This window comes from Stenella coeruleoalba, assembly GCF_951394435.1.
Source record: "Stenella coeruleoalba genome assembly, chromosome: X".
Classification (NCBI taxonomy): Eukaryota; Metazoa; Chordata; class Mammalia; order Artiodactyla; family Delphinidae; genus Stenella; species Stenella coeruleoalba.
This window is the reverse complement of record NC_137152.1, coordinates 83,443,043-83,514,876: the sequence shown is the minus strand read 5'-3', so window position 1 is coordinate 83,514,876 and position 71,834 is coordinate 83,443,043. Positions and strand designations below refer to the sequence as shown.

At 48.4% G+C, this 71,834-nt stretch overlaps 1 protein-coding gene across 1 annotated transcript; it reads left to right on the top strand.

The window, feature by feature from the left end:
- Positions 1-42,573: 42,573 nt before the first annotated feature.
- Positions 42,574-71,621, top strand: LOC307180623 (nuclear RNA export factor 2-like). Its single transcript, XM_079910995.1, is given in 22 exon segments — positions 42,574-46,036; positions 61,661-61,836; positions 62,839-62,880; positions 62,884-63,039; positions 63,041-63,142; positions 63,259-63,339; positions 63,478-63,547; positions 63,694-63,782; positions 63,902-64,009; positions 64,197-64,306; positions 66,107-66,147; positions 66,499-66,614; positions 66,699-66,754; positions 66,898-67,005; positions 67,037-67,062; positions 67,279-67,394; positions 67,519-67,532; positions 67,879-68,034; positions 68,609-68,666; positions 68,668-68,777; positions 71,180-71,240; positions 71,376-71,621. Coding segments are annotated over 22 exon segments (1,926 nt in total). The 5' UTR covers positions 42,574-45,951; the 3' UTR covers positions 71,421-71,621.
- The last annotated feature ends 213 nt before the right edge of the window (positions 71,622-71,834 follow it).

Genomic DNA, 71,834 nt, shown 5'->3' with positions numbered 1-71,834 from the left:
TGCTTTTATTTAAATATCACAAATATAATTCAACCACAAGAACTATTCCCCAGGAGGAAATGCTAAGAGGCCACAGAAAGACGTAAACTTTATTAAGACTAAGCGACTCCGAGTCAGAAGGGGTCTCTACTGAATTTGAATCTGGGGAGAGGATGGGACTGGGCACTGGCTCCAGAGCTACATAATACCAAAACAGCTTGTGCAAAGTCCCAGGGGCCACTGGGGGCAAGAGTACCAGTCTTCCCTCCCGTCTGCAGCCCCCCAGCCTGAAACAGCATCGCTCAGGGCCACCACCATGTGCAGCTGCCGGGAGAGGCGCCGCACATTCAGAAGCTCCTGGACCCACACATCCCGAGCTCGGAACTGCACAAACAAAAGGTTAGGGGAAGGGGGTGGGGTAGAGGGAATAAAGGCTTAAAGATTAAAGTCACAGGCAGAGACAGCTGGCTCTGTTTTTTAATAACGGAAAACACGAGTTGGGCCTGAATGTGCTCATTGTTCAGTAGAGGGGCGTCTACACAGGCAGGACTGGCTGGCGACAGCACGGCCTTCCCATCACGAGTCAGAGTCACCAACGGGGAGGAGGCCCGGGCTCCAGTTAGTGAGGGTGGCGTGGGGCACAGCAGCCAGTGGGCCACGGGGAGGAAGGGCTGGAGAAGGACACGGTCACGTGAACTCGGGGAGCCGGCGACACAGGGCGTCCCTCACACCACGCTCAGGAGCACAGACTGGTACAACCTCCTAAGAGGAACTTGCCAGTGTGGATCAGAGGCGTGAAAATGCACGTGCCCTTTGGCTCTGTAATTCCACTTCTGGTGTTCAAGCCCCGGGAAATGATCCAACCCAGGAGGACTTGGTACACAAAGATACTCTGTGCAGCATCATTTACAAGAGCAAGAAGTCAGAAACAATATAACGTCCAGCGCTGGAGGAAATGGTTAAGTGTTTGTGCGTTTCTACCTGCCTTACTGCAAAGAGGATGGAAGGCAGGTTACATAAATACACAGGACAAAGGGGCAAGTGCAAGAGGAGGAATCACAGCAAGAGAAAAAAGAATGTGTTTAAAAAATGAGGCCAGAGCTGGGCTGCTTTTTCTTAATGCGCTGCGGAGGCCCACGTTCACACCGCCGCCATCCACCGTGACAGCAGCGGCCACCTGCGTGGACCTGCTGAGCACCCACCAGCCCACGTCCACTTTCACAGAGCCCTCTCAGCAAGCCCACCAGGGATTGATTCTGTCCCCAATTCACAGATAAGGAGCCCAGGCTCCAGAGGTCACCAGGGCCAGGAAATCATTGCAAGGTTCTGAACACAGGTTTTCTCTAAGCCAAGCGTGTCTGCTTTCCCCAACACCACACGCTTAAAGAAGCTGTATATTCATACAATGGAACACCTGCAGGCATGAAAACATGATGTTTAGAGAAAGTGACTAATGGTGTGGAGAAAACTGCCTAGGATATAATGTTAAATTTTTAAAAGCTGCAGAAAAACGTACAGAAAATTTATAATTTCAACCATGTAAACTAGATGATTATTTTCTTCCTTATAATTTTGCCTATTATCCATATTTTCTAAAATAGGTCTGTATTAGTTTTATAATCAGAAAAAAATGACTTTGTATTTAAAAACTATATAAAGGGCCTCTGTGTTCTTGTATCACAGCACACATCCCACCCATGCGCACACCAACCCACTTCTGCTTTCCATAAAAATTCTACATATGCAGTAGAATCAGAAAGTACACATCAGCAAAGGAACATCTTGTGTTTGTGTCCATCGTTCTGTTAATCATAAAGGAACAATTTCATTTTGCTCAGAACTTTGTCTTTACAAACGATTTGGGGTTATGCATGTCAGAAGACAATTACTATAAATGAGTTGTTTCCTTTTTATTCTTCTCCTCAGGCGGAGACTCTCACACAAGGCAGCAGAGAGGTACAGACGTACTTTCTGAGGCCTAACTGTAGCGGGGAGGGCTGCCCACACTCCAGGCCCTCCCAGAAAGGCAGCAAGAACAACCCTCACCCAGGGCGGCCTGTTGCCCGAGTCCAGCCAGGCCAGAGCTGCCTCCTGAAGGCCTGGCATCGGACACCTCCTGCAACAGTTTTATTTTTATTTTTATGTTTTGCGGTACGCGGGCCTCTCACTGTTGTGGCCTCTGCCGTTGCAGAGCACAGGCTCCGGATGCGCAGGCTCAGTGGCCATGGCTCACGGGCCCAGCCGCTCCGCGGCATGTGGGATCTTCCTGGACTGGGGCACGAACCCGTGTCCCCTGCATTGGCAGGCGGACTCTCAACCACTGCGCCACCAGGGAAGCCCCTGCAACAGTTTTGTACCTTTTGCTTGGGACATGGGCCAGAGTCACCCCCACCCACCCAGCTGCTCAAAGGGCTCTCTGGTCACTGTCTAGACGTGCTGTCCCAGACCTCAGAGCAAATCCTCACGGCAAACCCCTTGGCTTTGCCCTCTGCCCAAACCCCAACCCACCTTCTGGGGACACAGGGAAGGCTTAGCCATCTTCAGAAACTGACACGCCTCCAGCACCTCCACCTGTGCCTGAGAGGCGCTTTTCTGCCCATCGTGGAGGTGAGGAGACCGACCGAGGCTCAGAGAGGGTCTCACAGCCAGGACCTGCCCACACCCCACCAGACAGGACAGATCTGGCAGATGACAACAGCTCCAAGGTGGACTTTGGAATGTTCTTTTCTCTGCCGGTCACCAAACACTGTGCTCAACAAGACACAGGCCTGGTTTTCTATCATGAGACAAAAGAATGACAAGTTGCCAAGAGCTTTTTAATTATTTCTTTAAAATTTGCCCTCTCCACTACCATGGAGTTAACCACTGGGGGCTAGCTTCCAGCACTGCACAGCAGTGGACAGTCAGCTGTGTTCTGGTTTATCTGAAAGGAGGAAAAATAATATTTTAAATGCTTTAATAGTTAAACCAATACAAGGAGGGCAGATTTTCTTCATGTTTCCTCAACAAAACTCACAGAACAGCCTGGCCCCTCAACTTTAAAATTAGTTTAGGTTAAAGGAAGAACCCCAAACTGCCAACAGACTTCACGCAAGGACTGTGTGAAGTATGCATTACAGGGCGGCTCCTCAGAAGGAGCAGAGGGGCGGCAACAGCTGACGCCTGGCCACCTCCCTGGACAGGAACGAGCTCTGAGGCCAGAGCTCTGGTTTGATTTTTATGTAATTGGGGGGAAGCGAGGACTATTAAACTAATAATGTTCGTTGCAGACATTTTGGGAAATCACATGGGGAAAGAAAAAACCTTGGAAAAAAATACCTCCTTTATGTAAATGAAAACTATGAGTGACCTTAGGGCTTCCCTGGTGGCGCAGTGGTTGAGAATCTGCCTACAAATGCAGGGAACACGGGTTTGAGCCCTGGTCTGGGAAGATCCCATATGCCGCGGAGCAACTAAGCCCGTGAGCCACAACTACTGAGCCTGCGCGTCTGGAGCCTGTGCTCCCGAACGGGAGAGGCCGCGACAGTGAGAGGCCCACGCACCGCGATGAAGAGTGGCCCCCGCTCGCCGCAACTGGAGAAAGCCCTTGCACAGAAACGAAGACCCAACACAGCCAAAAATAAATAAATAATTTTTTTTAAAAAAGTGACCCCTAAAGTCGGCTGTTAAACTGACATGTTTTTAAATTAATTAATTAATTTATTTATTCTTGGCTGTGTTGGGTCTTCGTTGCTGTGCGTGGGCTTTCTCTAGTTGTGTCAAGCGGGGGCATGGGCTTCTCATTGGGGTGGCGTCTCTTGTTGCGGAGCATGGGCTCTAGGTGTGTGGGCTTCAGTAGTTGCGGCACGTGAGCTTCAGTAGTTGTGGCTTGCAGGCTCTAGAGCTCAGGCTCAGTAGCTGTAGTGCACGAGCTTAGTTGCTGCGCAGCATGTGGACCAGGGATCTTCCCGGACCAGGGATCGAACCCGTGTCCCCTGCAATGGCAGGCAGATTCTTAACCACTGCGCCAGGGAAGTCCCTAAACTGACATGTGATGTCTTTCTTTCTAGTGTTTTTCCTGTGCCTGTGGATTTTGTGTGTTACTGAACTAGGCTGAAATGGAATTCCTTGCCCTGCTTTTTCACTTAACATAATATTTAATGTGATTTTTCATGTTTTTAAATTTCTCCATAAGTATCATTTTCAAGAAGGGTGGCAAAAAGCGCCTTAATTTGTTCACCTGTGTGGTTTCTAATGTTCTGCTACTGTAAGTGATGGATGCTGAGAACATCTCTAAGCATAAAGCTCTGGCTCATTTTGATAATTTCCTAGAAGATGGATTACGAAACCACAAATAGAATTTATTTAAGGCTCTAGAGAGATTTCCCACAATTAGTCCCCAGAAAGGCTGGGCAAAGCCAAAACTTTCCAGTAACTGCCACTGAACTGGCCATCGCGCTCCCGCCAGCCCACGGTCCCTGCTGCCCCAAAGGTGTCTGAAGTGCAGGCACCCCCGAGGGGCTGTTTCCATCCTGAAGAGAGCAAAGGCCACCAACCAGGACAGGTGCTGCGTGGGTGGGAGGGGCCAGGGAGGCATGCAGGGCAGCCCTGCAGGGCTTGGAGTGGCCGTCCACCCCGGGGGCAGCGGCTGCCCTCCAGCCCGGTGGATAGTGCCTGCCCCACCACCACTCCACCCATCCAGAGGAGAAACCTTCCTCCTTCAGAGAAACTGCTCTGGAGTTGGGCAAGCTCCATTCACATTCCAGCCCACCAGGGAGAGCTGTCGTGGGGTTGTACAAGGTAACCGTGCAAAGACTGGTGGCCGGGACAAGTCGAGGAAGTTAAAACCTTTTAAAGTCATTATTACCATCCAGACGACCAGGTGAGTCATCCTCTAAGGCAGGCACTAAACAACCCAGGCTGAGGGCAGGGAGAGGGGTCCCCTCCTGCAGCACCAGCAGCTGTCACGATCCCAGGACCCCCCGAGTGTGGGGGGCCCGCCAGCATGGACGACTGGAGGCTGGCCTCCTCTGCTTCCTTTCGGGGGCTGCTCTCTCTGGAGGGGGCTCTGTGGCCACGGCACAGCACCTGGTGGGGGACCCGAACTGCAGCACCCTTCAGTGACTCGGGAGGACAGAGCGAGCGGCCTGGGGGGCATAGCAACTAACCACCCTGCGGGCTCCTTAGTTGCTGCGCAGCATGTGGACCAGGGATCTGGTCCACACACACACCTGGACACAGCTGGACACAGCTGCACACACCTGGACACAGCTCAAACTCAAACCTAGACTCTGAGACCCATCTTGTTTCCTATAACGCCACGGAGCCCCTCACTTAAGACAAGCAAGCGCCCTGTGCCTTGGCGGGGGGCAGCCTCCAGAAGGAAGGAAAATGGCTGCGACACGTGATTACTGCCCCCTGACGATGGCAACCATCCCTCTCTTTTCTATCTAAGGAGACTGGGGGTACTGGGAGCAGGAAAGGCGTCTCCACCTTGGTGTCCCCCCAACAGAACAGGTGCTCAATAATATTGGGGAAAGGGTTATCAGTTAAATGACAAAAGGAGTCAAAAGACAGATTCAATAGGAGGGAGAAGAAAAAACCAAGCCAGAGAGAAAATCGGCCCACGGTGGAGCACTGTTTACATGTGTGAAGCTGGGGAAGATCCCCAAGTGTCTCGGGTTCCAGTCTAGGTGTCAGAGCAGGAGGCGGCCAGGGGGGAACGTGGTCCGGGACAACAGGACTCGGGCTCGGAACCCTGCTCGCACACTCGCCAGTGAGCCTGCCCAGCGCCTTGGGGCCTGAGCAGGGGGAGAGCAAAGGGGTGGGGTGCCAGCAGCTGGGCGCCCCCGACGGTGGAATCATCACGACCTGCAGGGAAATGAAGGGTCCTCCCCATTCTACGGGTTGTCGGGCTGAGGCTCAGAGGTGGGGTAACAGCCCAAGGCCAACAGATGATGCTGGAGCAGCCAGAAGCCCACCCCAGATGCTCCTTAAAGGAAAATTCATCTCATTTTACCCAACAATTCTACTCTTAGCTAGATCCCCAAAGTAGCTGAATGCCGGGAGTCAAACAGAGACTTGTGCGCCATGTTCACAGCGGCACCATTCACAACAGGCAAAGGTGGGACCAGCCCAAGTGTCCCTCAACGGGAGATGGAGCAACAAAACGCGGTGTACACGTACAGGGAAGGCTATTCAGCCTTAAAAGGGAAGGAAACGCTCACGACTGCTACAACATGGAGAAGCCTTGAAAACCTTATGCCCAGTGTGGTAAGCCAGACACAAAAGGACAAGTATTGTACGATTCCACTCGCAGGAAGTACCTGGAAGTACCATGGAGACAGAGGTAGGACGGTGGCTGCCGGGGCTGGCGATGAGGTTAGGGAGTTAGTGCTTCATGGGGACAGAGTTTCAGTTTGAGGTGATGGAAAGTTTTGGAAATAGAGGTGATGGTGGCACAACATGGTGGCTATATTTAATGTTATTTAATTACACACTTAAAATGGTCATAATGGTAAATTTTATGTTATGTATGTATGTTATATATGTATGTTATGTATATTTTACCCCAATAAAAATATAATAGGAAAGTTTGTATGGCTGCCATAAGTGGAAAACAGTGACATGCCACAAGGAGAAGGCAACCATTAAAAAAAAAAATGAAATGCTGCTGCTCTGCCTGTGCCTTCTGTGAGCTGCCTGCCCTGGGCGGAGAGCATGGTGGGCAGTGTCCAGAACCAGCACCATGGCCCCTCGCCCTTGGGTGGTCAGGGTGCGAGAGCACTGAGAAGGGTAGGGCTGGCCCAGCAGGCGGTGCAGGTCACCTGACACCATTCCCGTGCACTGGCGTGTGTGACCCACCTCGGGGGGCACTGCTCCCCTCCACTGCCGTCCGGCTCCCCACAGACCCACGGGCGTGGGAGGCCATCCTGGGGGCTGAAGCCATCCTCCCCACGACAGCCCCTCCTCCAACCCCAGCTGAGGAGGGCCCAGGACACAGGTGGACAAGGCTAGAGAGGGGCAAGGTGCCTGGCACCTGGGCACGGAGGAGCTGGGAGCCCGGAGAAGGGGGCAGTACCAACAACCTCTGCCAACAAGGCAGCCGGAGCAGAGAGGGGCTGCTGGCAACCTACCCTGCTCTACAGTCAAAACGTACACGGATGTTTGGAAACAGCCAATTAGATGTGATTCTGTGGAATAGTAATACCAAAGGTATTGGCATAAGGCAAAGTCAAATGGAGCGCCTTTCATCTAGTATCCTGGGTACCTCACAGCAGCTCTGGGGACCTCGGTAGCCTTCTCTCTCTACTATTTGCATCCAATGCCGATTCCAGGATTCACGGGTCTCTGCCTCTTTCCCTGAGTCTCAAGTCCCTAGAGGAGAACATCTGTTTAGGTATCTCTCCCTGGACCAGTTAAATACGGATGGGGTTGGGGGTGGCCAGGGTCACAAAGCTCAGACATGGTCCCTGGGCGCCCACACCTGCAGAGCAGTGTGTTTGGAGATGGGGGACTCGTGGGCTGTCAACCTTCCAGCTGGTGCCTACAACAACTCCCATTTATGTTCAAGCCTGCATTCTGAAAGTAACGGCATTATCACACTGACCCAGCGGCAGTGTGGACGCCCTGCTCATGGGTTGTAGAGTGCGCCATGGAGATCACCTAGTGAGACAGGCAAGAAAGGGAAGTGTAATGGTGTCTGTGGAGCTGAAAAAACAGTACCCTCCCCAAGGGTCAACAGCAAGCTAATATTATTATCTAGTCCCTAAAACTCTGGGGGTGAATGTGTTTCAGAATTCAGAACTTTTAAAAAAGTAATTTAGAATAAGGACAGACATATAGATCAATGGAATAGAACTGAGCTGCAGGAACAGACTCTCACATTTCCACTCAATTGATTTTTTTTTTTTTTTTTGCGGTACACAGGCCCATCACTGTTGTGGCCTCTCCTGTTGCGGAGCACAGGCTCCGGACACGCAGGCTCAGCGGCCATGGCTCACGGGCCTAGCCGCTCCGCGGCATGTGGGATCTTCCCGGACCGGGGCACGAACCCGTGTCCCCTGTATTGGCAGGCGGACTCTCAACCACTGCGCCACCAGGGAAGCCCCACTCAATTGATTTTTGACAAGAGTGCCAACACAATTCTTTGGGGGAAAGACCAGTCTTTCCAACAAATGTTACTGGAACAACTGGATATCCGCAATGCAAAAGGATGAATCTGGACCCCTACCTCATACCATATACAAAAATTAACTCCAATAGATGAAAGACCTAAATATAAGAGCTAAAACTATAAAACCCTTAGATGAAAACATAGGCATACTTCTTCATAACCTTGGATTAGGCAAGCGTTTCTTAGCATAAGCAACAAAAGAAAAATAAATTGGACTGCATCAAAATTAAAAACTTTCACACAACATTGTAAATCAACAATACTCCAATAAATTTTTTTTTTAATTTACAACTTTTGTGTTTCAAAGAACACCATCAAGAAAGTGAAAAGACAATATAATGGGAGAAAATATTTGCAAATCATATATGTGATAAGGGATTATCTAGAATATACTAAAAGTTCTTATAACTCAACAATAAGACAAATAACCCAATTTTAAAATAAGCAAAGAGCTGAACAGACATTTCTCCAAAGAAGGTACATTAATGACCATGTGAAAGGATGCCCCACATCACTAGCCATCAGGGAAACACAAATCAAAACTGCAATGAGATATCACATCACACACACCAGAACAGATACAATCAAAAAGACAGACAGCAACAAGTGCTGGCAAGGTAGTGAAGACATTAGACCCTCCTACACTGCTGGTTGGAAGCAAAGCAGTGCAGCTGCTGTGGAAAACAGTCTGGCAGTTCCTCAAAAAGCAGACACAGAGTTACCCTCTGACCCACCAATTCCACTCCTAGGTATAAACCTAAGAGAAAGAAAACATCCGTCCACGCAGAGACTTGAACACAAATGTCCATGGCAGTATTATTCACAGTAGTCAAAAAGTGAAAACAACCCAAATGTCCTTCAACTGATTAATAAACAAAATGTGACCTATCCATACTATGGAATATTATTTGGCCACGAAAAGGAATGAAGTAAGACTCCCGTGGCAAGGTGGACAACCCTTAAAAACATGATGCTCAGTGAAACAAGCCAGACACAAGAGGCCACATATTATCTATGACTCCATTTATACAGAATGTCCAGAATAGGCACATCTATGGACACAGAAGGTATATTAGTGGTTGCCTAGGGTGAAGGGAAGGGGGAGAGGCGGAGTGACTGCTCTTGGGGACGGGGTCTCTTTCTGGGGTGATGAAATGCTCTAAAATAGACTGTGCTGATGGTTACACAATTCTGTGAATACTAAAAGCTGTTAAATGGATACTTTAAATGGCTGAGTTGTATGGTATATGAATTGTATCTCAATAAAGCTGTTATAAAAAGTTTTGTTTTTTTTAAATTAATTAATTAATTTTTTTTTTTTTTGTGGTACACGGGCCTTTCACTGCTGTGGCCTCTCCCGCTGCGGAGCACAGGCTCTGGACGTGCAGGCCCAGCGGCCATGGCCCACGGGCCCAGCCGCTCCGCGGCATGTGGGATCCTCCAGGACTGGGGCACAAACCCGCATCCCCTGCATTGGCAGGCGGACTCCCAACCACTGCGCCACCAGGGAAGCCCATAAAAACAGTTTTTAAAAAATATATACTTACTGTACAAAGGAATGTTCTATTATAAATTAACATCATAGAAAGATGTCCACATTGTATCATTAAGCAAAAAGAAGTTACATGTGAAGTACTTCAATTATGAATAAATTTTAAAATATTACCCCTAAAAAGGGAATTCTATACATATAAAAATATACCACATATTATGTAATGCATTAGCAGGAATGGGGCATTCCCTGTAAGTATTCACACTAAATGGGAAAACTGAAAAGTTTATAAATAAAAGTTTATAAAAAGTTATAAATAGCCTCAGTTAGTTCAGATCAGGCTTACAACTAAACTCCCAAAAAAACACTTTCAATTTCTAGAGGTTTTGGAATTTTGGAATTATGGATCAGATATGGTAGACCTGTATTTCTTACCATGTCCAGGTAAGGTACAAAATACAGCCATTGCTGCTCACCCATGCCAAAGAGCTCACAATGCAACCAAGAATCTCACAGAGAGTGAGGCAGAGCAGACCGCAAACTTCCCAGTATCCCCGAGAAATGTTGCTAACTTTAGAAATATGCAATGAATTCAGTAAAACTAACTCTGTAAAAGATAAGGAAAATAAATAGCTCATTCTAAACAGAATCCAACACTATGTCGTCACTAACAATAATATTAACAAAGATCACGTAATAATACAGAAAAGATAACATTTTAAGTCAGAGCAAAATACAAAACTACAAAGATGGTTGTAAATAAATATACTGGCAAGTACAGGTGTGTGTTTATGTACTTAACCTATGCTTTAGAAACCTGGAAGAATATACAGACAATGGAATATTATTCAAGCCTTAAAAAGGAAGGAAATTCTGATACACACTGCAACTTGGATGAAACCTGAGGACACTGTGCTCAGTGAAATGAGGCTGTCACAAAGGACAAACACTGTAGGGTTCTACTATGTGAGGTCCCTAGAGCAGTCAGAGTCACAGAGACACGCAGCACGGAGAGCGTGTCCGCGGAGCAGAAAGGCTGCCCCCATGCCCCAGCACTCCGGCCCATCACTGCCAGGGGAACAAAGAACCGAAGGCAACTTCGTGTTGAGTCACTCCGTGGGCATCTGCAGAACTTCAGATTTCTCTCCAGTAGTCTTATGAATTGGCCAAATAAGAAGAAAGAGGAGCCAACACATTAACGGAGGACCTCCTGCCTGCCAGGCACCACAAGAAGATGAAGTGCTGTCATGCCGTTTTACAGACGTGGAAACAGGTGCAGGCAGATGGCTCATCCTGTTCCAGGTCACATTCCTTAGAAGCAAAACTCCAAGAGCTTTCCTCAGGAAGAAATGACCCTCTCTGGCATGAACGTGCAAGAAAAGAGCTTCAGCTTCACCAGAAGCAGAATTCACTGAGTGGCACATCATTCAGTGTGTACAGTCCACTCTGGCCACATCCACAGGAGGCCAGCACAGCCTAGTGGTCAAGACTGTGGGCTCTGGAGGGACAAGGTGGCATCAGAAGTCTACTCCACCACTATTAGATGACGGCCCTCAGCAGGGGACCTCACTTAAGTCACTTAGCAGGACAGGACGGGGGCCGGGGGGGGGGCGGGCGGGGAGGGTGTTTATCAGGATTAGATGAGATAACACAGGTCAGAGGATCTACGACAGTGTCAGACACGAGCTCAGTAAAGCTAACTGGCTACTGAAGGTGCGAGTTGGATCATTTATCCTATTTTCTCATAGCAACTCTCACCGGGAGGTACTAGGAGCACCATTTTTACCTACGATAAATCTGAAGCTCAGAAAGGTTAAGTAGTAGGCTAAGGTCACTCAGCTACTAATACAACAGTAGAACCAGAATTCAAGCCTGGGTCGGTGGGATCGCAAAGAAGGTCGAGATTACAGAGCACACACAGAGGGTAGATGGAAAGAAAGGCCTCTTGCTCCTCCTTCTCTTGGGCAAGGCCACCAACCCGAGACACCACCCTTGCGAGGCGGGCTGGGACAGGTCAGGAGCCAGAGCAGAAGCCGGCAGTAGGCCTCTGTGGGCAAGGACAACACTAACCCAGGAGAGGAGAGTGGGCAGGGGCATCTGCACAGGCCTGGAGGGACATCACCAGGCAGGGCTGTCTTGGGACCCACCCTTTAACCTATGTGCACAAATGCAGCAGAGGAAACCACCAAGTCCATGCAGTACGGTGTGAAACAGCAGTGTGTCCCCTGGGCAGCTCCCTGACACAACCAGCAATGAGGCGCCGGCTGGGGGACTGGAGGACGACAGACTGCCACTGTGCCTTCCAGTCCTGGGTGCGCTTCCCACCACGGGCATGTGGCATCTAAAGGAAAACAGAATACTTTTCATAAAAATTCTGTATCAGTCACTTTCCCGCTATATAGTTTGGGGTACCCTCTGAGTTACCTTTTCTTCATTTATTAAAAAAGGGAAACACAAAACAAACTTTCCTCCCAGAAATTGTGGAGGGTTAGAGGAGACAATGCAGAGTAACAGGGACCCAAGCCTGCAGGTCTGTGACCCTCAGTTGCCGTCCACAGACTTAGTCCGGGGGCTTTCTCCCACTGAGGAAGGCCAACAACCCACAAAGGGGCCATATCTCAGTCCAAAGGTAAGGAAACCCAGCCTGCGGGTGAGGCGGAGCCCACCCACCCCAGCTGCCGCTGGACGAGCCCACTCCTCCAGCAAGAGAGACCTTTCCGAGGAGAGATGCTTCCAACCCTTATCACAATCTCGCTGGCCACTGCCAAGTTCTACTTCCATTTTACATCAAGCCTCCTTGCTTTGTTTTGTTTTGTGTTTGTTTTTTTTTTTCTTTTCCTAAATCTGAAATTAGGATGGAGGCTGGCAGGAGGATCCCTTGAGAACTAAGGACTGTGGCTGAAAACACAAAAAAAGTGCTCAGAAAGCCCACCTGTTTGCCAAGCGCATGTGATCTGCTCGGAAGAATGTCGGCTGGGCCATGAGTCTTGATGGAGGACAGCAAACAAGCAGACAAACTCAGAATGCTCTCCACACACAGAAAGGACTTGGGAATGGGAACAATGACGGTCATTCTCCCAAGCATTTTATCCTTCATCTGCAGTAGAAAAGGGGCTGCACTGGATGGAAAAGGCCCCATAGGAAATCCTGGAGGCCCTTTGCCAGGGAACCGGGCCACACACCCACTCGCGCCCAGGCTGCGTCCCCGTGTCACCTGCCCAGAGGACGTGGTCTGTTGGTCACGTGTTCCAGGGCCATGTCCTGAAGTGCCCCCATACAGCCAGGGCCGTAAGCTTTTCAGGGGCGCTCAGGCCCTGGCAAAAGGAAGAATGACCTTCTTCCAAGTCACTGAGGCCTCCCAAGTCCCGATTAGGCAGGCGGTTCAAATCAAAGCTTCCGGAAGGAAAGGGTCTCCATAGAAAATACAGAAATAAAGGCCTTCACCACTCCATGAGCCATCATTTTCTTATTTTTCATTTTTAAGGCAAATGTGATTTTCAAAGACTAAAGCTTCCGGCTATACCAAGCGTCCCTGCCTGCAGGAGTAAAGGAAATCCTTTTCAGTTTTGTCTGTTCACGCACTCAATCTGACGGGACAAAACAACTTCATGTGCTTGGATCACTTCAGTGAATGTTTTTTTTCAACAAAGAAAATTAAGTTTTCTCCCAATCTATATGAGCAAAACAAAAAAGAACATGACGGAAGAACTCAGGGTTTCCTCTATGTTAAGCATAATGCAGATAAAAGGTCAAACTTTTTTTTTCCTTAATGCAGTTATTCCATCTTGTGTGTTTTAGTGGTTAAAATCTGGCAATTTGAGGTGGTCACTCTCAAACAGGAACCTCAAACAATAGGTTTTATCTACCTCCTAAAAAGTATGGTTCTTGGGGAAATAAAAGTTGTGGGGGTTTTTTGCCCTGATAAGACAGTAATCTCCTACCTTGCTGACTCAAATGTACTTGCATATTAATTGCTTCAGACCCCCAAATCCCTGCTGATCTGGCTAAACTGTGGGCCAAATTCAATAATCCAGCAACCTCCCATTCAATGTCTCACCAAGATAACTCTGCATGTTTAATTTAAAAGTACCGATCGCTTTCAAATGAAGTGCTAACGCCAGCCAGCCCTGCTGCCACAGCCCAAGGCTCTGACGGACACACCATGAGTTGGAGAGTCCAGTCTGAGAGCTTCGGATGACGAGGTGAACTGCCTGCATCTCTTCCGAACGGTATCTGTTTGCCCAAATCAGCCCTTTAAAACATGCCCCTCTTGGTTAATTTCCCTGATACTGAGGCGGTGAGATCGAGCCTCAGATAGTCAAATATTATCTGCACCCATTGTATCTGATTAGCAAGAAGTACTCAACCCTCCAGCCAATGTGAATGCCTAGCTACTCAGCTGAACTGACCTAAGGCACTTTTTCCTTTCTCTTCTGTAACTGTGTTCCATGTTTGACCCTTCAAATTTATTTTAAGTAGTTTTGCAGACAGCTTCCTCTCCCCCTTCCTCCTCCATGCTGCCAGCATCTCACGTTTCTCGTGCACAGAACATGTTTTGTCTGCCCTGGGAAGTGGCACTTAGGGAAACGGAGAAATCGCCTCAGTCAAATCGGAATCAGAAATAGGTCCCATTCATTCAAGAGATTAAAACAGTATCAAGGGCTAATTTTCCTTTTACTAGAACAAGTCAGCATGAAACCTGGGATTCCCAAGTGCTGGAATTCATGGCAACCTTTCTAGGCTGTGAAAACAGGTCCTACTCCCGGCCTCACAGTGAAAACGCCCTAAAATACATTCAAACTCCTGGCATGGCTTCACATGCACTGAATCAAAATGCATGACTGCATCTTTTCACACTGAAATCCAGACTTATTCAATAATAGTGACAATGATATTTTTTACAGTAAAATAACAATTACAATAATAACAACAGGGATCTGGAGATTTAACAGAACAAGGCAGAGCTATCAGTGAGAAGTGGTTTTTGACCCGTGGTAAAGTAAAAAGGTCCTGACAGCCAGCACAAGAAAGGAACAGGAGGTCAGACTAACTCAGTTTGGGTTCTGGGCTTCTGGAATCACAAATGTTCCGTGGTAAAGATTCAAAATGGACTCTGGAACGTCACACAGTAAGCAAGCTTAATGGGAAAAAACAATGTGCCACTTTGAACTTGGATTCTGTGTACTGCTTCTACCAATTTGTTGGCCCCCAAATGCACCTACCTCTAGAAAGTTTCATTTAGAAATATCACTATTAAACTAAGTTTGAGTCTGAATAAAACAGAAGTAAAATTTGGTTATGGCTTAGAAAATATTCACCCAACAGTTTGTCTGGATGCTGCTGATTTCCCGTGAAGAATGATCTTCGGAAGCCGAATTTTTAGTGCTTCTCCTCGGCCCCCAAAATATGTTACTTACTGAAACCACTTCCAGTTTCACTTCATATGCTGAAAAATATCATGGGGAAAAAGTATTTAAATGTTTCACTTGTAGGAAAATAAGATGGTTTCCACACTTCAAATTTGCGCAAGAGACTCTCTTTTAAAACAACTAAAAAGTCTAGTCCCTCAATAACAAAGCCTCTGGTGCACAAGTTTCACTACGTCCCTGGTGACCCTGACTCTGCGTTCTTTGCTGTACTTGCACTGACTACAACACGCTGTTTTGCCGTAAGTTTTCCACACATGCACTGACCCATCCCGAACCTGAAATCCACCCAAGTGCCACGTGGCTGTATCAACAGCATCTTTGGAGATCCGGACACCAACCATTTATACAAAGAATGTCTACACATTGTTCATGGTGTGACGCCTCCAAACAAGCCCTAAAGGTGCCACATGCCACCTCCTGTCTGGAGTCCTCATTCACCTCCTCGCAAATCAACTTTCCTGTTTATAAAAACAAACTGGATCCTGCTTCTCGAAGACACATTTGACAAAAATGAGTATCTCTATATTGTAAGAAACCCCCTTGGTTTAAGCCATCTGTGTGTGCTACAGCAAAATGAAAGCATGCAGGAGGGTCCCTAGAGTTTGCTGTAATGAGACTGGCTGGACGTGGATCTCCTTACCATCTCTAAACAGAGGTGTTTTCTGCTTGGCTAGAGAGGCAAAGCTTCCAAAAATTTCAGTCATGCAAATCTGGGGGAAACAAAAAATCAGCAAGACCTTTTAAAAACTCCGTAAAGGGCTAATGTTTTATTGTTAGTTTAGAAACTTTAAAATACATCATTATTATGTATTATATTTGATATATTTGGAAATATACATGCCCCCAAAATAAACAGTAAATTCAGGGGGAAAAATTGTTTCTCCAATTTAAAGAACGGCACCCCTATCCAGTCTTTAGAAAAACTAACATTTTCTGAATTTTTCCCCGGGTCTATACACAGGCCAAGTTCAGGCTTCAAAAATATTAAGCTATGAAGGGCCCTCTTCTGTCCTGGTATTAAAATAAGGAGTTAACAAAAAAGAGCTTTCCAAAGCTTAGTCATGTAAACTCACCTACAAACCTCCCATGACACTGAATCGATGGTCCAGGACGTTCGTTTATACGACAGAAGGAACTAGAGCGTTTCAGGGAAGCCCACGTTTACAACTGCAACATCGTGTCCCAGCAGAGACTGGGGGCCTTGTTGTCAGGAGGAAAGTAACGGTCACAACAGTTACACCAGTTTATTAAAAGCTCATCATGCACCAGATATATTTCTTCTAATCCTTAAGATGATTCTTTCCTATTTTGCAGACCGGGAAGTCCAGGCACCGGGAAGTTAGGGAATCTACCCAAGAATATACAGCTAACAGATGCTGAAGCCAGACTCAAATTCAGCTTCTCAGACTCTAAACTTCAAGGTTTTTAAGTTGTGCCATGTTTGCATTTATGCTGTTCTGTGGGTGCGTTTTTTCCCTGTAATACGGATGCATACATCACTTCAAGAAAAGCTCTGTTCCTGCATCACATATTTTGGGCTCGCTTGCATTCAGCAGTGACTGGGCATCTCTCCACTTCCAAACACAAAACAAGCCAAGGCCTCCTGCAGCCCGACCTCTCCTGGTAGACAAAAAACGCTGCTTTCTAACAAACATCCACTTCTCTCCTCTGGTTTCCATCCCGTCTTTCCCCACTGTGGGCCTTCCTCCTTCCAATTCCAACTGCCTCACAGTTTTACAGCCAAATCAACATAATTAAGCACTTGTACTTCAACTGTGTCAATTTAGTTTCTCCCCAATGACATTACCACCAATTTAAAAGCAGAGACAAAAATCATACATTCACGTGGTAGCGGTCGCCATCCATCTGGCCTTCCTTCCCCACCAAACACAAGAGAGACTTCTGACAAACGACTTATTTATTTATTTAATTAAAAATAAATTTATTTATTTATTTATTTATTTTTGGCTGTGTTGGGGCTTCGTTGCTGAACGAGGTCTTTCTCTAGTTGCAGCGAGCGGGGGCTACTCTTCATTGCGGTGTGCGGGCTTCTCATTGCAGTAGCTTCTCTTTGTTGCGGAGCACAGGCTCTAGGCACACGGGCTTCAGTAGTTGTGGCACACGGGCTCAGTAGTTACGGCTTACGGCCTTAGTTGCTCCATGGTATGTGGGATCCTCCCGGACCAGGGCTCGAACCCGTGTCCCCTGCATTGGCAGACAGATTCTCAACCACTGTGCCACCAGGGAAGTCCCGAACGATTTATTTTTATATGAACAGTCTCTTAAAGATTAAAAAATCAAATCATATGGTCACAATCACAACAGTTAACACCATTTACTGAGAACTTTGTAGGTTGCAGGCACTGAGGTAAGCACTATCCACAGCTTATCTCATGGATTCTCACAAAAACCCACAAGCTGGTGATTCTCCCCAGCCTGACAATGAGAAAACTGAGGTTCCAAGCAGCTCACTGTACCCAGCTGGGGTTCAAACCTGGGCCAGCATGCGAGCCCGGCTCTTTCCACTACTCCCTATACGGAAGCACAGCTAAGGGGGCATTCGCCCCTCCCGAGCCCTCAGAAGCGGGATATCCTGTGCAGACCCTCAGTGCTGGTCTGCGGGCACCCGGCAGGAGGAGCTCCCCATGGGAGCCGCCCCCAGCACCTGGGCCACCGCTGACCACATCACCGTTACCACTGCAGATCCCAACAGCAAACCCCATAAAAAAGGTATTACTCCGTTATTAAACAGGTGAGGAAACTAAGGTTCAGAAAAGCAAAACATCCGCAGTCGTGCAATAAGCTACTAGAAGAGCCGAAATTCCCATTTCAGTCTCTCCAAGCCCAAAGCCAGGGCCCACTGCCTGCAGCCTCTTAACTCTGAGGGAAGTCCCACAGGGCAAAGTCGAAACCAGCTCTAGACTTCCCAAAGGCACCATTAATCAGACACGACAAGCAAAGTACTGAAGTTTACAGTGTTTGCAAACTTAAAAGGTTTACTGGCTCCAAAATACAAACATAAAACTGCAAAAACTGGAATTATTCAAAGCTGAATTGAATGTCTACTAAGATATAAGAGAAGGCCGCCTAGTATACTTGGGATGCAACGTGGAGGTAAGTGTCATAAATGTATTTTAGGGAGGACAACAGCACACTCTGCTCCCGTGTGTCTGCCTTCTAGGCCGTGGGGTGGCCTCAGGCCCACGTGGTCTCAGAGCAGCCCTTCCCCCCCAGGGCACCCACACCAGGCACGCTGGGCAGTCCCCAGGAAAGAGAGGGGAGGGTCTCGGAGAGCAGAGGCCAGAGCAGGCATTTCCTACAGGCATCGGGCATGGCTTTCCCAACCTCCTCTGAGTCCCCAGGGCCACACAACCCCTCACCCACCTGAAAGGCGGCGGGTGGGCGCCCGGGGAAGGGCCTGTGTCCCCTGAACATGTGGGCACACACCTCCCCGTGCCTCTGCATCTGGGGCCACGCTTCAGCAGCATATCCTCCCTCTCCAGCCCTTCCCCAGTATTGGTAAATATTGATAATTGCCTCCAAAGGCAGAAGTGAAGCAGCAGTTTGTGTTTTGAAATGCGGATCATAATTCAAATTGGAGGCTGACACTAATCATTTGATGTTCACTTGAAAAGACCAGATAGGCTGTGCAGGAACATTTCAGTAAGGGGACCGATAAGGAGAGGGAAATAAAAATTATTGGTATTTACTCAGCCTGCAATGCTTGTGGAAGGAACTCTTTTAAAAGGGAGCACTTCAGAATGGTTATTCAATCTGAATTTTACAGATAGCACAGGAAATATTTTCTCACAGAATGCCCCCTATCTGCACCATCATATCTCTCCGGTGTGCCGTTCACATCTCTCATTGGAGGAATTCTCACTCAATCTTGCTCCATTATGAGCTGACGGTGACCCAGAGTATACAAGGCATTCAAGAATCTGCCTGGAAATTACTACCAAGGAACATCTGTCCTGTACCCCGCTTGCCAACCCTGCCTCAGGGAGTGCGATGGAAAACAACTCAGAATCCACACACAGAAACAACTTTTCATTCCCTTTACAAACCAGGCTCCTTTGGAAATTGAGGGTTCTGGCATTTTTCAGAAATTACGTTCCTGGAAAAACATGGCATGAGTGTCTTTTGAAAGCCTCAGCTCAGGCTTCCTTTCCTACGCAGATCCTTCTAATAAAAGCCAGGACAGGGGTTTCACAGGGAAGCAAACAGAGAAGGCCACCCGCCACTCATGGCTCTCCGCACTGGTAGTGTTAAACTCAAATTCTGTATTAGACGCCACTGTTCAATTAACGACGGTGAGGGTGTCACACGTGCTAACATACCCACCGTGCACGCGGTGTCTATCTTGTAGATGCACTAACCTTGGAAGATTTGCGTTGCGACTAGGAAAGATTAGAAGAAGACGTGTGGTCTCACACAGGCTGCGTCTGGGATCCCAGCTTTCCCCCTGGACGGCTGTCGGCCGCCGTCGTCGGAGGGCAGAGGACGGGGTGGCAGCGTGGCAACCCCGCCCAGACTCCACCCCCGCCGCACGTGCTCAGAGGGCCCGAGCGGCACATCACCGAACAGCCGTCCGCGTCCGCGCCTCTGGCCTCACGTCAACAACCTGCACCCCGTATGCTTCTCACGGTCGGGGCACAGGGGTCAACGTCATCACAACCATCCCAACCGTGTGCCAGAAGCTCTGCAGACGGCTCCTCTGATACAGCCACCTGAGTGAGGTAATCACCTGCGGTTCAGGTGTAACAGCCTCAGTTAGAAAAGTGGCCTTGCGCTGGGCTGCCCAGAGCCGGGTTGGGCCATGCCTGAGCTCCGCCTGCTTCCTCGGGGTGCTGGGCCTTGCTTGGGGTGTTCACATCCTGGAGGCACCCAAAACCAGTGCTTCCAGGTCGGGCGGGAACAAAGAGGGTTTGAGATCCCGAGTCTGGGGTGGGGGATATGGTGGGGGGAGGGGCCGTGCACCAATAAGTGACTTTCAGCCTTGAAAGCCGCTCCCGGAAAACACCACCTAAGAGCTGGAAACAGGCAAGTCCTCATACAAGCGCAGAAACGGTTCCGCTCGGTGGGACCCTGTCCCTCTGGGAGGCGGAGGGCCACCTTCTTCTCCTGGAGACCCCCTGCTTTGGTTAGCACCATGGGCTCACAAAGCGAGAGCAAACTGAGTGGAGAGGGCTGACAGCCGGGCCCACATCTTCAGACGCTTTCAAAGTTAAGTCACATAATCTGATGATGTGAAAAGGGGAGAATGCACATTTGACCCCTTGCTTCAAACAGAAATCTTCCCGTATGGTTTTTAATTGGAAGGCAGTTGTTTTGCGTTCGCAACACTCTTTAACCTCTGCCACTGTAGGTACAAGGCTGCAAACGATACTTCCATTGATTAAATAAAAAACAAACACTGAAAGAAACAATATTTTTCTTTTTAAGGAAAAAAAAACATAGCGAGCAGCTATTTTCTGGAGGGGTCACCACTTAAAGGCGTATATGGGACGCCACCCTGGCTGCAGCTTATGGTTTATTTTGTCTTGGAAAAGCCCCGAGGTCATTCTAACTCTGTTGACCTGTTACCCTCCACAGTGATCATCTCCATCCAGGACCGCAAGCAAACACTGCCCTCTTGTGCACTGAACAGTGCCGAGTCGGTGCAGAGACGTTTCCACCCAGCACCCATGGACGGCTCGCAGGCAGGCCTACAGCTGCCTCTCCGCGGCCCGGAGGGGTGCTGGGAAAGGATGACACACATCTGTGTCCAGGGTGCTTGCCACAGTGTCCCCAGACTGCCTTCCGGGACAGACTGTGAGGTAAGAGGAAGAGGGAAAGATTCAGCTGAAGAAATCAGACCAAAAATAACTGACTCTTATCTTTCCTAGAAAAGATTCATTCCTCAGGATTTCCCTGGCAGTCCAGCGGGTAAGACTCCACCCTCCCAATGCAGGGGGCCCAGGTTCGATCCCCAGTCGGGGAACTAGATCCCACATGCATGCCGCAACTAAGAATCCACATGCTGCACCTAAGAAGTCCACATGCCGCAACTAAGACCCAGTGCAGCCAAAATAAAAATAAATAATTAATTTTAAAAACTTTATTGGTTACCATGGCAAGTTTTCTTTTTGCTTACTTTAAAAAACTTTTAGAAATGACTAATAAATCTACAATAACAGTATACAGTACTTTTTTTATCTAGGAAATATTTGCCAGGAAAAGATTCCATTTGATTCCAGAAGGAGAAAAAAAAAGGCAGAGGGAACCCACATTGCTGTTTCTCAGAGGAACACCGAAAGATCAGTCGTGGTTCCTCTTCTTTCGGAGGAGCCCCGACCTGCAGGGTTACCTGCAACCTGGGGACAGGGCTCCATGCCCAGAAGACCAACCTGGCATTGCAAGAGAGCCTCAAAGGATGTAAAATGACAAGAGCAAAGGCAAAGATCCAGTCCAGTCTGAGGCCAGGCCTACTTGGCAGGAACCTCCAGGGGAAGAAGCCCTGGTCTTCTCTGAGTGAGTCTTCCAGTTCTGTTCCGAACTATGAGCCACCCAGATGATGAACCCACTCTTCCACCCTTCCAGGCACAAGCCAGGATGGGCCAAATCTCATGCCAAACTCATCTCTGGGCAAGAAAAGGCAAAATCTGCCCCCAGTGCATTACCTTCAACCCAGTGGGCACCCCGGAAGGAAAGGGGACAAGAGAATGTTTCGGGAGTGTCTGCATACCTGCGGCCAGGAGTCAGGAGGTGGGCTGGGTGCCAGCGACTTCAGCTCCTTTACATACCAGCTGTGATGCCCAGAGCTTGGCTCAGTGGTTCGGGAACGTGTGAACCACAGGTGGTCAAAGGGCCAGTGTTAAACGGCGAGCCCCAGCCCCAGAGTCGTGACAGCTGTCCAGCTCACGTTATGCTAGGGTTACCTGCCGCCTCCTGTTTCCACATCAGCCCCTTCCTCTAGCACGGGAAGAAAATGGGGGTCCAAGACCAGAAACAGGGCTCAGGTGCATAAAGCCAACAGGACGGCCTTGCGGAGGCCAGACAGGAGGCTGGCTGCGGCCCTCCCTCCCATTCTCTGTCTCCCTATCAGAACCACAGGGCATGCGGCTGCTTTAACCTCCAGCAAAGCCAAGATTGACAGACTCCAAATATATATATCCGTCCAGAAACGCCAGCCCCACAGCAGATTCCTTTTGTGGACCCTGGCTCTGACACAGTCAGCCAGACTGAGCCTCTCATGTGTGGAGCAGCCTGACCATCTCCTGCCTCAAACCCCTCCCATGTGCTACTCCCTCTGCGGGCGTCCTACCTTGTCCTTTCCAGCACGCTCACAACTTCGTGCTGCGTGCTGCGTGCTGCTGCTCACTTCTGTAACACCCGCCTCCTCCACAATGCACACTGCGCTCCACTTCTGCCCGGCTCACCCATATAAACCCTGCTCCTAGCGTGCAGTAGGTGGGTCAGGGTTTGCAGAATGAATGAATGAATGAATGCATCGACATGCCTTTCCTTCTGCAACATCTTTTTTGCAGAAAAACCTTACGGAATTAGGTCACCTAGCCAGGTTTCAGGACACTAAGAATCCTGGGAAGAGAAGGGAAAGACAGCCAAGGAACCAGGCTAACAGCGCCCAACCTCTACTGCAAAGAGCAGGTGCCAGAACGAACCAGAAGCCACCAGGAGACAGGTGTCAGGAGAGGGGTGGGCAAAGTCCATCTCAGACGCTACAGCACCCCTGATGCCAGGACTGTGGCATCACACACTTTCGGGGTCTCTGAGCTTTCCTTCGGGGAAACGCATGGAGAACTCGATGGAGAAACTGGCAGGCCCAGTGTCCAGCCTGTGCCCTCTGGCCTGGGGAGCCTGTTCTCTTTCCCCAGGAGCATCTCATCACACGAGGGCTCTGTAAGCGTGTGTGGACCCCGAGTTCATGTCCAGCCTCCCGGGTTCTGAAGACCCTGGTGCTCCAGGAAGTCTACATTCAGGAGGGACTCGGGCCCCAGGCTTGGCCACCAGGGACAACCTTGGCAACCACTTCTGGTCATGTTGTCCGACAAGACCTGGCTGAGCTGGGTAACCTGCTGGAAGCTACCACGCCAGCCCGCCTCTGGAGGGCCTCCTCCCCTCAGCTTCACAGGCTACTTGCAGGACACCATGCTGGGCCACAGGCTCGCATTATGCTCATTTCCCAGTCCCCAAGCTCCGGGGCAAGTTTAGAAGTCCTCGTCCTGTCTCAGATCAGGTCTGAATTAATACCCTTCCTCCAGAGAACTCCAGTAGCAAAGTGAAAACAGACATGCTAAACAATGGCCTTTGAGAGCCCCAGCAGGAACGGCTGGTGACAATGCAGCCCCAGACTCTGAAAGAAACCTTAAGGTTAAAGGTTCACAGAGGCAGAAGAATTACCAAAGTACACGTTTGTTCAAATATCCTCCGGCAGATTTAAACAACCAGGGTCAAGCTGAAGATTGCCTGCAAAAACCTATGAGACAACTCAGCCCCTTTGAACTGCGTGGAGAAAGGAAAATATACGGTCTGGGAGGGATCTATGTTATAGCTTTTAAAAATGTTCTTGAAAAGGTCACCCCTGTTAACTCAAAATCAGCCCACTGAAGGATGTGTGAAAACTGCTTCTCTAAAACAACAGGGCTGCGGGCCCTCGCCGTGTGCGGTGAGCTGCACCGGGTCACCATGTCCCCAGCATCAGTGTGCTGACCCTTTGTGGGCCATGAAATTAACCATCAGCACAGCAGAAATCTGCTCCGAGTTAAACTACTTTGCTACGCTAAGTGGCCTGAAAATGAAATATGAGGATTGAATTTCCACTGAAAGATTAACTTGTCTAACCTCCAGGCAGGCTTGCTCAGCTGTGAACCCTGTGTGGCTGGCCGGTGGCTTGAAGCCCCACAGGAGGCTGGATGCTGGCCGCGGGCAGAGGGAAACGACCTGTCACCCACTCATTCATTCATTCACTCACTCGTCCATGCTGCGTGCCTGCACCAAGGCCCTGCCCTTGGTCCTGGAGTCAGATGACAGCAGGACCCCATCCTCAAAGGGATCAGGTCGAGTAAATGCAATGACAACAGATGGGAGGACAAGGGGTCCGGGGGGCCCGCAGGATGGTACAGACCCTCACCTGGTCGAGGCTGGGGAGGGCCAACGGTGAGGCTTCCCAGAGACGTGGTGTAGCCAGAAGACGCCATGAGAGACCCCGGTCTGTCTGTCCAGAGACCTGCAGGCAGCTCGTTAAGCCTGGAATCCTGAGCGACACAGAGACACTGACCCATCAGGAAGTGCCCTGTCAGCCTATGCAGAGTTTAGCCTTTATGCCAACAGAGAGCAAAGGAAGACTTTTAGACAGGGGAGTCAAATAATCATATTAGCCATTTAGAAAGAGTTCTCAGCCACAGAGGGGAGGGCAGTTTCAAGAGGGGGCTGGAGGGCTTCCCTGGTGGCACAGTGGTTGGGAGTCCGCCTGCCAATGCAGGGCACATGGGTTCGTGCCCCAGTCCAGGAAGATCCCACATGCCGCGGAGCGGCTGGGCCCGTGAGCCATGGCCGCTGAGCCTGCGCGTCCGGAGCCTGTGCTCCGCAACGGGAGAGGCCACAACAGCGAGAGGCCCGCGTACTGAAAAGAAAAGGGGGCTGGAATCGATACGCTTCAGGCAGGTCGTGCTCGTCCAGTGCAGAGTGGACGGAGGCCTGTCCAAGGAGCAGCTGTGGTGATGGGCAGAGGAGGCGAAGGACAGGCAAGAGTCTGTAAGGAGTCCGTGAAGGTGAAGGAGGACACACTGGGGACCGCGTGACTGGCCTGCCCCACTGTGGGCACTTACTGCCAAGCGGGGGTGGGGATGGGGTCTTGCAAGTGTGGAGTCTGGGGACCTGTGGGGCTCACTGATGAAGAAGCCAGCCCAGCAGGCACTTGGATAGCAGGTCGAGAGCTGCCTACTGAAATGTGACTTAACTAAAATCAAATTACAGTTTCAGTTCGTCGGTTATGTGGCTGCCTCCCTGGGCTGTGCTGCTGGAAGACACTCCCACCAGCACAGAGGATCCTTCTGGATGGTGCTGGGAAAGCTCTGCACAGACTTTTCAAACACTGTCGCTCGCAGCCAGCATGTGCCAGCCCTCCCCAGCCAGGTCGACGCCAGTGGTGACCCGCAGCTTTCTCCCAGCCTCCCGTGCTCTGCCTGTCTGCGGACTCCAAACAGCAAGTGCTTAGGAAATGGAGCCCGGCTTACAGAAAGTCTTTTTTCTCTAGAGCAGATGCTCTGAAGACCGTCTCTGAACAATCATCATTTTAGAGAGCAGGGAACACTGGGGACGGACACACACACACACACACACAGGAGGGTCTTGGGTGCCTAGGGCATGAGGTCCTGAAATTCACCTGGAAATGACCCCGAGCAGAGTAAGTGCCACCCACAGTACAACCGGAAGGCAGAGCCCTCGTCCCAGCATCAGGTGACCAAGGCCGAGCCACCCACTCCTGGAGCTTTAAGCCACCTGCGTAACCCCACAGCAAAGTGTGGAGCCCCGTGGCCAAGCAAGGCCGGCTCCAGAGGCCAAGCAGGTCAATGCTGGCAATTCCAAGCACTAATTTTAAAAGGAAAAAGTCAGGTTTATTTTTAGGTAGCACCTGTGCATGCCACCAAATAAATATCCTCAGGAAGTAGGTTAGAGACAAAGGAAATTATTCTAGTCTTCTTGAAGGCCCCAAGACAAGAGAGGCATCATCATAACACAAGAGATACTGCAAGAGGGAAAGTCAACTTCTCTCTCAACAGCAAAACTTGTTTCTTCTCCTGCCAAGAGAGGATCACCCACATTAACAAAGTCCCCTTCCCCATGCAGCCACAGCCACTTCAAAGCAGCAGAAGCCTAATCACAACGCATAAGAAAATAAAAGACCCAATTAACAAACTTCCAATAATCCAGGGGAGAATGGAGGCGGAAGTCTCTGTTTTTGACAAACTGACTTACACAGAAAGTGCTGCCCAGGAGCTGGGCTCCCACCAAAGCAGGTGCAGGCTGAGGTGCAATGGCAGCTTGGGCAGCCAGGCCGCTGACACGTGACCTGGAGCCGGCTTCTGACCTCTGCAGCCTCCTTTCTGTGGGCGGCACCCTGAGTATAGAGGGAAACACCCCCTCGGGGTCTGGCTGGCAGGATGCCGTGAGATAATCAAGGGTCCAGAACAACATCCGGACGGGAGATGCTCCCCAGGCACCATGCCCCTCCTCCGGCCCGCCACAGGGCATTCCTGCATCTGTACCCCCAGAGCCACACTCTCCCTCCTGGCGGTGTCCCCCTCCTGCCTCCAGTGGCCCTAGACCTCTGTCCCAGGTCCTCTCCTCAGACTCTTTAAAAGCACCTGAAGGATCTCCCAGCTGAAAACACACCCGCCCTCCCCTGACAGGAGGCTCCCCAAGCTCCTGAGCTCTGGGTCCCGCGGACTCTGCAGCTCAGCTGCACACCTGCCCACACCCGAAGCACTGAACTTCTGGGTTGTTTTATGAAATCTGCCAATTTTTAAACGCTGGCAATGAATTTTTAAAAAAAGACTTTTGGGCATCCCTGGTGGCACAGTGATTGAGAGTCCGCCTGCCGATGCAGGGGACACGGGTTCGTGCCCTGGTCTGGGAGGATCCCACGTGCTGCAGAGCGGCTGGGCCCGTGAGCCATGGCCGCTGAGCCTGCGCATCTGGAGCCTATGCTCCGCAACGGGAGAGGCCACAATAGTGAGAGGCCCGCCAACCGCAAAAAAAAAAAAAAAAAAAAAAAAAAAAGACTTTAGCAGACTTCCTTGGTGGCGCAGTAGTTAAGAATCCGCCTGCCAATGCAGGGGACACGGGTTCAAGCCCTTGTCCGGGAAGATCCCACATGCCGCGCTGCAAGTAAGCCTGTGCGCTACAACTACTGAGCCTGCGCTCTGGAGCCCGCGAGCCACAACGACTGAGCCTGCGTGCTGCAGCTACTGAAGCCCACACACCTAGAGCCCGTGCTCTGCAACAAGAGAAGCCACTGCAGTGAGAAGCCTGCGCACCGCAACAAAGAGTAGCCCTCACTTGCCGCAACTAGAGAAAGCCCGTGCACAGCAATGAAGACCCAATGCAGCCAAAAATAAATCAATTAAATCAATTTAAAAAATAAAATGAAATAAAAAAAGACTTTAGCATATGGGCCATCAAAACATATCTGCACAACACCCTAGTGTGGGATGAGACCCTCCCAGGGGTAGACAGACAGGATGAGCCACCTCCTGTCGGCACTAAGGACAGGAGTGGGCAGGTCTAGGAAAAGGTCAGGAGGTGCCCTAAAGGCCTTCCAGAAACAAGCAAATGGCACTTCCTACACACCCACCACAGCCTAAATAATGTGTTGGGTACATTTAATCCTCTCAAAATATGTTCATTTATTTAATTCAACTCAATTATTTGTTTAATTCAAATATTACTGAGTAAAGATAATCCACAGAATGGGAGAAAATATTTGCAAATCATATACCTAATAAAGGACTGGTATTCAGAATACATAACGAACCTTTACAACTCAATAATAAAAGCCAAATAACCCAACTAAAAACAAGGGCATAGGATCTGAATACACAGTTCTCCAAAGAAGATATACAAATGGCACAAGAAAATATCAGGGAAATGAAAGTTACAGCGACAATGAGATATCACATCACACGCACTAGAACAGGTACAAATCAAAAAGACAGCAACAAGTGCTGGCAAGGCAGTGAAGACATCAGACCCTCCTACACTGCTGGTAGGAAGCAAAGCAGTGCAGCTGTTGTGGAAAACAGTCTGGCAGTTCCTCAAAAAGAAGACACAGGGTTACCCTCTGAGCCACCAATTCCACTCCTATGGATAAACCCAAGAGAATGGAAACATGCGTCCACACAGAGACTTGAACACAAATGTCCACGGCAGGATTATTCATAAGAGTCAAAAAGTGAAAACAACCCAAATGTCCTTCAACTGATAACGGATTTTTAAAAAGTGATCCATCCCTATAATGGATACTCTTTGGCCATAAAAAAGGAATGATGGGGGAAGGGAAAGGGGAGTTTAATGGGCACAGAGTTTAGCTTTTGTAAGATAAAAAGAGTTCTAGAGATGGAGGCCACTGAACTATAAACTTAAAAATGGTTAAGATGGTACATTTTATGAAATATGTGCTTTACCACAATTAAAAATAATAGATTTTTTTAAAAAGGAATGAAGTATAGGTCACGCTATACCATGGATGAACCTTGGAAGCCAGACACAGAAGGCCACATATTGTATGATTCCATTTATACGAAATGTCCAGAATGGGCACATGGGCAGAGACACTGAGTAGATTAGATGTTGCCAGGCCTGGGGTCAGGGAGAAGGTGCAGGACTGCTAATGGCTGTGGGGTTTCTTTTCGCAGTGATGGAGCTTAGACTGTGGCAATGGCTATACAACTCTGTGAAGAGGATGAAAACACTTAAGCGTGCACTTGAAATGGGCAAATTTTATGGAATGTGAATTATATCTCAATACAAATGTTTAAAAACAGCCCTGACTGTCCACTCTGTGCCTGGCCCTGGCCTGGCCCTAGAGCCACACAGAGGCCTCCAGGCTAACGGGAACAACAGGTAGAACGCCTCCTGGTCACCTCAGGTGACCCAGAGCTCCAGAGACCGTCATCTCTGTCACCCTGTGCAGCACGGCCTCGAAGTCCTGCTGGTCAGACAGAGACTCGGGCCCAGCCTGGTCCAGGCCCTGGCCAATGCAAGGATGAGAGAGCGGGGAATAGGTCTCAGGGCTTAATTTACCGGTTGGTTCCTGGGGCGCCTGCCCAAATCTTATTCCAGCCTGGATGGAGTGATTCTGAAGAAAAACCCAAGAGCCACAAAGGTGATGCTAAGTGAAAAGTTTAAAAGCAATTTATTTTAAATGATTACAGCTTTACCAAAAGCTGTGGCTATGATTTCCTTCTGACTTTGATTATAACCTTCCAGCAAAATATTCGTCTCATCAAGGCAAGTCTGCATTATTTTCTATTCTTAGCATGACTGCAAAATATTCTTTGATTTAACATTTGATATGTTTTGTTCTCAAGGGCAAGCCCCACGAGAAGAAAAATGTACCTCAACAGAATGAAATATGACTACCTGCTTCCACTTTTCTTTCTTGTTGGTTCCTGCTCAAATATTCTGCATTCATTTAAACTCAAGGCCGCGTCTCTGATGTTATGCTCCTCCCACACTGTTACCCAAACACAAGCAGTCACCCACTATCCAGGGGCAGAGAAATTGCCACAGACGGAGCTGGACTTGCATTTCCTGGAGACACTGAGGGTGCTGAGCTTGGAAGGAGAGGAGGTCCTGGCCAGGTGCGCACTGAGGAAAAGGAAATGAAGACCCAACAGATTCTAGGAGCTAAAGAGGCTAGGGCTAAAGCAGCATTTCCACTTACATCAACGCCTTTAAATATGCCTCAATATTTTAGGACAAACGTATGATACCATAACATAACACAATGCATTTCTATTTTTGTTTTTGTTTGTTTGTTTTGCCGTATGTGGGCCTCTCACTGTTGTGGCCTCTCCCGTTGCGGAGCACAGGCTCCGGATGCGCAGGCTCAGCGGCCATGGCTCATGGGCCCAGCCGCTCCGCGGCAAGTGGGATCTTCCTGGACTGGGGCACGAACCCATGTCCCCTGCATCGGCAGGCAGACTCTCAACCACTGCGCCACCAGGGAGGCCCAACACAATGCATTTCTGGACAGATTCATTAAAAGACTAGGGGCTAAGAAAACCAGAGTGTCTTTTTTTGTTTGTTTGGTTGGTTTTGCATCAGAAAAACACCCATATTCCTGGGGTGGTCAGGCCTCCGGTTTGTCGTTTCTGCTTGGGCCACACCGCCTGCTGGGGACTAAGCGCAGACACCCAAACAGCAGTGTAAAAACCTGGTGGAAAACACACGGTCGTTCGCACATGAACCTGTCTCATGGGTCCAAAGAGAGCATCTCAGACAGACTGCAGGTGCACTCTTGGATAAAATGGCCCAAGGGACCATGCTTCTCCATGTTGTCACACGAGCACAGAGAGCTGGAAAAACAGAGAAGGGGAAGTAGGTTAAGTGTCATAAAGAATGCTCCCTCCCAGAGACAGGCACCCCCAGGGCTGCTGACTGACCTCCAAAGCTAGGAGCCCTGAGTCACACTTGCAAGGCTGTGGTAGATCAGCTGCTCCAGCCAGGGGGGTCCAGAGAGGGCCCAAACCTGGCAGGAAGCACTGCTTAAACGGAGGGGCGTGGGGGGCGCACAGGAGGCTAGCGATCAGGGTGACAGTCATGGCAAAAGAGTTGCTGTTCATTAACCACAGGAACAAAAGACTGGGAGACAATGCGCTGTTAATCGTGGCAGCCACCAGAGGACTATAAATTGCCAAGCCAAGATACCAGCATTTTTCAGACCTCTTCCTTCCTGCCAGAGTGAGATTGAGGATGGATCCAAGTCCCTCACCCCCACCCAAGTCTTTAAAACATACATTACTGAATCTTTTTGAAGTTCTAACCCTGAAAGATTTATACTCTAAAACACATCAGAGAAAAATACTGCCCAGAAACACCATCAGAGGGCCTGGAGCGGATGGGCACCCTTGTCCACTCACACTGAGAATGCCAGTGCTCCAAGGGCAGATCAGCGTGGGTTCAAACTAGCTCTGACCCTTCTGATCTGTGTTCCCTAACCTCCCTGAGCCTCTGCCTTTGCATCTGTCCCATGGGAGTATCACCTCTTACCTCCCAGATTGCTATGAGGGTTAAACAAACAAAAAAAAGTCACAATGCTGGCACTAAATACATGCTAAGTACTGTTGTCACTATTAACCCCCAGCACCACTTAGGAGTTTTATCTATGGCCACAGGGATCAAGAAGATAAAACCCAATTTTCTCTAAGTTAAAAAATGATCTTTTTGTACATGAAAGTATTTTGGGGGAGCGATGGAATTAAAGAGAGCTGGCTTTAAGATACACTAAGCTTTAAAGGTATCATCATGGAACTCAGACAGTCACTCTAATTTCCTTCTGCTTTGGATAGGGCATTTAGCAAGGGGTCTGAATCACTCCCAGTGAGCTGGGAACTGCAGCGGCAGCCCCGCCTCCCAGCAATCTGTGCACAGGTGCGCTGCCAGCTGGAGTCCCTGCTCAGCCACCTTGCCTCTTTCTAAAGCTCCGGCCTCATCACATCACAAACCTACTTTAAAAGCATTCCAAGGCCCTTAGAAGAAATCTGCACCGAGGGCCCCATCTAAGCCCCACTCACCACTCTACATGATCCCGCCTTCACCTTCCACACCTCTCCCCACTCACCAGGCCCATTTCCAGCTGCTAAATGCTGGCAGCTACCCCTGGCTCTGAACAGACAAGACAGCAGGCTCATGCCTCAGAGCCCCACCCAGGCTGTGCCGCCACTGGGCAAGCTTTTCTTTCTCCACCACGTCCCGCAAAGCAAGTCACCCCTGTGCAAAGAGCCCTAATGAGTCACTCTGCACACCGCACAGCACTCTTCCCCTGGCTCTGCTGTCAGCCCCCAGAGGGGCCCTGCTGGTGACTTTCGACCCGCCCCCCAACCCCGGCTTCATTCATTTGGGACTTCCGAGTGCCTCCTACATGCCAGGCTCTGGCCCAATTCCTGCTATGCTCTCGTGGAGGACAGAGGCCATCAACAAGCACATCAAGCATATCAGACAGCACCAAGGGCTAGCAGGAAACAAAACACGGACATGAGGAAGTATGATGGTAGAGAACTGGGGACACTTTAGGCCAGTAGGTCAGAGGAGGCCTCTCCAAGGAGGTGACACTCGAGCTGAGATTTAAATGAGGAGGGCACAGCAGGTGCAACACTGGCCCATCCAATAAGTAGGAGAAGGCCAGTGTGACTGGAGGTCAGGAGCCATGGATGAGCCTCAGGGGAGGGCAGAGGCCAGATCGTGGGTCACTGCGAGGGCAATGAGCGCCCAGACAGTCTTCAGCTGACGGCTGACCTGATCTGAAGACATCCATAAAAGGAGCAGACTGTCCACCATGTGGGGGGTCAGCAGAGGGAGGAGGGGAGGGCCCATAGTCTGGAGAGGAAGGACAAGTAAAGACACACGTGGCCTCTGCAACATGAGGATAACGAAGGGGATTCACCAGACCCGGGTCAGGGGCGGCAGAGCAGGTTCCAATGCCTGCCCAGGGAACTTGAATTTCCAAGCTTCAGTTTTCTCATCAGAAGAGTGGGGCCCATGCCCCCCTACACCCCCATCACTCAGCGTCATCACACAGACACAAGTTTGTAGCCACAGGCGTGGACCCGGGCAGGCACTCAGATGCAGCTCCTTTCCCCGCAAAAGAAAAAAGCCACTTTTTCTTCTCACTTCCCTGAGTGGAGGGTGGTAATCTCATCTATTGAAGGAAGAAGAGTAGCAGCCCTGGTCCCACCACTGCAATGTGCTCAGGTCACATGTTAACACCTGTAAGAAGACAAGGAGAGTCTCCTCTCAGGGGTGAGAGAAACGTAAGAGCCGCAATGTTCGTACAACAGGAGAGAAATCCCTCTTCATTTCTTCAACAATTTACAGTCTAAACCAAGGACTTGTCAAATGCTTGGAGACGTTATAATTTGGTGCCTGAAACCTTCTGTCCTATGAAGAAACACCACGAACGTACACGTGGAAGAGGAGGGCAGAGTACAGTGACCCGGGAAGTGGCAGCTTTGGAGTCAAGCAGAGCCCTGGGTTGGCCACTTCCTAGCAGCCTCCCCGAGTCCCAAGTCCCTCGATGGCTGAACAGTAACCACCACACTCCCTGAAGCGTTTGCCCGGGAAGTGGCAAACGTGCAAGAAAAGCAAAGCCAGTTGAGATCTGCCAGAGTGTGGACAGTCCAGAATCACATCCGAGGTCACAAGGTCAGTGAGGGAGAAAGCCAGGCCTCACCACAGACTCCAGAAGCATGTCCTTCACTCCCTACACCTGTCACAAGAAAAGACCAACAATCTGCCTTCCCATTTTTTAACCTCCAACCTACACTGGCTCAGAGAACGTGTCCTAAAATGTACCTGGATGTGACCAAACAGAAATCAGTAACAAGGGGAGGGGAAAGCAGAGAGGATTGCGAGCCCCTTCACATGCATCTGTGGCTGGAGCACGGCTGGAGTAGAAGGTGTGAGGCGGGGGACCGGAGCAGGTTCCTGCTCCTCTAAGAGCCTCCGGTTCCTCTCCTGAAAATGGGGAAATTATCTCAGACTGCCCGCAGCATGGACCAGACGGGAGGTGACAAGGTGAAAGTACTCAACACTCATCATACAGCAGGGCCCGCTATGCCCAGTGCGCGACCAGTGCAGCTGCCCACCAGCAGGCCAATAAAACCATCTGACCAAGAAGTGTTCCTATACGTGCTCGTGGGTGCAGAGAATGCCACCGGAAGGGACTGGAGGAAGTGGAAAGCAGGGAGGTACCAGGTCCCTGAGTCAGCAGTGAGGAGTCTCTGAACTATATATACACCCTTTGTGCCATGTACTACCATTTTTCTATATAAACAAAACACCTGTCCATGGAGTCAAGTATACTGAAATGGATGTGGAAAAGTAATCCACAGAGGTGTACTAGTGGCTTCCTCTGGCGAGATGGGAGGGGTAATTAGGGGCCTTCTGCCTGGTTTGTAACGTTCTATTTCTTCAGAAGTAGAATGTATTCATGTACTACTTGTATAATTACAATTAATTAAATGGTACATCTCAGGAAGGCTTTTGGGCAGTAACCACCATGACTCTCTGCCCCAGCATCTCAGTTCTAGGGTCTTTCCTTACAGACACACTAGCACACCCACCAAAGACGTCTGTTCTATAAAACTCACTGAAGCATCGTTAGCAAAAATGAGTAACGACATAAATGTCCATCATTAAGACATTCAGAAAACGGTGGTGCAAGTGTACAACAGAATTTCATGTGACCTTTAAAAAGAATGATGTTACTTTATATGTATGAATGGGCAGGCCTGAGTATTGAGTGAAGTACTCAATCGAGTGGTGTTACCATTTTGTGGAAAAAAAAAAAAACACACGAGAAAAGGAGGGGTCGACATATACACAGGAACGCTGCCTGCACACGGAGTTCCTCCGAAATGGCACAGGAGGTGACAGCGGCTGACTCCGGTGATGGGCAGCAGGAGACCAAAGGACAGCGAGTGGACGCCTTCTGGGCCCTTTCAGGGTCTCTGCGTTTCCCTAACCTGTGCGTGTATTACGAACGCATGTGGTTAAAAAAAAAAAAAAAACACTTTCGCTGTTTTCGGGGCGGCGCGAGAGGCTTCCCGGCGGGCGTCCCCGCCCCGGCGCGTCCGAGCCCCGCACCCCCCGCCCGCCCGCGCTCACCGCCGATGACGGTCCGGATGAGGAAGGCGTACCCGGGGCAGTCGACCAGCGTGACCTGCAGCCGCGGCTCGGCCCCGGGCTCGGGCTCGGCCCCCAGCGGCGCCGGCCGCAGGCGCGCGGGCAGCGGCACAGAGAAGCACGAGAAGCCCAGGTCGAGCGTGATGCCGCGCTCGCGGCTCTGCGGCTGCTTGTCGAAGGCGGCGGTGGAGGCTGTGGTGCTGAGCGCGCGCGCCAGCGCCGTCTTGCCGCTGTCGATGTGGCCCAGGACGCCCACGTTCACGTTCACCCGCCGGCCCGCCATGCCGCCGCTGCTGTCAGCCCGCTAAGCAGCCCCCGCCGCCCGCGCCCCGCTCGCGCATTCCGGCGCCGAAGCTTCCGGCCGCGCGGTCAGTCCGCTGAGCCGGGGAGCCAGGCGCCGGGGCCAACTTCCGTCCGTCCTCGCGTTCGTTCGTTCGTTTCCACGGGCTCTAGCTGAGCGCCCTCTGGGCACCCGGCGCCTTCTGTCCACCGCGCGGGGACAGGTCGCTCTCCCCGCAGGACATGGGGCACCCGGAGGGGGGGGAACAATAACCGGGAGTAAAGACGGAACCAGACCACTACGGACCCCGAGAAGCCCTGGGGAAATACAGCAGCGGTGGAAGAACCAGACCCGGGGCAGGGAGGGCGGGCCGCGAAGCTGAGCCCGTCCTGCCGAAGAGCCAGCGAGGGGAAACCTGGGAAGGCTGCTTGGAGAATCTCGGACCCGGGCAGTCAGCCTGGCCTCAGGGGGCTGCCAAACTGTACGCAGAAGGTCGTGTGAGTGCGCCCGTGCTGGGGAAGGCCTGCAACGCTCATTCTCTTGAAATGCCACCCACAGAAAAGGTGTCGCCTACGGGCAACAACACGGATCACAAATTTAAAGGTCTGCCCTGCCCAGGCAGGTGACTTGCCAGAGAGTAATCAGCAGGGTTTAAGGTGCCCGGGGTGGTGGAGACTGCGGAGGTGGAGAGCACATGTCCTGTGGCGACAGATGGGGAGCCACGGCTCAGCTTTGGCCAAGTGACACCAGGCGGGAATGCTAGCCCAACATTGCCCCATCTTTCCGCTTTTCAAGAGACTAGAGTGTTTCTATGTGAAATCTGAGAGACATTTTGCCTGGTGAGGCCGCCGAGACTTGGGGCTGCGGGCTGTAGCTGTTACCCGGCCCGACTTACACCTAAGCGCTCACCAGCAGCAGGGCTGGGGCTTTAAGCCAGGTCTTACCGTCTCCAGCTCCCACCACAGCTGGCTCCAAGACAGGTGCTGCCCCAGCAAGTAGCCTGGAGTCTAGCCCTGTCTCCACAAGTGCCAAGGAGACAGCAAGCTCTGAGTTGTCTGAAAAGTCAGCCAGATTCAGACTGTATCTTGGGGTCAGCTGTGCCCCTGCACCAAGCAGAGAAATACAGACCTCTGCCTAGGCAGGTGTGAGTCATAAGCTCACTCCAAGAGCCAGGGAGAGTGTGAGGGACACCCTGTAGGAACTGGAGCCCTGTTGCCAGCAAAATGCAGGTCACATCACGCCCCCTCCTTTGTCCTTTGTCCCTATCCTGGCTTCTACCCCAGTGAGGTGAGTTTGCTTTAGACCAGGCTGGTGCCCTGGTGCTCTCCCCTGTCCCAGCAGGCTGAGGACCCCTGACACATCTTTGCTTGCCCTCGGCCTGGCACATCAAAGGCTCCATAACTGTTTCTTGAGTGGACCCACCTCCAAACCTCCAGCCCACAAAGACACGATCCTCTGCAGCAGACTCCTGGGTCCCAGCCTGGGTTCCAAGGCTGGACCTGGTACCTGGGAAATGATTGACAGGGAACGGCCCACAGAACTGCAATTATTTGGGATTTGTTCTTAATGTTAATGCGATGCTGGTTCCTTTCTGTTTCTTTAATGCCATTTTGTACGAAGGTAGTTCAAAGTTCTCTACGAACAGCTAGTAATTAATTCAACTTCATTAAGGCCAATTAATCCAGGATTAATTATAAATTTGCTCAGAAGAAGTTATTATACTTTGCTCTTTGATTTGAGTTTGGCTTTAAAGATTCTTACAGGAGTAAAATGGAAATTTCCCTTTTCTCTGAGGGTATCTACCTTGTCAGTGATTGTGTTAACCACGTACCTTCCTCGACATGTCCCATACTAACCTCAGATGAGGTTGTCACCCAGGCCACCACTGTGCTCCGTGGCACTCCCAGTACTGAACAGATCTGCTAATGCCCTGTTAGCTGCAGGGTGGGAGCTGATGTCCTGGCAAGAACTGGCCCCACACAGGTTCAAATCACGGCCCTACCTCATGCTGGCTGTGTGCCTGGGAGCACACCTTCCACCTGGACATGGATACAAACTCTTTAAGGTCTACAGTGGTCGGCGTCCCCTCCCTCTTCTTCTGTAAGACTCCTCAACTCTCCTTGGAGGTATCACACTCCTCTCCTCCAGGTCATGATGGGGGCTGACTGAACGATAGCTCTAGGGGTGGGCCTGAGACTCAGGTCCATTCCAGTAGCCATGACCGTTGGTTTGGCAGTGAGCGTGTGACCCAAGTTAGCACAATCGGAGAAAACCCTGGAATTTTTTCCAGGACAGGCAATAGAAAAGTGTGCTCTCTGATATTGGACTAAAACCTGGGGAAATCAGTCTGGGCCCTAATGGGACCCCTGGAGGGAAGCCTGGCCGCAGCAGAACAGTGGCCTCCAAAGATGTCCGTGTCCTGGAACCTGTGATGGTGTTGCCCTCCATGGTAATGAGACTTGGCAGGTGTGATTCAGTTAAGGATCTTGCGATGGCGGGGATGGGGGAGGTGGGGAGCTCACCCTGGATTATCCTGCGGGCCTGATGTAGTCACCAGGGTCATTATAGGAGGGAGGCGGGAGGATCAGAACCAGAGATGGTGTCATGAGAAGACGCTGCTGGCCGTTACTGTTTTTAAAGGCAGAAGCAGAACATAAGTCCAGGAAGGTGGGCAGCCTGTAGAAGCTGGAAAAACCCAGACTGTGGGTGCTCCCCCAGGGCCTCCAGACAGGAACGCAGCCCTGCCCACACCTTGATTTTAGCCCAGTGAGGCCCGTTTTGGATACTGGCCTGCAGAACTGTAAGAGAATACCTGTGTGTTGTGTTATGCCATTAAGTTTGTAGCAATTTGTTACTGCAGCCATAGGAAACTAATACAAACATTTACTTGGAGTGTGGAGTCTCTTCCCATTTATTAAATCAGTGAAGGGCTCCTAACTCCCTCCCACCTGGTCAGAGAATCAGTCTGACAGCTAAGACCTACACTGGAAATAGCCTCACTGCCTGTCCCCTGGTCAGACCTGCTGCTTTAGCCCAGGCTGTCCTGAACTCTGACCCCATTGCCATGTGACGCCAGTGGGATGCCAGTGGGACAATGGTCCAGATGGAGCCCTGGGGACCTGCAGGCTCCAGCTGCTTTCTCGGCATCTGCTGCTGGGTTTCCCCACCACAATGGGATGTGCCTGCTGAGACGGACGGAAACTGTTCCCTAGCAGAGAAGGTTGCAATGGGAGGCACAGGCCTCACCCTGGCTAACCTGACCCTGTCCCCAGCCCCACTTCCTGCCTCGGGCTCCAAAGCAATTCCGGTGAGTGCCCTCGGGTACTGTTTCCATTTGAAAAGCATGACAAAATTACCACGAAGGGCAGGACACACACACAGCAGGCAGATATCCAAGGGAGAAATAGCCCATGTCTTTATGTTCCAAAGCTCTGATGCCATTTTCTGTGCCCCTCCCAGTGCTTGAGCCCATTGTAAAAGATCTCACTGAATTCTTTTAATAAACCTAGGAGATGCTGTTATCGCTACTTTACAGCAGAGGGAAGAGGGCCAGGAGAGGTGACTTGCTCAGGCCCTCTGTTCCCTGCCAGCTGATCCTTGTTTTATGTCAGGTTTTTTCCAACCTCAGTGATATGAACCAACTTCATAATGCAATATCCAGGTACCACCTACAACTTCATATTTTTCTTTAAGTTTGACTTAAATAAATAAAAGTATCTCCCTTACACAGAAAAACATTATCACTTGCCATAACTAGCTGGGAACCACAACAACCTCAGAATCAGGATCTTTAATAAAAAGAGAGATTAGCAAGCGTTAGAAAGGGGTTAAAGTCACACTCCGCCCCCTAAGACTCACTAAATTAGAATTAAAAAGGCAATGATGTTCTCACTATGTGGATCAACTTTATTTAATTTTATGTCTTTGTACCACCTCTAAGATGCCAGCAACATTATTTAATTTTATGTCTTGTACCACCTCTAAGGTGTCCCTTCTGTCCCCAGAAATCAGCCTGGGGCTGAAATAACAAGCATGCCAATTAGGTTGGCAACAATCAGAAAGGGGGGTGAGAATGTGGGAATATAAGACCAGGGACTAAGCCAATTAGCTTAAAAAGGGGACTCCTTCAACAGGGACTTTCTTTGATTTTGATTCTGATTGGTTTGGATCTTGGGGATCATGGCTCTGAAGTGCACCCCAGACACTGGGAATTATCCTGCTTGTAATCATCGTAATAATCTTAGTAGTGCATTATATTCTCTCAAGAGCTTTAAATGCATGTTTGCAGCCACTAAGCACCAAGCAAATGATCTCCCTACGACTGAAACATCAGAAAAAGAACGAAAGAAAGACTGACAAAGAACGTGCACCCGACGTCATAACCTGTGAGCACCACACAGAGGGTCAGCAGAAGCTGCAAGGCCTCCAGAGTGGTAGCTGGGAATAACACTAATGCCTTAAATTTGTATTGCATCCCTCAGGCTGAGAGACTGGTCAAAAGGAGGAAATTGTTAAAACTAAAACAATGGGCCCAAAATGCAGTGGCTTATGCTAAGCCTCAAGTCACCAAATCAAGACTTAGTTACTGGACTTCCCTGGCAGTCCAGTGGTTAAGATTCCGCGCTTCCACTGCAGGGGACGCAGGTTTGATCCCTGGTTGGGGAACTAAGATCCCACATGCCACGTGGCATGGCCAAAAAAAAAAAAAGAATTAAGTTTCAGCTCTTTCCCCTTTGAATGGTCATGGCACCCTTGCTGATATACTGAGGGTTTATTTCTGGGCTCTCTATTCTATTCCATTAGTCTATATGTCTATCCTTGTGCCAGTGCCACGCTGTTTGATTACTGCAGACCATTATTAAATGTCCTATTAGTTAGGATACACTCTCAGCACTCAGCTGAGCCTGGAGACCATGACAATGTGTGGCTCCACAGGGCCCCTGGGTCACTGCCCCCCTCCACATGCAGCAGCCTTCTCAAGATGTTGGAGAAGGCAGAGACAGGCTTGACCTGGGCTTGTGGGCTCAAAGGTCAGGTGTGAAAGAAGTCAAAGCAAGGAGCAAGCAGAAGCACTGGGAACCAGTGGCTGAGATGCTCAAGCTTGGACTGGAGAAAAGAGGGGTCAAGGCACTGGAGGTGAAAGAGCAAGGCTCATGGGAGTGAGAGTGAGAGAGCAGGCAGGTCTGGGGTTGTCACACAGCACAAGCTGGGATGCAACTGTCCACTCCATTCCTTGTATGTGTGTCACTGCACAAACCCATGGGTGGAACCCTAACTCAAGTTATTTTAAGCCCCAATGTCAGTGCCATTTACACTGCCAAGTAGGGCAAAGCTGGATCTGGGAACGTAGAGGATTTCATCAGGAATCTGCCAGCTTTCCTTTCCTTTGTGCTGGCTTCATTCTCAGACAGAGTCTTCCCATGAAGTGGCAAAGATGACCTGGAAACCTAGGACCCAAGTCTCTTTCCCGATATTTCCAGTAAAAGTGCAGGTCTGAGTGTCATTGGACTGTCTGCTCACATCTCTGAACCAATCACCATTCTGGGGAGGAGGGGATACTTTGATAGGCCAGGCCAGGGTCCCGTGTCCATTCCTGAAATAAAGCTGGGGGTGGCGTCAACCCATCTAAACTACCTAGATGCCAAGTGGGGGAAGGGTGGTTCTCGACAGAAAATTAGAGTGAAGGTGGCCAGAAGAGGTAGGAAGGGTGCTGGTCGGGCATAATAAACCCTGTCCACTGCTATGGGCCTCACCTACCTTCACACACCTTGCACACTTTGGACACTGGCCTGCCGCGTCGTCTTCTGTTGAAATGAAAGGAACTGCCTGGCTCTGCAGCCAGGCCCAGCTTCTTTGCACACTGGACCTGGGGTCTAGGCCTGGGAAAGGCATTTGCTCAGTTTGTGATCTTGGACAAACTCCATCCCCTTTTAGGGCCTCAGTTTCCTCACCTGTAAAAAGAGAATGCTAGGCTGGATCAGATGTTTGAACTGTTCTTTAGCAGGAAAAAAATGTAACAGCTCTGGTGGAGGGGGAAGTGGGGGCCAAAAGGTTCCATTCACTGACAGAAACCATTATCAAGTCCCATAAGATTGCTGTGTAAAATACCTGCAGCAAAACTGCATGATTTTGTGTGTATGTGAGGGTCCAGAACCCTACTGAATTTATAAGAAGCCTTAACTGTGAGCCAGGCTGTGTGCCAGACACTGGGGTTAAAATGATGAACAACACAGACGTGGTCTACACTTTCATAATGCCTGCCATTTAGTGGGAGAGACTAACATTGACCTGATAGTCTTGCAAGTAATCAGAAACATAGACTCAAAAGTTAAGATGGAGAAGTACAAGGAGGTGTGAGAGTCAGGAACTCCTGCACCTGGATTTGACTTCAGGTCTGTCTCAACCCTAATGCAAGCTCCCCTGAGCTCTGGGCCAGTCCCTCCCTTTCTCTGGACCTGAGTCCACTCAGGTGTGAAATGGTGACATACCGTCTGCTTCTGAGGATGTTATCCTTCTGTCAGGGATTGGTCCAGGCGTTACCACGTCATGGTGCCTTCCTTGGCTCTCCAGCTTTTCCAGATGGCCCTGCTCTGGGCTGCACACCACGTGGGGGTACCTGCTTTGGCACACCTCATGTTGCAAGTTTCCCAACTAAGGACTGAGCTTCTCAAGGCTGGAGATTTTGTATTTTATGTGTGCATCCTAGCACATTGTAGTGTCTGGCTCACAGGAGGTGCTAACAAATGTTTGTGGAATGACTGGGTGGATGGGAAGAGTACACTTTTTGGAGGAGTGTTAATATCATCATGGAACCGGACAGGACACAGCCACCGGCTAATTGTCTCATCTGAGGTCGTGAGATGGGATGAGGTTTACACCGGCTGCAAAGCCTGAAGTCCTCAGGTGGAGTTCCAACTCTTCTGATTACTTGCTGTGCGTTCTTCATAAGTTATTGGGCCTCTTTTAGCCCGCATCTTTATCTGCATTAGGAATTACACTAAACGTCATCCACAGCCAACTTAATCTAAGTAAAAGGAGAGGTGGAGGCGAGGAGAAGAAGAGGAGGACTATCCCAAGGCGGATGCTGAGCACAGCCTCCCCAGGGAGATGAAAGGCGTGGGAGTCAGAAAAGTGATTAGTGGGCACAAATCGAAGCTTAAGTTCTAAACCTGTCTCTTCATCTCCAACACCGAGGTCGAACTTGAGCTCCGCAAAAGGGTATCCATTAGAATGCTGTCACGGACGCGAAGGCGCCGTGAAGAGCGGAACACAGGCCCTCACTCGGGCGCAGCGGCCCTTTCGGGCCCACCCGGGCAGGAAGCGCCGGCCGCGGGGAAGCCAACCTCGGGACACAGCCGGAAGCTGGTGGGCGGAGCCTTCCCGGCAGCCGCGACGGGCAAAGCCAGGAGCCAATGGGGCGCTGAGGCGTTCCCCCTGCGGCCAATGGGGAGCTGACTGAGGCGGGGCCGGACCAGCCGCCTGGTAACGGCCGCGCGGTAACCGGCTGCGCGCTGCTAGGGCTGAGCGGGCGCTCGGGCTTCAGGTGCGCAGGTTGAAGATCGAGGAAGTGAAGAGCACCACCAAGACGCAGCGCATCGCCTCCCACAGCCACGTGAAGGGGCTGGGGCTGGACGAGAGCGGCCTGGCCAAGCAGGCGGCCTCGGGGCTCGTGGGCCAGGAGAACGCGCGCGAGGTGTGGCGGCGGGGCGGGGGCTGAGGCATGGGGACTGAACTGAGGGGGGAGACCGAGGCGGGGACGGGGCTGAGGTGGGCCCAGGCGGCGCGGACCTGGGGGTGGGGCGTGGGGAGGACGTCCCGGGGCGCGGCGACGACCCCGCGGCCTCGCTTCTGGCCGCGAGTCCTGACTGACCGCCGCTCGGGGCCAGGCCGTCCGCGCGGCACGGGGGTCGGCGGGGAGTAGATGGGCCAGGTCCCTGCTCTCCGGGAGCTCGCGTTTCAGACACAGACGTTTAAACCGCTGAACAGAAGGGCCGTTATTAGACTTCGGGGATCAGTTCCTGCGGGGCTCTGCGGGCCCGGGCACGGCGTTTGAGTTGCTATGAGCGCAGTGGGAGGCTCTGGGACTTTTATAATCGGGAGGTGATCCGCCTGAGCAGGTGGCAGGTACAGAGGCCTTTCTGAACATTCCAGTTAAGCCCACTTCTGCTAAGTGATGCTGGTGCCAATTGCCTTCGGCCGCATTATCATCACAAAACTGTTCAGGCTCTTTGTGTGTGTGTGTATTTTTTTTTTTTTTGATGAAAACATTGAGGGTGGGAGAGGTCACTTCACCCATCCGCTTGCCACCCAGTTTAGTAATAGTAATGCTGGAGTTTGTGCCTGTGTGCCCCTGACTCCTGAAGCAGCGCGCTCTGTGGTAGGACCGCCCCCTTCGGGCCCCCTTCAGCCCTAACGTCAGCCCATTTTGCCCCTGCGGTGGCTCGGCAGCTACAGAACTCCTGGAAAAGGCTCTTGCCTCCTAGCCTGATTGTGCTAATAGAAAGGGCCAAAGAGAAGCCTCTGGTTTCCATTTGGAACATCAGGTTTCCAGAGAGGAAATAGTGACAGGGCCAAGGTGACTTTGAAATTTCTCTTTATCCAGCTTCTGCTCTCCGAGGGCCTGTCTCTGCAAGTAGCTGACATTGTTGAGTGCTTTTCACGTGCCGAGCACTGTGCTAAGCAGCTCCGTTTCCATTGTCTTATTGTTCATCACCACCCTTATACCTGTCCCTCCTTCACTTTGTTGTGACACTTTTCAGACATACCAAAAAGTTGAAAGACTTGTGTAGTGCGTACCTGTGTTCCTGAATTCTACAAGTAACATTTTAGTCTGTTGCTTTGTCTTCTGTCTGTTCATTTATCCATCTAACAATCTACTTTTGCATTTCAAAGTAAGTTATAGACATTAGCATACTTTACCATAAACCCATTAGCCTTTGTGCCACTATGCTATGAACTCTGTTTTCAGATGAGGAAACGGTGGTTCCTAGAGGTTAGGTTATGGATCTAAGGGTACTCGGCTGGTAATTGGTAGAGCCAGGATTTAAACCTAAGTCTATCTGACTCCAGAATCCATACTCTTGACTCTGACGCTGTGTACCTCCGTACGAATATGAGCTTCCCAAGGATAGAGACCGGGTAGTATCATATACCCAGAACTTGACTCATTATAGGGACTCAGAATTTACGTACTGAATTATTAGTCATCCCACCTCTGCTACCAGGTCCTTGTCTGAGTCTGGTCACATCAGCAGCCTCCTTGATGTTTAATGTCCTCATCTGAAAAATGAGAGTTAGACTAGGTTATCTCTTAAAGGCCCTTCCAGTTCATACTTTTTAAATTTTGGAATTCACTGGACATGTCTCACTGGAGAGAAGGAGCCTAAATGGAAGAAGATTAAATGCAAGGGGAAGTGTGTGAATAAGAGTACGTAGCCAAGGTTGGCAAAGGCTCTTCTACCTCTTTTGAGTTGCCCAAAGAGTTCCAGTGCTGAGGATTATGATATCAGAGGTTACTGTGGAAAGACCATAATGGCTCTTTTGTCTTTTTAGAAATGCAGCGTCTGAAGAATATCTTCTAGGCTGTTAAGTGCACTGTGCTTTTCCAGCTAAGCCAGAAATGGAATAGGGCACATCCACATGCATTCCTTGAACCCACGTTTTTGAGGGGTTGTCTAAGTGTGGGACCAAGGTACGTCTCCACAGTCCATGGGGAAAGTGGGAGAAGAGATAAGATGTGCTCACAAGACCCTGTCCACAAGGTACTACCCAGGTAGAGGAGCTATGGGCCTGCCCTGAGGCAAGGACGGTGCACCTTGGAGACAGTTGTGCTTTCAGTTTTTAGATTGGTGTGAGAAACCTTGAGATTGGGTGTTTAAGGAGTGTGACTTTCTCAGCCTTACTCCTTTAGAGTTAAATATTATAAAATACATAAAACCAGGAACCTATTTATGGAATATTTGAACATATATACACACACGTATCAATACGCAGTCAACTCTTGAACAACATGGGTTTGAACTGCATGGGTCCACTTATTCGCAGATTTCTTTCAATCAATACGTATTAGGGTGCTACATGACCCCCAGTTGGTTGAATCCAGGGCTGCTGAACCACAGATATGGAGGGCTGACTGTATAGTTATACGCTGATTTTCGCCTGCGTGGAGGTTGGGCGCCCCTAACTTCAAGGGTTCATGCGAAATACATGCTGTATGTATATAATGTCCATACCTGTCTATATATAATATAGATGCTGTAAATGGCTTAATACTCCGAATATTTAAAATATACGAACAAACAAGTAATTTAATCTTGAGGATTTGAAAGGCATTCCTTGGATCTTAGGATGCTGTAGGTTAAACCTCACGTGCAGCATTTGCTTACAGCATTCTGGGATAGTTAACTGATGGCCAACTAGTAGAATATGTCATTGATTCTTAGCCCTTAGTGGGTTAATTTGGGAATGTGATGAAAGCTGTGAGCCCTCCCTGGAAGAATGCACATTTGAACATATACACACAGTCTTGTTTCCAATTTTGAGGTGTGTGGGCCCCTGGAGTATATGCCACTGCTCCCATTTGTACCCTTCCTGTCCGTTCTCCACATAGCAGCCATCAAGATACTTTAAAAACAAATTTTCAGAACATGACATGTGGCCTAAGGCTTTTTCACTGGCTTCCCATTACATGTAGAATAAAATCCAAACTTTACTATGGACTGGAAGATTCTGTTCTGAGTGCTGCCCCTCCTGCCTCTACAACCTCATCTTCCCGGTCTGCTTGTTTTCTGAACTCTGGTCAGCACAGCTTTTCTGTCCCTTGGACATGCCAAGCTCATTCCTGTATTTTGAATTTATTGTTTCCTTTGCTTGGAACACTGACTCCTGCCCTGCCTGCAGCTTCGTATATCAAATATAATGTCAAAGAGGCCTTCCCAGATCACTCTTTATTATAGAGTAACCTCTGCCCCCAGCCACTTGCTCTTTTGTTGCCCTTTTTTCTTCATAGTAGAGATTCTGTGTTTGTATGTCTCCTCCACTAGGACATGAGCTCCATGGCCCTCTACTGCCTCTGGCGCCTAGAACAGCGCCTGTGGTGTCCTGGCACTCGATGAGTCTGAGTTGTGTGGACCAGACACTGGAATTTTTCCTCCTGTGAAACATTTTAATATTGATTTATTATTTCTTTCTATTGTGGTATCTAGGCATGTGGTGTGATAGTGGAATTAATCAAAAGCAAGAAAATTGCTGGAAGAGCTGTCTTGTTGGCAGGGCCTCCTGGAACTGGCAAGGTACTCATTTTCTCTCATTTTTTAAAATCTACCCAAGAGGATGATCTTAATGTGTAAGCCAAATTCAATTTGTATCTTAACTAGTCTTTGTTTAGCTAAATTGGTTATACGTATGTTTTTAAAACCGATGTGCAATAATACAGTTGAGTATCTAAAATCCATGCTTCTAAAATTCAAATTACCCTGGCTGACCTCCAGAGAAAAGAGAGTGAAGTCTTCAGAGGTGTCTTATTGTCTCTGTAATTTGTCTTTTATCTCTTTCAAGTTTCCTTTGCTTTGGAAATACATTTCTGTTGGCCTAGGGCTTCATAAAATCTTGAGAGTGACATCTGGGAAAGAAAACCAGTCAGCAAGCAATTTTCCAAATGCTAACTTGACCCAGCACTATTCTGGCTGTGTGAGAGATGGAAAGAAAAAGGAAAAAAGAATTAGAGACGTGATTTTTATCTCCAAGGGCCTTATAGTCTCTCCAGGGCAGAGAGGACACCATGGCAGCATGAAAAACTCCAGTTGAGCACTAAGCTGCGAGGCATCGCCCGATCTTAAATGCAGCTGGAATTGTAGCAGGAGGTGACACTTGGCTTGGTGTGGCTGGAGGGGTTGAAGCTTGACATTTGACTTTGCAGGGAAGAAAAGGGCCTTCCAGGTCGAGGGTGCAGGACAACTTGTGGGATCTGTGAGAGGCTTGGCTGGGTGCTTGAAACGCACTAGAGTCCCCAGTCTGGGCCCTGCTTGTTCTTCAGGAGGGCTGCTTGGTGCAGGAGAGGAGGAGCCTGGGGGAGTCATTGTGTAAAGAAAGGGGTTCCAGCTCTGGTGCTGAGACCCCAGGCAAGTCCCTTAGCCTTTCTGAAGCAGTAGCACAGCCCTGCCTGTTTGAGGGAGTTATTAAAGTGGCGGTTGTAAGATGATGACTCTAATTATCATTTTGAAGTCATATGATTGAATTGATAGTATGTCTTTTACTGGTGTCTAACCATAGAGGAGGAAGTGCTATATTTGTGAACAAGTATAAACGTGAGCTTTAATTCCCTTTCTGCTTGTCACTGTATTTACCATTTATTTGCTTACTGTTCCTTCTCATATCTTAGACCTTTGCTCTCCCTCCATTTCCTTCCTAAAGTACATCATTAAGAAGTTCCTTCTAGAAGTTTGTTGGTGGCAAAGTCAGGTTTGTATTTATTGTGTTGCCCTTGTTTTGAAAGATAGTTATATTGGATATATAATTCAGTTGACAGATGTGTTCTCTCAATACTGTTTCTCTCAGTGATATTTGCTACCTTTTGGCTTCTACTGTTGCTTTTGAGAAGACTGGTTTTGAGGATTTTGTCTTTTCTCTCTGGATGTTTTTGGGATATTTTGGTTTTGGTGTTTCACTGTGATATGTCCAAGTGTGGATTTATTTTCATTTATCCTGCTTGATATGGATCTGAGTACATATTGTGTCTAATAAGTTCTGGGAACTGGTCAGCCTTTGTCTCTTCAGATGCTGCCTTTCCCTGTTCTCTCTCTTCTCTTCTGGAACTCCAGCTAGGTGAGGACCTCCACTGCAGAGGTCCTCCACTTGGGCCGAGTTTGCCCCCCGGGGAACATTTAGCACTGTCCTGAGATGTTTTCGGTTGTCACACTTGGTTGGGCTGGGAGTGCTGCTGGCATCTTGTGGGTGGAGGCCGGGGGGGTTGCAGGGCACCCTGCAGAGCACAGAGCAGCCCCTGCAGGAGGAGTTCTCCGGCCCAAAATGCCCACGGTGCCAAGACTGGGAAATCCTGGGCTGGAGCTTCTCATTTTGTCTTCTTAGTCTTTGAACCTCTTTTATGTTTTCTGTTGTTTTGACTCTTCTGCGTTCTGGGTAGCTTCATTAGACCTCTCTTCCAGTCTGTCTTGTAAGCTGTTAGGAAGCTACTCTTTAATCCAGTCCATTGAATATTTTCCATTTTGAAAAATTTGAAACCTACAAAAGAGTGGAAAGAACAGTTTGATGAATCCCTCTGTACTCTACTCATAGGTAACTAAGGGTAAATATTTTGTGAGATTTGTGTTTTCTCTATGTTACTTCTGAACCATTTGAAAGTAAGTGCAAAGGGACCTTCTCTGTCATTCCCATGATATAGTCATCCACCCAAGAAATGTAATGTTGCTAATAAAATTGGCTAATATCTAGTTTATATTAAAATATCTCCAAGTCATTTCAGCTTGTGGCTCTTTCATTTTTTTATATTTTTAAATTGAATTATAATCACATATCACACATTGCATTCATTATTGTCTCTTTAGTCTCTTTATCGAGAACGGTTCCTGTCCCCTGCATTTTTGGTTTGTTTTCTTTTATGACACTGACATTTTTGAAGAGCCCAGGACAGTTGTTTTGTAGAGTACCCTACAGCTGCCCTCCAGTGGTTGTCTGATTGTGTCTGAAACATTCAGTCCTTTGGCAGAACGTGATGCAGGTGATGTGTCTGGAACCTGCATCACAACAGGGGGCTGACGCCACGTTCTACTGTGAGGGGACTGGTTCCCTCTGAAATTTATAATCATCTGGGAAGTGACAGTTCGAGACGTCCTGAATATCCTTTTACCCTATGGCTGTAGCATTCATTGATGGTCATTGCCTTATCAGTTATTGCATTGGTGGTTGCAAAATGGTGATTTTCTAAATCTGTCGTATCCTCTACATATATTAGCTTGCTTTTTTTTTTGTAATGAAGAAGCCCCTCCCTCCCCCACTCATTATTTTTAATTTCTTCATCTCTTCAAAATCTGTTTTTTGCTTATTTGTTTGTTTGTTTTGGCCGCGCCATGCAGCTTGCAGGATCTTAGTTCCCTGACCAGGGATCGAACCCATGCCCCCTGCAGTGGAAGCGTGGAGTCCTAACCACTGGGCCTCCAGGGAAGTCCCAAAATCTGGCTATTCTTGATAGCCTCTTGTTCCTTGTTCGTGAAATACTTTCTTATTTATTTTGTATCCTGTATCTGCTTGTGGACTCATGTTTGATCAAATCTGAGGCTTCCCTGATCTCTTGATTAGGGCCGAGTGCTTCCTGAGAGGACTTGGGAGGGCCCCTGCTGTGCTGCCAGCACAGGGTACGTGAAGGAAATTTTGTGGCTTGGGTTTTCTGGCCATCAGGCAGTGTAAAGACCAATCCTTAATCTGTTTGAGAGCCTGCTGGTGAGACTTCCTCAGCCAGAGCTGTGGTGAGACGGACAAGCCTGCCTTTATCCCTTGGAGATTTTCTCTGTGGCCACCTTGTCTACTGACGTGTGCCCTTCAAGGCTCCTTTTTATCCAGGGGTTTCTGGCATCTGTCAAACACCTGCCCAGCTTTTCAGAGTAGTAAAATACCTTGCAATGATAGTTTACTACTTTGGGTCTATCATGACTACTTACTTATTCTAGATATTTTGTAACAGGAGGGAGTGACCGTGGCTCTAGTGGCCGCTTTGCTGGAAGCATGGGTCTCTGGTGCTTTTGTAACATTGTATCCATGGACCTCAAGGTTCAGACAACGTAACTGAGTGGCCGGCAGGAGTGTGGTGCTTGTTCAGAGTATGGCCATTCCCCTCCTGAGGCCTGCACACTCTTTTTTTTTTTTTTTTTTTGCGGTACGCGGGCCTGTCACTGTTGTGGCCTCTCCCATTGTGGAGCACAGGCTCCAGACGCGCAGGCTCAGCGGCCATGGCTCACGGGCCCAGCCGCTTCGTGGCATGTGGGGTCTTCCCGGACCAGGGCGCGGACTCTCAACCACTGCACCACCAGGGAAGCCCTACACACGCTTAATAATGGGGCTTTGTGTTTGGGTTTTAGAAAAAGGTGTTCGGATGAAGTTGAAAACAAAGTAGGTTTTTTAATCTTTTGGCAACAGCCTCTTTTTTGTGCCACTTGCATGGGGGGTGGGCACACAGAAATAGGTCTTGGAGATTGGGGTTTGCATCCTGACCCTTCTGCTTGCTAACTGTTTGACTTTGGGTGAGCTGGAAATTTCTGAGTTTCAGTTTCTAAATTCACAAAAGGTGAACTAGATTATCAAGTTCATAGGCTGCTTGGGAGGGTTCAGTGGGATCCCTCGTGCAAGTCACCCAGCCCTATATAGTAGGTGTAGGTATAGTCTGCACAGTAGCCATATCATATGCCAGCCTTCTGGGAGCCTTTAAATGGAGGAAACTAAACACACCTGAAGCATTTCTTAACCAAGCATTTATCATATTTTAATGGAATATGTCGATCATCTCTTCTGTATTTGGTAGTGGTGGGGGTCTGCATTGAATCAGATGCAGCATTGTCTTTGGAGTTCACAACTGAGGGAGGGGTGTTGGGGCCTGTAGCGACGGGGAAGAGAAAGAGGAGTGACTGGAAAGGTGGTGGGCTTTGGATAGAAGGTGAGCGTGGCTGGCCTGAGGCTCCTGCTGGGAGTCCTGGTGTCAGTGTGCTGCTACATGCCCCGTTATGCTCCAGAGATTTTCCCTTCGCTCTCAGGATACAAGAGAATACAGCTTTAGAGGTATCAGCCTTGAGGGCACAGACTCAGATGCCTACTCAGACGGGCAGTGGGGCTGAGTGAAGCACCCGGGAGCCCGCACGAGCCCTTGCTGGGGAGGCAACTGCCCGCATGTCCACTCCCAGTGCTGCCATGTGGTCACAGGGGCCCCTTGTGGCCAGACCTTCTTGCTTCTCAGAAGAAGCTAAATAATTGTATTTTTATGTGAAATTTCCCAACATTAGAAAATGGGCAACAACTGAGTTTAAAAACACACATGAGGACTTCCCTGGTGGTGCAGTGGTTAAGAATCCACCTGCCAATGCCAGGGACATGGGTTCAATCCCTGGTCTGGGAAGATCCCACATGCCACGGAGTAATTAAGCCCGTGCGCCACAACTGCTGAGCCTGCGCTCTAGAGCCCGTGCTCCGCAGCAAGAGAAGTCACCGCAGTGAGAAGCCTGTGCACCACAATGAAAAGTAGCCCCCGCTCGCTGCAACTAGAGAAAGCCCGTGCACAGCAATGAAGACCCAACACAGCCAAAAAAGAAAGAAAACACACATGAGACTCTGCAGGCCAAAAGAGGAGCAGTCTGTGGGCAACTAGTTTGCTACCGGTGATCTAACCCAGGACTTTGATTTGACAGATGAGGAGGTTAGGCACCAGAGATTTGCCATGTACCCAGGGTCACGTATGCTAACACATATATATGGAATCTAAGGGAAAAAAAGGTCATGAAGGACGTAGGGGTAAGACGGGAATAAAAACACAGACCTACTAGAGAATGGCCTTGAAGATATGGGGAGGGGGTAAGGGTAAGCTGTGACAAAGTGAGAGAGTGGCATGGACATATATACACTACCAAATGTAAAATAGCTAGTGGGAAGCAGCCACACAGAACAGGGATATCAGCTCCATGCTTTGTGACCTCCTGGAGGGGTGGGATAGGGAGAGTGGCAGGGAGGGAGACACAAGAGGGAGGAGATATGGGAACGTGTGTGTATGTGTGGCTGGTTCACTTTGTTTTAGGGCGGAGGGTGGCACGCCATTTTAAAACAATTGTGCTCTAATAAAGATGTTAAAAAAACAAAAAAAAAAACACTGACAATAAACTTACTTCCATATATCTTAACGAATTTCACAAAGAAACAAAGAAAAAGAGGTTCTGAATGCAGTTTCCATAATGATACAGCCCCATCTGACGCTATCTCCTGTGTACTGTTGCTAGGTAAGTCAACTTTGCTTTCTGAAAGTAAAGTCACATACGACATCTAGTTTAGTTGTACATATGTGTGTTAGAACAAGAAGAATTTGAGTATTTACCTTTAGGTAAACAGCATCACAACTGTTCTGTTGCTCCCCTTTCCCAATTCTCTGTGTTAGATAAAGCCACTCCTCCTCCTAAAATCACTGGCACCAACTCCCAAAGTGGCCACCTCAAAACAAAAAAGATAAAAGAAGGAAAATTTGTTCCTGTGAAATCCTGCCAAATCACATGCAAGAGAAATGGTTTATCATGCTGCCTAAACACAGTGTCTGATAAATGTAATGCCTAAACTGGACCCCAGATACACAGATCTTTAACCATAGAGTTTCTTCCCCGCCCCCGTGATATACAGTAGAGCATGGTGACAGGGCCCCACTGATGGAGCTAAATGTTTTCAAAAGGTCCTGAGGAACTCCGCATCATCATCTCAGAGAAAGAATGATTAATTTGAGTTATCAGGTCTGACAGGAGCAAAATCTGACTTACGAGGGATAATGAAGAGGCCAGAATTGGACTTTTGGTCAAAAAAGTTGACCCCAATCACCATCAGGTGAGCATAGTTAGGCTCCATAAAATTGTTCTGCATCTTGCACTGTTGATCTGCTCATCTGTATCTAATTATAACAACTATATCAGGTCTTGGTATCAGATTCCATCCTATGACTACATGGAGATGTTTCCTAAATCCAGCGTAAAGTTTCATAATAGGCTCTATTTTAAATAAAGATATGCCTCCTTTTTTGTCTCTTGAATTTATGTGTCCCGCAAATAATTCTCCACAGTTACATGAGACACAGTGACCTGCATGAATAACTGTCTTCTCTTACAATTGTTTACACCAAACTAGGACATTTTTCAGTAGGCCTAGAACCACAGAGTCTCTTGTCTTTTCTTAATACCTCAACTGTAACCACAGTGGAAAATTTGATCTGTTGCATTTTCTTCAGCTTATTTATGCAGCCATGCCACATTGCAGGAACCTAGCAAAATAATCTGAACAATGTAAAGCATCATTTACCGAGGCCAGCAAACCAGAAAGATCAGATCACACTTATTTTGGACATACTGATGATCCTGCAGTTTCCCACACAAATCAGCAAAATAGGTGTTTCTGGATTTGCAATAAAAAAAAAACCCTACGATATATATTGTCCTCCTTTCTCTGTTCTTTCTGTGGAGACACAGACGGAATATGCACTGTAAAATCTAATGAATTCAGATTCCACTCATTTGTAATTGTTGTAATTCAGGCACGGGGAGTATGGTGACTAAACTTTATGATACCTTCTTTTCAGTGTTTATTTAAAAGAAGGAAATGTTTTCAGCTATCATCAAGAAATTCATAAACCACTCATATACACAGATTTCACATATTAGAGATACGTTTATATCTATACACAAACCTTAAATAGAGGCCATGAAATAGACTCAAATTTGGGTCTAATTAGCATGGCATCCCAAAGAGCTCTCTCAAGATCTCAACTTTTCAGTAAGTGGGGCTGATTTGCCAGATTTTGTGAATTAGTAAGGCTGAACCCAATGTTACCTTCTGGTGAGGAACCTGGTGGGTGAGCAGAACAGAGTCTGAAGCCAGACGACCTGTGGGCCACTCCTGGTGTTGCCATCTGCAATATCCGTGACCTCTTAGTCAGGTGATTGATTTAATACCTCTGGACTTAAGTGTTCGCATCTGTAAAGTTCTGTAACAGTACGTAATCTATAGAGTTACCTCTCTTAAATGAGTTACCCTTCTCAAGTGTGTGGCCCACAGTAATCACTCTACCCTTTTCCTCTGAAAATAAAAACTACAACTCATTAGATTTGGTTTAATTTCCTTTAGACCTGCCTGAAACGGAAGTCAACAGTGCTTACCTGTACCCACTGCTTAGGCTCTTAACACTACTTTCTACACCATGCCCAGGACTGTGGTTTTGGGGAGGACTTATTTCATCCTTATGTGTTAATTTGTTATGTGTTAAATTTCATGTGCTATCGGGGGGGGGGGAAGCACATAAAATTAACACATTAGAGTGGGGTGGGTGTAGGTAAAGCCCAAGCTTGTGCGCTTAGAAGGTCACTCGGAGGCACCAACATCACAGAGCAGTGCTAGGACTCTGCACTATTGTTTCTTGACTGCTTTTTTTTTTTAACATCTTTATTGGAGTATAATTGCTTTACATCGTTGTGTTAGTTTCTGCTGTATAACAAAGTGAATCCGGTATATGTGTATATACATCCCCATAATGCCTCCCTCTTGAGTCTCCCTCCCACCCTCCCTAACCCACCCCTCTAGGTGGTCACCAAGCACCGAGCTGATCTCCCTGTGCTATGCGGCTGCTTCCCACTAGCTGTCTGTTTTACATTTGGTAGTGTATATAAGTCCATGCCACTCTCGCACTTCGTCCCAGCTTACCCTTCCCTTCCCCTTGTCCTCAAGTGCATTCTATACGTCTGTGTGTTTATTCCTGTCCTGCCCCTAGGTTCTTCAGAACGTTTTTGGTTTTTAGATTCCATGTACATGTGTTAGCATACGGTATTTGTTTTTCTCTTTCTGACTTACTTCACTCTGTTCGAGAGACTCTAGGTCCATCCACCTCACTACAAATAACTCAATTTCATTTCTTTTTATGGCTGAGTAAATATTCCATTGTATATATGTGTCACATCTTCTTTATCCATTCATTTTTCGGTGGCCACGTTGGTTGCTTCCATGTCCTGGCTATTGTAAATAGTGTTGCAGTGAACATTGTGCTACCTCTTTTTGAATTATGGTTTTCTCAGGGTATATGCCCAGTAGTGGGTTTGCTGGGTCATAACCCTCTTTCCCTGTTGGTGGGAATGTAAGTTGTGCAGGACAACCTTTGAGGACTGAGGAAGGTAGAGTATCTTTTGTATGAGGAGAAAGCCCTTCAAGGGTCAGTTCTGGAAGTTTCCACGGGGTACCTTTTCTGGTACCCAGAAGCCAAGAGCAGGGAGATGGCAATGGAGAGGCAGCTCGGGTGGTCTTCAGTGGGGAGGGAGCTAATAAGGGTATAGTCCTTCATCTGGGCACCTCCCTGGCAGCCCCCAGGTCACCACTGTCTGCAGCTGAGAGCCAGAAGTGCTGTCGGGTTAAAACCTTCCCTGGGTCATGAAAGGGTGGGCACAGGGCCTGGCATCCAGAGAGAGTCCAGGGCTTGTCTCCTTACTTCACCTCCATTCTCTGTGTTCACTTCCTATATTCTCCAGCCTCAGTAGGGTTCGTCCCTAACTTTGTGCTAATCACCACTCCTACCATTCACACTTGGCTGGGTGGTAAGAAAAATAATAATACTCATAAAACTGAAAGAATAAACCCACAATAGTAATAAAAGATAGCAACAATTATAGCACACATATTAGATGAATTACTTGCTCAAGATAAGTCAACCAGCCAGTAATGGTTCCCAGTATCAAACCCTGGTCTTCTGACCGAAAAGGCCCCACCCCTAACCCCTGTTTCTATATTGAGTGTACTTCTATGTTAGGACTCAGGCCGATACAGGGGAAGAGACTCAACCCAGGTCCTGTGGTCAGTTGATGGCTCTGGAACTGGACATACATTTGATGACTTCTGTCTAGCTGACCTGTTCCTGTTCTTTGCTCTTCTGTGCTAATCCTTCTTCCTGGGGCTCAATAAGAAATTGCCTCTGGTCAAACTAGAATGAAAAAAAGGAGACAAGAAAGCATGAGGAAAAAGGAAATGATGAGATGGCACCAAAGTTCACTTCTTGCTGCTACATTTCCAGATGCTGTTTCAAATCTATTTTATAGGACAGAGGAGGCAAGGTGGGCCAGGAGTAATATATCTCAAAGTCCTATTGCCTGCCAGACATTCTTTGAGGTTTTCTCCTTTTCTTCTTACAAGTCTAGAAGTAGGCGCCCTTAGTCCCATTTTACAGAGGGCCAACCTCAGACTCACGGAATGTGTAAATTTTCCAGGGTCACATGTCTACACTTTGCCCTCTACACAGATCAAGCAGCAGCCTCCTGTTTTAGATGATAGAATTCCAGAGCTTAAAAGACTGATAGTGGAAACCTCGCCTGATGTGGAATCTGGGCTGTGTCATGCTCCCCATTGGACATGAAGATGATGGTAGGGATGAAATCCTACTCTGGGGGCCAAGAGGACTGGGTGTGGGGGCCACAATGACTAGCTGATTCTTGAGGTGCTGAACTGGACCCAGAAGGCAGCACAAGCTGTTGCCCTTTGGAAAGAGAACCTGAATGGTAGGATATTAACATGTACACAACTACTATATGAAAGGGGTTTTACATTTTATCTCATTTAATCCTAAACTCTTTTCAAGACCAATAGGTACTTATAAATGATCAGAATCAGAATTTTTTGTGTGTATTTTTTAAAATTGAAGTACAGTTGATTTACAATATTGTGTTAGTTTCAGGTGCACAGCAAAGTGATTCGGATATCAGATTATTTCCCATTATATGTTATTAAAAGTTATTGAATACAGTTCCCCGTACTTTACCATAACTCCTTGTTACTTATCTATTTTATGTATAGTAGCTTGTATCTGTCAGTCTCATACTCCTAATTTGTCCCTCCCACCTCCTTCTCCTCTTTGGTAACCATAAGTTTGTTTTCTATGTCTGTGAGACTGTTTCTGTTTTGTATATAGATTCATTTGTATTATTTTTTAGATTCCACATATAAGTGATATCATATAATATTTGTCTTTCTCTGTCTGACTTACTTCAGTAAGTATAATATTCTCTAAGTCCAACTATGTTGCTGCAAATGGCTGAGTAATAGTCCAGTGTGTGTGTGTGTGTGTGTGTGTGTGTGTGTGTGTGTGTGTGTGTGTATGAGTTTTCATTTCTTTCTGGATATATACCCAGGAGTGGGATTGCTGGATCCTATGGCAGCTCTGTGTTTAGCTATTTAAGAAACCTCCATACTGCTCTCCACGTAGCTGCACCAATTTACATTCGAACCAACAGTGTAGGAGGTTCCCTTTTCTCCGCACCCTCTCCAGCATTTATTATTTGCAGACTTTTCGATGATAACCATTCTGACTCATGTGAGGTTTTGATTTGCATTTCTCTAGTAATTAGTGATGTTGAGCATCTTTTCATGTGCCTGTTGGCCATCTTTATGTCTCCTTTGGAAAAATATCTATTTAGATCTTCTGCCCATTTTTTGATTGAGTTGTTTATATTTTGATATGGAGTTGTATATTTTTGGATATTAACCCCTTGTCAGTCACATCACTTGCAAACATTTTTCTCCCATTCCATAAGTTGTCTTTTCATTTGTTGATTGCTTCCTTGACTGTGCAAATGATTTTAAGTTTAATTAGGTCCCATTTGTTTATTTTTGCTTTGATTTATTTTGCCTTGGGGCCCTGATCTAAGAAAATATTGCTACGATTTATGTCAGAGAGTGTTTCACCTATGTTCTCTTCTAGGAGTTTTATGGTGTCACGTCTTATATTTAGGTCTTTAAATCATTTCAAGTTTATTTTTGTATATGGTGTGAGGGAGTGTTCTGATTTCATTGATTTACATGGAGCTGTCCAGCTTTCCCAGCATCACTAGTTGGAGAGACAGTCTTTTCTCCATTGTATATTCTTGCCTCCTTTATTGAATATTACTTGACCGTAGGTGGGTGGGTTTATTCCTAGGCTATCTGTTCTATCCATTGATCTATATGTCTGTTTTTGTACCAGTACCATGCTGTTTTGATTACTGTAGTTTTGTAGTATGACCTGAAGTCTGGGAGGGTTATGCCTCCAGCTCTGTTCTTTTCCTCAGGATTGCTTTGGCAATTCTGGGTCTTTTGTGGTTCCATATAGATTTTTGGATTATTAGTTCTAGTTTTATGAAAAATGTAACAAGTATTTTGATAGGGATTACATTAAGTCTGTCGATTGCTTTGGGTAGTATGGCCATTTTAACAATATTAAGTCTTCCAGTCTAAGAGCATGGGACACCTTTCCATGTCTCTGAATCACCTTCCATTTCTTTTATCAATGTTCTATAGTTTTCATCATATAGGTCTTTCACGTCTTGGTTAAGTTTATTTTTAGGTATTTCATTTTTTGATGGGATTTTAAATGGGATTATTTGTTTACTTTCCTTTCTGATATTTCATTATTAGTGTAATGAAATGCAACAGATTTCTGTATATTAATCTTTTACCCTGCTACCTTGCTGAATTCATTTCAGGGAACAGAACTTAAAAGTTAAGTAACGTGACCTAGAAACAACCTTACCAATTGCTGCTCCAGGATTCATAATCTGGAGTTACACAAAGTAACCTGGAGTTACATTTTATCCTATGAACTGACATTCGACATCTCAGAAGGCATTATTATTCAGTTGTTCTCTCTAAAACAATGTGAAGTGAAATAAAAACACTAAAACTCATTAAAAAGGATTAGATATCCTCTGCATTACAAAAGTCACAAAAGGTGTGGAAAATCTGGGGGATATTGTATTCAGACGTAGGTTTATCTCTTCAATGTACAAAATATTCTTAAACAGTAGAGTTAGGTCAATGATATCAAGAGCGGATGCACAGAAAAACCACTTGAAAAGAAACCAAACTAAATAAATTAATAGGAAATGAATCATATTAAGCAAACAGGGTTGTCATGATGTACAAAGTAAAATATGATGACCCTTTTACTGCAAAAGAATATATATGAACATGGGTGTATGAGGGTGATTAAATATGTTAGTGCATTACATACAGAGAAAAATCTGGAGAGTAGGCACCTATAAGTGAAGAGAAACTCTCTTTGTATTATGGTGGGCAAAAGGTAGGGACAGATGGGTGTGGCAATGTAATTTTGGTTTCTTAAAACGCATGTCTATATTTTTCCATACGTGTTAAACAAAGAGAAGTATTCATTGGTGCCCTAACAAAGTACTGAGATAAAGTTTTGTTAAACAGGTATATCAGCAGCCAAGTCACAAAATAATAGTGCAGAAATACATTTATTGACTTAGACACTAAACAGATTTCTTTGGTAATAAATCACTGAGTGTGGATTGTTGAAGATAGAAGATGTTTTTATTTTATAACTTTGCATTTCTATGCTGTTTCCAGAATGGAAACATTGAATAAAATGTTGAAAATACAAAAGATTGCAAACTGATTACCAATACGCTATTCATATATTCATGGCTTCAGAAGCAGATCAAAAGAATTGATTTGACAGTTTTTTGTATGTGTGTGTATTTGTATACATCCCTTTGCCTCAAATTTCTTTACACCAATTATTCATACACTAACTCATGCAGCTTTCGACTCAGTTCACTTAGGGGCCAGATTTCCAGTCCCAGGGCTTGAAGATCCCAGCATGGGCATGAATACAGAAGGATCGCTGCCAGTGTGAAGTCTAGAAATCTTGCTTTTAGGATGAAATTCATTCCCCTCCCCACCAACACCACAGTCCTTTCCATCCCCCATCCTTTGCCAAGGCCCCAGTTCAGACTTTTACACCTGCAGTTCTGACTCTGGTCACCAGGTGGCATCGCTCTCCATTTTCTACACATTTTTCTTTTTCCCCTCAATGGAAAATATATATTTTAAAAACAGAAGTGAAAAGTTTCCTCAAAGTCTATTGTAAAAAACCAGGTAAAGTGTGATCTTAACTTGCTTTGAAACATTCAGATGTGTATAGAAAGACTAAAAGGGCATATGTGTAGTTTCTATCCTGCTTCTCATTCATTTATTAATGTATACTGTGTGTGTACCATGTGACAGGAACTGTCAGTCCAATTCCTTATCTGCATCCCAGCCTCCCTCTTTTCATCTCCAGAACTTCATAACTGGAAAAGCCCCCAGAAGGAGAGAGAATTGACACTATCTTATTTCTGCACATGCCAAAAGGCTTCCACATCTCTTCGCATGGTGAATTAGATATGTTGGAGGGGAGAATTTGTGGGCGGAGGGGTGAACAGCAACACAACTCCTAGGAGTGAAGACAAGGTGAGATATAACCAGGACACTTTCTAAGCGTGACTGTGGCTTCAGTATCCAGTACAGTAGATGTCAGAGTAAAGAAAATGAACAAGAACCAAAGAGAGGCCTTACAGAATGATGAAAGATCAGGACACCAGGGAGACATAAAGATCCTAAATGTGTACGCACCAAACAAAGGAGCCTCAAAGTACACGAAGCAAAAACTGATGGAGCTGAAAGGAGAAAGAGCCAGATCTATAATTATAGTGGGGGCCTTCCACACCCACCTCCCCCTTAGCAAGTGACAGAATTACTAGGGAGAAAATCAGCAAGGATACAGGAGACCTGAATAACACAGTAAACTAACAAGATATACATGACATAAAGAGAACAGTCCGCCCACCAACAGCAGAGTACAGGATTTTCCCAGAGGGTCTCTGTAACATTCACCAAGTTAGGCCATCTCCTCGACAATCAGAAAAACCTCAATAAATTCTAAATGAATTGAGGGACTTCCCTGGTGGTGCAGTGGTTCAGAATCCGCCTGCCAATGCAGGGGACACAGTTTTGAGCCAACGTCAGGAAGATCCCACATGCCGCGGAGCAAATAAGCCCGTGCGCCAGAACTACTGAGCCTGTGCTCTAGAGCCCTCGAGCCACAACTACTGAGGCTGCGTGCCGCAACTACTGAAGCCCGTGCGCCTAGAGCCCATGTTCCGCAACAAGAGAAGCCGCCGCAACAAGAAGCCCAGGCACCGCAACAAAGAGTAGCCCCCACTAGCCGCAAATAGAGAAAGCCCGTGTGCAGCAATGAAGACCCAACGCAGCCATAAATAAAGAAATAAATATATTAAAAAATATAAAAATAGGGTCTTCGCTGGTGGCCCAGTGGTTGAGAATCCGCCTGCCGATGCAGGGGACACGGGTTCATGCCCCAGTCTGGGAAGATTCCACATGCCGTGGACCGGCTGGGCCCGTGAACCATGGCTGCTCAGCCTGCACATCCGGATCATGTGCTCCACAACGGGAGAGGCCACAACAGTGAGAGGCCCGCGTACCGCAAAAAAAAAAAAAAATTAAATATAAAATAAATAAATATAAATGAAAAAATGAAGAATTGAAATCTCACAGAGCGTTCCCTGGCCACCATGGAATCAAATTAGAAACCAGTTATAGAATGCAAAAAGAAGAATCCCTAGACACTTGGAAATGGTGGTTGAAACATCATTCCAGGTTATCATTCACACCCTTATTATAGAAGGGCTGAAGTTAGGAAGAGTTGCCTGCTGAGCTGAAAGGCATTTCAGGCTGGCCCAATAGAGAGCTCACTCTGGCTCTTTCAAACAGAGTATTGTTCAGGGCAAGGCTGGAGGGAGGGAGACAGTTCAGGAGGCTCTTACATCAGTGCCACCTGACATTAAAGCTCCAAGTGCACTGGCAAAGGAAGTCCAGCTAGCTTGCTGGTTGTTAGTGGAATCGGTATGGCGGCTCATTGGATTTGGGAAGCACGAGAGAGGTATTGGTGTGGTTGCTGGAAAGTCCTGAGAGAAGGCAAGATTCAGGTGCCTTCCTGGTATCTATGACTGGTGTCCAGTCTAACCCATGGACGCATACACCTCGGTTCTTTATCAGTCCTGCACCACTGTTTTAAAAGTTTCAGCGCAGTTGTCCTCTCCTCCCTCCTCCCTCTTTGTCCTCCTTGTCCTCCTCTTCCTCATCCTGCTCCTCCTCGATTCTTCCCCTGATAGTGCCATCTGTCGGATAAGGCTGTCCTCTCTGGGCAGGCAGAAGAGTGTCCTTTCTGAGGCTTGTGGGACTGGTCCCTTAGGCCACGTTGGCACTTGGCCTGCCCTACCATGCTGTTAGCCTAAGACATGGTATGTGGTAAGTGGACCACAGATGTGTCTGCAAACTTGTATTTTTGTTCCTCTTTTCAGAATACAGTGATGGTGGTAGACCACCTCAAGGAAGAAAGAAAGGTTGGAGTTCTTTCCCAGGTAATTCTGGCGAGAGGAGCCCTCATCATGAACACGATGGGTGTGAGCCTCAGCCCTCACACCTCCAGGAGGATGATGGAAACATGGTGAAGAGGGATGTCCAGGAGGACCCCGAAGTAAGACAGTAAGTGGCCAGGCAGCAGGGTTTGTACACAGCAGCCCCTGGGACTATGCACCTCTCTCACGCTCCGTGGACTTGTTTTTCTTCTCTCACTGCAAAACTGAAGCATGCTAGAAGTGAAATAATGGTTGAGCAATCCTAATTGTAGTGCTGGTGTCAAAGAGACGAGGGTGTACAGAAGACTTTCTTAGCACTTATGGCCACTCACCGTCCTTCTCTCCACATCCCCCCTGCAGCTCTCCCTGTACCATCCGAGGCAACAAGAGAGGAGTGAAATGGCATAGTGAAGGCCACATGCATACTACTGTGTAGAGAAAGAGAAAACCTCTGGAGAGAGAAAGGGGGAGAACACACAAGATGGAACCCCAGGGAGCTGGTTCAGGGTCACAGTGAGTATCCTGAAAAATGTATGGAATGTGCAGGAGAGAAAAGCCAAGGGGAGTTGTGTTGGTCATGTAGAGATGCTGGTTTCTTTCACTGGGGACAGTTTGTAATCTGTCCTTTTTATTACCAGGAGTTAACAGTCTTGTTCATCTAAGGGCAGGTTCAGAGAAGCAATGTACAGGGAGCAGGCTGACCGTGAGGAGAACGGAGGAGCCTGTCTCAAAGCAAAGATGGAAACTACTGCCAAGGATATGGAGCAACTCCACATTGGAGGTCTCAGCTTGGCAAGCTGAGTGTGGGAGATGGAGGGTCGAGCCTCTGGAGACCTTGTCTGAGGGGCAAGCAGTGTGTGCGCTGGGTAGGATCTCCTGGAAATTTATAAAAGGAACATCATCTCTGACACCTTGATTATGTGGAAGAGAGTTTGACTGGAGAGAAAGAGTATTTAGGAAATCCATATTACGCACGCCCATAAGAAATCATGCCAGTGGTCCCTTCTTTACAAGCCCTTTCAAGCTCAGTAGAAGGCCGGAAAAGAAGAGGAAAAGGTTCCTCCTGCAGCCTAAATTCCCTGTTGTCTGTCCTCTCTCCCATTGCTTCTTTTCATCCTTAGATTCCTTATGGGATAAAGTATGACAAAACATGGCTAATGAACTGAATCCAGAGACATTGCAGTGTCCCTTTCACTGCAGTGGACGTAAGAAAGAATGCCGAAGCCAGACGCATGGGCATAGGGAAGGGGGAGAGAGAGACCTGGTTCAGCAGGGTCTGTTGGCTTCTGATTCTATTGCTGTTGCATTCAATCCCTGTAGTTCCACTTTATGCAAAATGGGGCTCGGTTCTTTGTCCAGGAAGCTAGCACTGCCTCTGCATTGATGGATGTCAGCTACAAGATTCGTGACGAGGAGAGCCAAAAGGTGTGTGTCGAGGGCGTTACGTGTACCTCATCCTGAGGAAGGAGTACAGGCCAGGGGCTGGTTTTCTTCTTTGGAACTAGAGTTCCTGGTGCTTACCCCACCTCTTCTTCCTGCAGATACCTTTGTTTGTCAGCCCCTCCGCTGTTCCCTACTCTGTGCGGGATAAGTTGAAGCCAGAGGAAATGGAGCAGCTAAAGGTAATGGAGACTCACGGCGAGTAGTGTGCCAGCGCTCAGACCCACCTCTCCTTCCTCCAGACCCCCGTCCCCCTTGCCCCCGATTTCCCTGCCACCACCACAGCCTCAGAGCGGCTCTCTCCATCTCTCTCTCCGCAGCTGACCTTGAGCAAACGATTTGATGTCTCCCAGCAAGCTCTTGACCTGCAGAGGCTCTACGTTGACCCAGGTATGGCTGACAGCAGTAATTCTAGGGCGTGCGAGGGCAGAGGGGTCTTCCTGGAGGGAGACTTAGGGATGGTAATGTGGGGAGGGGCTGGTGCTGGCCCCACACCCCACTCAGCCATCCTATTCCCTCCCCTCTCCTTCCTGAAGACTTGGTGGGCTATGATATTGATATATTTCTGAATCGAAGAAGCTGCATGGCTGCCACCCTGCAGGTCATCGAAAAGTATTTCCCTGAGGCAAGGCTGTAGGCCCAGTGCTGGTAATAGGGTAGGGGGTGGAAGAGATGGGATGGAGGGCAGATTTGTCTCCAAGGTCCTAGATAGCAACCTTCACTCTACCTCTTCTTGCCCCAAAGCTGTTGTCCTTGAACTTGAGCAGCAACAAACTGTACCAGCTGGATGGCCTGTCTGACATTATACAGATGGCCCCCACGGTCAAGATCCTGAACCTCTCCAAAAATGAGGTGAGAAGAGGGAGCCAGGTCAAACTTGGGTTGAGAGTGGGGGGTGGGGCATGTTAGTGTCCATCAGAGTGATGACAGGAGGCAGGTGAAGGTACCTGTGTGGGAGGGAGGAGTCTGGGGGTGCAGGGATCCGGATGTCCCTCTTTCCCTGGGATTCCTTTTCCCACTTCTGCCCCATATTTCTCAGCTGACGTCTGTGTGGGAGTTGAACAAGATGCAAGGGCTGAAGCTTGAAGAGCTGTGGCTGCAAGGGAACCCATTGTGTGATACTTTCCCAGACCAGTCCACGTATGTAAGGTCAGTGTGAACACCCTGTCACCCTTCTTGGTGACCTTCACCCATGGGAGCCTAGACTATCTGTGACAGTGCCCCTTTGCCAAAGGTGGCAGCCCTGGTCTTCTGGGAGGATCACAGGCCCCACTTTCTGCTTTCTCTGTGCCTATCACCGGTGAGGAGTTTCCTTCCCCTGACCTGCTCACCTCCGCAGGCGCTCTGGGGTCTGTTTCTAGCTCTCTGCGCCCAGATATATTCCAGCAAGACCTCCCAAGAGTGTGCCCCAGGAAGCAGGGCTTCTCCTCCTCACCAGGACCAGGAGCGACCATCCTTGATCCAGATGCTGGCGCCCTGGACTGAGAAGGGTCCTCCAGTCCAGGGCCTCTTGCTGAGAGAAGCCTTCCTTCTTCGTGCTGAGATGCGGTTTGCCTCCCCCGTTCTGAGAGGGGCCCTCTTCCCCTTCCTCCAAAGGGATCGCCCCTCCTCCGCCAGGTTGCCATGGGGGCTTTCCTGCGCCATGCTGAGGGCTGAGGCCATGGGTGGCTGCTGTCATGACATCCATTCTGCTGGCCCAGTGCCAGGAGCTGGACCCTCCTTGGGAAAAAGCAGGGCTCCCTGAGTCAAGGGGCCAGACGTGGGCCCCCGCCAGTGATCAGAGGGCTTCCTGAGGCAGGGGTGGAAGGCAGAGGGCAGAGGTGGTAGAGGAGACCGAAGGACAGGCCTCTGAGGGGCACTTCCCATCCCTCCCTGCACACGTCACATCATCCCGCCTGGTCCTTCACAGGAGCCCTGGGCAGCCTGAGACAGGTATGATTCCTCAGATAAAGAACCAACTCCAGAGAGGTGCAGGGGTCATCGGGAGAGAAGACGGTGATCATCAGAGGGGGCCACGGATCCTCAGCCCCATACTGAGCTGGGTCCTGACCCTTTCCTCCTTCTGAGGAAGATCTGCCCCCATGGCTGCTCGGTTTCCCATGCCCAAGTCTGGCTGAGCTCACACAGGTGACAAAGTTTCAGCCAGCATCCAGTGGGCCCCCAGCCCAACATGTGCATATTTTCCATTCCTACCTGGTGTGTCTGGGCGATTCTGGGGCAGGTGAAGAGCCGCAATAAGTGTGCCGTTTCCCCTTTCTTCTCTCTTCTTCCCTGACCCTGACCACGGGAGAGCTTCTTTCCCTTCCCTTTGTTGTCTCTCTCTCCCCTGTCTCTGTGCCCCTATGTCTCTCTCATCTCTCCCTTCCTACCTTCACTCCCTTTCTGTCTTCATCCCCTCCATCTCCCTCCCTGAGCCCCACCTCACTCACCTCGCTGGCCCAGCATCCTGGGCCATCCCTGGGGGGTGTCGGGGTCTTGCCAGAGTGCTGGACCCCCAGTGAGGTAGCAGAGCCCCGGGCTCCCACTCCATCCCCTCTTCTCCCCACAGCCTTCAGTGGGGCCCTGGAGGAAGGGAGGGAGGAGAAGGAAGCCCTGCAGCAGGGGTTTGAAATGCTGGTCCCTGTGGCACTGGAGAAGGGAGTCCGAGTAGTCTGGGTGGGAGCTACCTAGGCGAAGGAGAGGAAGGGAGGGAGGGAAGGAATATTAAAGTGAAGGTACTGAGAGAGGTGAGGAGACAGTGCCTTTCAGACAGTAAGATGACAGATGCTCAGTGCTCAACAGGCAAGTGGACTGAAAACCCTTAAAATCAGGAGCAGAGGTGGGCAAAGGGTGCTGCTGGATTGGCCAGAACACACTGATCTCTGTTTATGGTATTACTGTTTTAACTCAAAGGAAGCATTGCAACCTTGAACTATCAACCACCTCTTCTCTATTTTTGGTTTTGGACAGGGCCATCAGAGAATGTTTCCCGAAGTTGTTACGCCTGGTAAGTGCCTACGTAAATCATTGTCTCTTACGAATGTCGGTGGCCTCTGCACCTGCCCTCAAGCCCTTTGGGTCTTGCCTAGATCACATATTAGCATCAGAACCTTAACCATTTTGGGGGACATGGACTCCTGAAAATGACATGGATATAGTTGTTGGAAAAATACCCATAAATACAGACACACACAAGTTGCATATAACACTAGAGACTTCCAAGACCACATGATGAAGACATCCACTGTAAGCTCTCCCATGGAATTTACAGTGCCCTTTCACACCTGACCTCTGACAGTCACCCTCACACCTGACCTCTGACACTCACCCTCCTGGACCCATCTTTTTCCCCGGTAATCCAGGGACACTCCCCTGGTCTCCACTCCTGATTTCCTCTTCCCTTCTCCAGGATGGGCAGGAGTTACCCTCACCAATTAACATTGACGTTGACACTCCCTACGTAATAAAGCCCTGCAAGGTGACGAAGAGGATCAAACAACATTTAGCGAGGTGCAGGAGAGGCTTTATCAGCCACACAATCTCAAATGCCTTTTGATTCCAGGAAAGCTATAAAGGATCTGAGACACTGAAGAGTCTAATCCTGCAATTCCTGCAGCTGTAAGTACCCTTGGGAGTCTGAGCAAGGGGAGGAGGGCTAGGACAGTTGCGGCCACCTAAGCACAGGTCTGCTCATCGGACTTCTCACGTCTCATTTGAGGTCCAGACCACAGAGATCTACTGTCCTCATTACTCCCCCTCAGGTATTACTTGATCCATGACTGTGGAGACCGACAGCATCTCCTTGGTGCTTATCACGAGGAGGCCTGCTTCTCCCTGACCATTCCCTTCCACTCCGAGGACGCAGCCATGTGAGCATCACAGCCCAGACTCTGCTCCCGGGCCGTGTGGCTCCCCAGCAGACACAGGTAAGCTCCTACATACGCCCACCACCCACTCTTCCTCTTTGTCTCCTAGAAGCACCTTGTGCAAGTACTTCAAGGACAGCAGGAATATAAAGAAGCTCAAGGACCCCCATGCTTGTGTGATGGGAAAACTGGGTGGGAAAGGGCGGTGAAGGGGTCAATCATAGGGCCCAGGGCGTGGCAGCCCCTGACCTTCGCTCGCTTCCCCTCCCCTCACAGACCTGCGGGTCCAGCTGCTGAAGCACACAAAACGTGTCATTGTGCACACACTCGGTGTGTTGCCCAAGACTCAGCATGACTTCAGCTCCTTAGTGGTGGACACGTGGTTCCAGATGGTGAGTGCCTGCTTCCTCCCTCGGGCGGGCCCAGGAAGCCGCAGGTGGGTGGGAGGTGGAGGTGGTGACTGGGTGCCTGGGCTTTTCCCTTTCAGTAGATGATGCTCTGCTTTTCTGTCAACAGGGTGTTCAAGGAAGGTGAGTGTGTGTAGACCCCCCTCCCCAGATGCTTCACTGCTCTCTCCCCCTGCCCAGGGTGTGCAGGGCAGACAGGCGTGGGGACACAGGCTGTGGAATTTGGTGGCTCTCATCCCAGATCCTTACTCTGAGAACTTGGGCCGTTACTGAACCTCTCAGTTTCCTCATTTGCAAAATGGGGTAGTAGTATCCACCTCTCGGGCGGCTGTGAAAAATGCATCCCGTGAACTTGTGTAGTGTTTGTCATGGGCCCTGTCACTGGGCGCAGACTGCTCTTATAGTTGCCCTCCCCATACCCGACACCTTGGCCCCTGTGAACAACTACCCTCTCAGCATGAATGTCCAGTCACACCCTGACTGGGGACCACCACGTGAGCATGTACAGCACGTGTGGCTCTAAGGGGTACTGTTGTTTGTTTGCTGTTGAAGTGGAAGGAAGTTCTCAGGGCTGTGTGCGTGCCTTCACCCGGATCTTCATTGCTACCCCTGCCAGCTATGCCAGGTGAGAGCCCTGTTGTGGGTGGGAATGCCCATCCCAGCCTGGGCTCAGGGGCGTGGGAATGTGGTGGCGCAGATCTTAGGTTTACTCAGAATTGTGGAAAGCCAGCAGGGAGATCCCAGGAGCAGTGTAGCCTAGTGGTTAAGAAGAACATGGGATCTGGAAGTGTGAGTCTTCATGGGCTCTGGAATCGGCCTATGGGTTCTCTCCTTGACCCAACACTCACTCGCTGTGTGACCTTAGTCAAGCCACATGACTTCTCTGTGACTCAGTGTCTTCTTCCGAGAATGGCGATCAGACCGTCCACTCCTTGGGCTGTGGTAAAGGGTAAATGCGAAATTGCCCGTGGGTTGGGGATAAACCTATAAATCGAGTGAAGGTGGTAGACAGTCTCTCCAAAGGTGGGCTTTGTGGGGAGGGGCAGAGGTACCAGTAACGGAACCTGGGATACAGACACAGCAGGGATATGGAAGGATATGGAAGGAAACTAGTTGCTGAGTGGCAGTGGGAGCAGGATCGTTGTTTGGGGTGTGGGGTGGTCCATGTGTCCATGTCTGAGGGCTCATTTTTCCTCCAGTCTATGCATTGTGAATGACGAACTGTTTGTGAGGGATGCCAGCCCCAGTGAGACTCAAGAGTGCGTTCTCCATCCCAATGCCTACACCCTCCTCCCTCTCCCAGGAGCAGCAGGAAATGGTGCAGGCTTTCTCCACCCTGTCTGGGATGAAACTCGAGTGGTCTCAGAAGTGAGTGCTGGGTGTGCATGGGAATGTGCAGGGGAGTGAATCATGGAAACTCGAAAGCAATTTGGAAAAATAGCTTTTTGAATATTTTGCTTCCAAAAAATAAAAGTGAGCCCATGAAAAAGGTGTCATACTATTACATGTGTAAAGGTTTTTCGAGATGGTATAATGCTCAGTGACATTATCTTGTGTATGGAAAATCCAGGACAATCCACACACACACCAACCAACCAACCAACCAACAAAACACCCTACTAGAGCTGATAACCAAGTTCACCAAAGTTGCAGGATACAAGACCAATATACAAAACTTATTTGTATTTCCGTGTACTTGCAATGAACAACCCAAAAATGAAATTAAGAAAGCAAGCCCAGTTACCATGGCATCAAAATAGTACAACGCTTTGATACAAATGTAACAAAAGAAGTGCAAATCTCATACTCCCGAGTCTGTAAAATGCTGTTGAAAAAAATAAAGAAGACCTAAATAAATGGAAAGACACTCCATTTTCATGGGTTGGAAGGCAATATTATTACATTGGCAGTACTACCCAGAGCAAACTAGGTTCAATGCAGTCCCTATCAGAATCCTTCTTTGCAACAATTGACAAGGTTATCCTAAACTTCCTGTGAAAGTGCACCAAAACAATCTCGAAAGAGAAGAACAAAGTTAGAAGACTCACACGTCCCAATTTCAAAACTTGCTACAAAGCCACAGTAATAAAGACTACGTGGTACTGGCCTGTGGACAGTGTATGAATCAGTGGAATAGAACTGAGAGTCCACAGATAAACCCTCACATTTATGGTCAACTGATTATCAACCTGACAGAGTGCTGAAAATATCTGATGGGAAAATAATAGTGTTTTCAACAAATGGTGCTGGGACAAGTGGGTATCCGCATGCAAACCAAAGAATTTTGACCCCTGACTCACACTCCATGTACAAACATAGCCTGAAAATGGATCAAAGTCTAAAAGTAAGAGCTAAGACTATAAAAATCTGGGAAGGAAACGTAGGTGTAAGTCTTCACAAATTAGGCAATCATTTCTTACATATGACACCAAAAGCACAAGCAACCAAAAAAAAAAGTAGATAAATTGTTGACTTCATCAAAATTAAAACCTTTTGAGCATCAAAGCACAGTATCAAAAAGGTGAAAAGCCCACCAACAGAATGGGAGAAAATATTTGCATATCACATATCTGGCAAGAATATGTGAAGAACCCTTGCAACTCAACAATACAAAGGCAAACACCCCAATTTTTTAAAAATGGGGACAGGCTCTGAATGGACATTTCTCCAAAGGAGACATATAAATGGCCAAGAAGGAAATGAGAAACTTCTCAACATCGTTAGTCATCAAGGAAATGCAAATTGAAACCACAGTGAGTTACCAGGTCACACCCACTAAGATGGCTTTAATCAGTGAAACAAATGATAACAAGTGTTGGTGAGGATGTGGAGACATTGGAATTCTCGTGTGTTACTGATGGGAATATAAAAGGGAGCAGTGGTTTGGGAAAACAGTTTGGCACTTCCCCGAAATGTTAAACATGGAGTTACCATATGACCCAGTAATCCCACTCCTAAGTATCCCACCAGGAGAAATGAAAACATATGTTCACTCCAAAACTTGTTCAGGAACGTTCATAGCAGCATTATTCATAATAGCCGAAAAGTGGAAACAACCCAAATGTCCTGTAGCTGATGAATGGATGAATAAATCTTGGTACATCCATGTAGTAGAATATTATTCAGTCATAAAAAAGAATACTGTTCTGATACACGTCATGACATGGATGAACCTTGAAAACATGATGCTAAGTGAAAGAAGCCAGTCACAAAATGTCAAATATTGTATGAAATGTCCAGAATCGGAAAATCCACAGGGTCCAAAAGCAGATTAGTGGTTGTCAGGGTCTGGGGGAAGGGGAGGAATAGGGAGTGATCACTAATGGTTAAGGAGCTTCTTTTTGAGGTGGTAAAATTACTTTGGAATTAGATAGTTGTGGTGGTTGCACAATCGTGTGAATGTACTAAAAAGCACTGATTTGTATACTTTAAAATGGTGTGTGCATTATATCTCAATAAAAGATGGTTGGAGACTTGTACTTTAGAATTTTCCATTTGTTATTTTCTGGAACATCTTTCTTGATCAGTATATATTGAATTCCCTTGTTCTTTTGAACAGCTCTACTTTTCTGTTTTGAATTCTAGTGGGCATGAATGCTAGTGATAGATCGTTTGCTTTTCACTGGGTCTTTCTTCGTCATTACACATAGTGTTCATACTGGTACATGTGTCCCAGCAAGAAAGTGGCATAGATTTAGTGGTGGCATTGCATGGTCAGCGTGACTGTACTGTGGTACTAATGGAGATCACCTGTTGTTCTCCCACTGCAGGTGCCTTCAGGACAATGAATGGAACTACACCAGAGCTGGTCAGGTCTGCAGTATGCTCAAGGTGAGGTCTGGAAATCAAGTGGGTTAGAGATGAACGTTTCTGGGCCTTCAGGGAGGCCAAGAAGGTGGAGGCCGGTGGCCTGGGAATGGAACTCGGGGAGCAGGCTCTTCTGACATTCCGACTCCTTCTCTCCAGACCGAGGGCAAGATCCCAGAGGAGGCCTTCAAAGAAATCCCCTAAAAGGAGTGCTTGGATGTCATCTTTGTCTTCATCCACATCATCTTTTCTCTCCAGCCTCAGGCCACACCCATGCCTGGAGTTGGAGGCCTGGCTGACCAAGAAGCCAAAGTTACGTTGTAGGCCAGGTAACATAGCCACCTGAAGGGTCAGCTGTTCTGTGTCTTTTCCCCACTCACGATTGCTGTTTGGTTTCATAATAAAGAGTGCTGTTGCAAGCTGTATGTTGTGTGTCCTCCATTGCTCTTCCCTGCCCCAATCACGAGCCAGTAGGTCCAGGCCTCAACGTCCCTGCCTTCATCCCTGAGGAGGAGGCACCTTCTAACCCAAACAAGTGGGTTTTTTATACACTTTTTTTCCATTTATAAAACATGAAGATTCTGCACAGAAATGGGATAACAATGGGATTTAAAGTGC